Source organism: Aythya marila (genome assembly GCF_965140915.1).
Source record: "Aythya marila genome assembly, chromosome: 1".
Classification (NCBI taxonomy): domain Eukaryota; kingdom Metazoa; phylum Chordata; class Aves; order Anseriformes; family Anatidae; genus Aythya; species Aythya marila.
The window spans coordinates 67267378-67328325 of record NC_139042.1 but is presented as its reverse complement, the minus strand read 5'-3'; the positions used below and the strand labels follow the sequence as shown (position 1 = coordinate 67328325).

The 60948-nt window shown below is 45.6% G+C and overlaps 2 protein-coding genes across 7 annotated transcripts in view; both read right to left on the bottom strand.

Annotated features, from left to right (window-relative positions):
• Positions 1-2144: 2144 nt before the first annotated feature.
• Positions 2145-32521, bottom strand: LONRF2 (LON peptidase N-terminal domain and ring finger 2). 3 transcript variants are annotated; one of them, XM_082757332.1, is made up of 12 exons: positions 31607-32521; positions 17206-17324; positions 13676-13798; positions 12627-12788; positions 11932-12157; positions 9812-9908; positions 9337-9451; positions 8546-8667; positions 7563-7721; positions 4806-4968; positions 2688-2837; positions 2145-2328 (listed from the first exon to the last, which is right to left on the bottom strand). In XM_082757332.1, the coding sequence occupies exons 1-12, from the start codon at positions 32445-32447 to the stop codon at positions 2170-2172; spliced, it is 2436 nt and encodes an 811-aa protein (XP_082613458.1). In that variant the 5' UTR covers positions 32448-32521; the 3' UTR covers positions 2145-2169. The 3 variants fall into 3 exon arrangements, 2 of the variants coding, with proteins under 2 accessions (XP_082613458.1, XP_082613459.1); XM_082757333.1 differs by having other exon boundaries at positions 4806-4872; XR_014317239.1 differs by lacking the exon at positions 4806-4968 and having other exon boundaries at positions 2191-2328.
• Positions 32522-53918: 21397 nt separating this feature from the next.
• Positions 53919-60948, bottom strand: part of CHST10 (carbohydrate sulfotransferase 10) — a 16836-nt gene continuing 9806 nt past the window's right edge. For all 4 annotated transcript variants that reach the window (XM_082783886.1, XM_082783885.1, XM_082783887.1 and 1 more), the window contains 3 exons: positions 60167-60401; positions 57365-57470; positions 53919-55775 (listed from right to left, as the gene is read on the bottom strand). In XM_082783886.1, coding sequence (XP_082640012.1) covers positions 55238-55775; positions 57365-57470; positions 60167-60401 — 879 coding nt within the window. In that variant the 3' untranslated portion in view covers positions 53919-55237. The remainder of the gene's footprint in view (positions 55776-57364; positions 57471-60166; positions 60402-60948) is intronic.

Genomic DNA, 60948 nt, shown 5'->3' with positions numbered 1-60948 from the left:
TATACAAATACCATCGGTGTCCCTTGCAGCCAAACTATTAACACTCAAAACTAGGCCACACACATGAAGGAACGAGATGAGTGAATCTAGAAGAAATACGCAGCATGGAAAGGGATGGGAAGAACAGGAAGTTGAACAGAAAGGATTGCAAGATCAGACAGTCCATCTTCTGGTCTGAGAATTAGTTTGTAAAATCACCCTTCGGTAGCTGAACTGACAGTGGGCTGAAGACCTACTGAATCCTGACATTTCCTCCCCCGTACACAGAGCAATTCTCTCAAAATTGCTTTGTATTTCAACACTTTCTCTTCAGCATCTTCAAATCCTGGAGGAAATGCACTCAACTTGAGTTTTAGTATTTTGGTGATGGTAGCAGAACTTGCAGAAGGCTACTGTAGAGGTTATTACATCATTGGTTGTAAGTTATGCACTTCACAATTCAGAGAATATACTTACAAATTATTTAAATAGAAAAGGCGTGTTCAAGGTAGAGGCAGTTACAGTACATTCAGGGTATGTTACAGAAACCATTTGTGGTAGCCACTTGCTGAAAGGAAAAAAAACTCTGTATTTTTGTTTCCCAGACCACACAGGTTATAACTACAATACCCAAAGAGAACAGGTAATTACTTAATTACTGCAGTTGAATGCAGTCTTCTTCCAGAACTCATGTGCAAATTGAAAAAAAAAAGTTTAAATACATCTTCATTGACAAATAAGGACAAAAGAACTAAAAAAAGAAACCAGGCACTTTGACCATTTAGGTAAACAGCCATTTCATCTTACCAGACTTCTGCACATGAACAAGTCTTTATATTGGTCTTGCTACGCTTGCAGCACATTGAGATTCAAGTCAACTTCTTTCCTGTTGGTAGTAACAATTCTACTTATAGGAAATGATGCCAATTGAATTGGTAACACTGTTAGTTATTTCATTGGCAATTGAGCAAACGTTGATCATTTGACTGACAAGCGATCAATTCCATAGCTATGAAAATTAGATATTAACAAAACACTATATAAAAATCAAGAACACAAATGAAGGTTAACACCTGACTTGAGCTTGCATTGAAACTTGCCTTGATAGTGTTCGGTTTGCGCCTCCTTTCACGGTGTTATTGTGTACTGATTTCCATCACATACAGCAACTGGTGCTAAACTACAATACTTTTGGTTTGAAACACGTTCAACAGAGATCATTCCAACGTAACGTGAGGTTGGCATGACACCGCAGGCAAATGGGAGATCGTGTTTTATCCTCGTCAGTCCCACTTGCAGAACACATTTGAAGAAAACTGCAGTCTGCCTTCCTAGTACTTGGAGTGAAATCATTATTTCACAGCAGCGTTCACCATACTTTAGGGAGCCGGTTTGATTTGAATTTAGTGATAAGACCAGCTAGGATTACTTTGATTTTTTTTTCAAATAAACCAAAGTACACCTTTCCAGACATTTGTACATACTAAATCCGCTACAACACATAAATCACAACACAAGGGATTACCTAAGGCTACTGAATAGTGTACTTATTCAGTAGCTATTATTCTTTCAGATAAACATCCTCAGATGCCTTGACCACAAACGGCTTAGGTTTTTTTTCCTCACAGACTGCTATTTCCTGACAAAGAGAGATGTGGGTGTATGACAGACTGCCTACCAGTTCACTAACAGAGCACACTGCTCGTTATAGTCCTCATGCATACTTCCGCCGGGAAGCACAGCTCCTCTTCTGTTCACTACCTTCAGGGACGTCTAGGAAACACCTCTTCAATCCACTGTCGAGCTTCCTTTTCCTACTAAGTGGAAATCCAAAGCACACGTAGGCCGATGGTGCTACTCTAGTAATTAACTCTCTTACAGGCTAGAAATATTAACTCTACCATAGTACTTTGAAGCAATTATCCACATCTATCATCTACATTCTAACTGTAGCACAGCTTTGTAGAGGCTCAGATTTCACCAGGACAACAGGAGAGAGTGCAAGGTTTGGTGAATACCCAGGATAACAAACCGATGCAACTGATGGATGCCGGACACAGTCAGAAAGGGCTGTTCATTTTTTGAAAGAACCTTTGAAAAACCAAAAACAACCCCTCCCCTTTTGTCCCCCCCACCCCATACAACCTGTCATGAGATGCTTTCAGTGCCCACTCACAACTGAAGTCCATGTTATCTGGGTCTTTTGCGAGTCACGAATATCAACACGCGTCTGATGGCGATAAGGCGATCTTTAAGGGAAGTCATAGCCAGTATCGCCAGCTGAGCTCTGTTCTCCAGAGGCAGCACTGCCAAGAGCCACCAGTACCAGGCAGGACCACTGGGGTTGCTCTGTAAAAGAAGGGAAAGACATTCAATCATGTGTTCAGCAACACTGCCTGATGAAGGCCACCACCCTCCTTCCCACCTCTTATTTGTTCAGGAAGTCATTGTAAAACAAAAACCAGAAACTAAGCACTTAATTTCAGGTGCTCTCCTTATCTATTTCCTCCTTTAAGGCTCAACTTTTTAATATATCAACTTACATTGACATATAATAATTGTTTTTCATACTTAATGCTAAGAGAACAAAATTGGGTAAATAAGAGTTTAGAACATACGAAAACACAGCAAAAATCTCTGTCAGAAAATACCTTGGTGTAAAAACTATATATATAGAGAATAAGAATGAATACGTAAGGATTTATTACCTGCGGCTCTGGTTCTTTTCCTGGCATGGACCCAAAATGATTGAGAATTTGCGCTTTCATATTGTCTTTAAGAGAAGTAAACCAGGCAACAGCTTGATCATAAACTGAATCATGAAGGCGGACAAGTTCTTCATATTCTGGTCCTTCAACCTTATCGTTGAGAGAAGGGAGATGGAACAAAACAGATGTGATACTACGGAGTTCATACGCTTTCCCAGAAGCAAGTGAAGCACAATAATGTAGTGACTACAGCAGTTCAAATGTCCTTATTTGAGCAAACTGTACCCAAGTCTCGTATTTCAAACCTGTGATGGTGAAGTCTTTTTTACCCTCCCCTACATGTTCTGAAATGACATTTCTTGGAGAAGTTACTGCCTCATTAATAACCCTGCTAAACATTGGCACTACAGAACAATCTGCCCTCTAATCCTGGGTCATCATATTAATCATCTCAAACCCATAACCTCAAGTCCCAGTCACAAAAGGACCTCTGAACATCATTACATTGTCTGGTAAAATGAAAGAATTTCTACTGCCAGCTAGCAAAAGGACAGGGATTCTACAGCATTTAGAAATCTGCAATGCTTTCTAGAAGCGTTAAGGTCATGGTAGAACAGCTAAGGAGAAGGTGGAGGAGGGCAGACACGTGAGCAGGCAGGAAGCAGGGAAAGCAGATGATTTCCCAGTACAGAAATGGCCATAAAAAAAAAAAAAAAAAGACCCTCGTTGAGGCAAGGAGTGCTTTAGTTGTACAGGTCCGACTATTAGCCATTAGGTAAAAAGAAAAAAAGCATCAGCAAAAAAAACAACACTGCTATTTGTTTTTTTCTTTTAGATCTGTACTCACTAACGGTGTGATTCATCTCTGCTACTCTGAGCTATCTGCTGTGGATGCCCTTCTCAGGCAAGGAGAAACAGTTCTACAGGGCAATTAAGCTAATCTTACGGTAGGTATCTACCACAGAGCAAGTAAATAGGCAGCTTTGGACTGAGACTTCTCACCAAATGTAACAGGAACATAGGGTGCTGAACTCAGACATCAGCCTCTCAAGTGAGACGAGGTAAATCTCACTAATTATAAAGAGGTGGGTCTCTGGCACCATCTACAAAACAATGCCTTTACACCTATGTTCCACCACCCTTCTCTAGGGATCTATACACACAGCAGAGCCATCGGTGTGAATAAATTACATGCTTTGACCTTCTATGGGGGGAGGCACCTCCATGATCTCCTGCCCTGGCAAACAATTGCATCATCCTGTACAGGCTGGAAGAGCCCTACCAGGATTTTAGACTTGCACTTCAACTACAAAAGCGTGCTGAAGAGCTTCGTAGCTCTTCCACACCAGAATTGATTTCATCAGTTGGCACAAGATCACTACTAAACTCAGTGTTAAGAGATATCAAGGCTTTACAGATGTGCTCTGAAGATGATCCAGGAAGCTATAATTAAGCAAGGCCAAAAATTCATACTTTGGCCAACACCCATCACAAGCACCTCACTTGATACAGGTGTCGTAAGAGGACTTGTTTTTAAAAACTACTCCCCTCCCTGCACTTCTCTGCTCTCAGCCACCTTTGACAGATGCTTGCACAGGCACAGCAACCGTATGTCACTAAGAGCTCGTTTCAAGAACTGTCTCCCACACTTGGCTTGAGGTGGTGTTCTGCAAACCAGAGCTGGGAAAGTCACAGAAAGTCTGCCAAAGCTAGAAACAGATATCCTGTGCTCAGGGGAAGAAGAGAAAAAGCCAATTCTCCACTAACAGAGGCATGTGTTCTTAGAAGGGTGACGAGCCCCTGTCAATTTTAAAACATGACTCTGATGTCACCTACATGTCATGACAGATCTCAGCACCTGGGTATCAGAAGCTACTTAGAGATTCACGAAGGCAATGCAACACTTCAAGCAGAGATAATTATAAGGATAGAAAGGAAGAAAGGGAAGTGTGTAAGAGACAGGCTAAGTTTGTTCCATGGTTGTCAAAATAGAGCTACAGTGTTTATAATGATACTGGTTTTAAAATAATGCACAGCTAACTTGAAATGCAACAAGAAAAGGCTATTTAAGTGAATCCAGCAATACATGGGTATGAATAACTTTGCACCATAGATCACCTTTTTATCTTCAAGATATTCGATGTTTGCTGTGTTATATCCATCTCGCTGGCCATGGCTTAAGACCCTAAAACGACGGACACCAACTGTATCAACAACTGAGCGCCCATCAGGAAAAAACTTTACGTCCCTGATCTCTAATATACAGCCATGATCTGCAAATCTGAAATGACAGAAGGGCATAAAAGTGGAAGTCATCAACAAGCGGTTATACACATCAGGACAAATACTGGGCCTAATGCACCACTTTTTATTTGAAAGAGGTCCTTGCCTAGGTGACAACACATTTCTGCTTATGCACATCAGCCACACAACCCCCACCCTTTCTGCCTTCCCTCAGAGGTCCAGGGCAGCAGCACCTTCAGAGCCTAAGTATTTAGGGGAGGTAGAGAAGGGACAGGAAAACTAAATGAAGCATGTTTCATGCTGTGAGTTGCCAGCTGCTAGGGGCAAATTTACCTGCTTTGCAGAGAAAACAAGATGGGTAAAGATACCATAAGGAAGTCAAGAAACTGAGAAACAAATGCAGGGCTGGGAGGGCAATCCCCCTACTCTGAGGTGTAAGCAGAGGATTACAGGCTTTAGAAGGAAAAGGTTTCTACACAGCAAGACTCTTCCTTGCACTTGTATCCTTTAAGTTAACAACAAAATAAAAAACTCACCCTCTTTATGAAAGCACAATCGTATCTGTTAGATTTAGTCAGCACAGGCTTCCACTGCATCCTCAAAAACCTGTTGCATGTTTCTTTCACTTAATTTATCAGGCTTTTACCTACTCTGCGCCCGTGCTTTAGTTATTTCATTAAAGAAGCTGATCCCACAGCCATTCGTCACCGTGACAGCTGATCTGCCAGCGTTTGCAGCCTCATACCTCAGCTTACTGCTAACCAGGAGAACGCACCGTATCTGGCCTGATCTCAAGATAACAAATCCCTACGGGGTCCAATACATGTTTCATCAGGGAAATGCTTGTTGTATCAGGGCTTGGCCATTTGTGACTCTGGAGCAATGAGGAGAAGTGACGTTTCTGGGAAGGGACTCCTGCTTCTACTCTGCTAGAATTCATGGTTTGGGGAGGAAAAAAGCTGACTGCTGTGAACAACCCCTCTCTCCTGGCCACTGCACTACGCAAACCAGAGGAGTACAGCTGCACACCACTAAGCCCCACGTACTTGACTGCTGAGATTACAAGAAGTGAATTTATTACAGCAAAATCAGCCTAAGCACTATTTAAAACAGCTCTATGGACTAAATGGGCTAAAAACCAGAGGAAGGTAATGAACTGAACATGCCCTGTTACCCTGTCTTTCAAGGGAGGCACAAATCTCAGCCTTCCATACCCGTGTCTTAGCAGATGAGGCAAAACAAGTTTCTCTACTTTTTTATTCCCATCTGATTTCGCAATTTTGAATAAACAAAATAATTTCTTTACTTGTGTAAGAAGCTACAACAGCCTGCCAGGTGACTACAGATGAAGGCTTCCTGTGCTTCAGTGTTTTTGATTTAACTGAAAGTTACCATGCTTAAAGTGTTTAATTATTCCAATAGCTCAAAACAGACAGGGCATACTAAGCATATCCAACCATACCGGTTGCCTTTTAAAGCACCCTTTGTGGTACTACCAAATAAATATGTTTGCATGTTTTTAGGATTGTAATGCCTCGGCCCTCTGCATTAGACCTGACTCCAAGTAAATCTGACATCACTGATGTCGTAGGGTCATTTTTTTTTTCCTCACAAGTATTTGCTTGTATTCAGCTGAAAGCTGAAGCATCTCCTGTGTTCTTACTGCCACCTTCATGCTCTGATCCAGGAGGAGAAAAGATAAAAGAAGCCAACAAACTTGACAAGGAAAGGCTGCCAAACCTGGATATGACTGCCCTTCCCTCTGCTCCTGCCTTGATCACCTACTAAAATGCTGCTCCTGAGGACACTTAATGTGTTTTTAAGGGTTCCCACACTGGCAGTTCTGCATTACTCTCCTGAAGTCAAGAACTACCTACTCTTATCCTGTAAAACAAATCTCTCTTAAGACCACCTTATTTTTTTTCCAGCTTATCCTCTTCCCCCCAAAAAAACCTATTACCTATAAAGGGCTTAAAAACTGAAGGTTTTCCTCTAGACTTTTACCTAATGATTAGTATTTAGCCTCTACATAAGGAGCTGGAAACATACCAGTATCAGAATTCACCAAAAAATGAATTAAAGGTAGGATCATATAGAAAGACAACGTAACCCACTCACTGCAGAGTTTAGACATTGCAACACAGCAGTAAAGACAAACATCGAAAGGCAATGTTCAGCAGCAAAAAAGGCTTCTCAGCCAAGGGTATACTTTGTCTCATTCAAATGATTCTGCCTATGCAGGAAAGCTGTGCAAGGCTTGGATTTGTTTGGTGTTGTTTGTTTGTTTTTCACTGAGCAGACAGAGGAGCAACCTCATCCAGACTCAGCTTTCACTAAAACAGACAGGCTAGAAAGCTTTCCAAACACACACACAATTCAGTGCTATTTTTGGAGCCCGTAGTAGCAGGATGAGTTGTATTCTTGCTATCCATGCAACAGGGGAGCAATAAAAAAAAAAATCACATTTTTGTGTCCAAAAGAATGTTTGATATGCTAAGCTAAAAAGCCACCAACGTCTGTATTGGTTCGTACAGGACTGGAAGGAACTACAGGGAGACAAGTATACTGTGCTGCAGTACCCCATCAGCGTGACAACACTGCAACAAAGGACATTCTAGCTCTTCTCCTTACCCTTTTAATTCGTCAGCTAAGCACATGCCAAACTGTTTGGTACCAGTCTCCATGCATCTTCTTATCATTAGGCGATAACGAGGTTCAAAGACATGAAGTGGGCAAGGGATGGTAGGGAAGGCCATGGTGCATACGAAGATGGGAACATCTTTATTCAAACTGTAAGATAATTGTTTTAAAAAGTTCAATTTTCTCCTGGGCACAGCTATATACAGCATAAAGCCTTAATACAACACTGGTTCCGGTGGTTTCCTTAGACTCCTTCTTTGAAAACGCGTATCTGGTTGTGGTTTGTCATGTTCACCAAACAAACTTTCTGTTGATGCATTAAGGAAACAATTCATCTAATCTACTTTTATAGAGGAGAAGTCAGGAAATAATAGCCAGTTGCCCAAAAGTGCACATACAGATGCATTAGCTCAAAGAACACATTCAAAGATTTTTGGTCGTGACCATGTATAGTAATACAGTATCTAAGAACTAATCACATTCAAAGCAAGGTGCTGGAGAATTCCAAAGCTCAGTAAAGCCCTTTAAGTTTGAAGGCTGCTAATCCCCATATTATTTTTTTAAGGCTTAATTGCATGTTTTGTTTTTGTTTTTAGTTGAGTTGTAGGGTAAGACACTGCACGTCACTGACATAGCTATGAATCTTTGAACTTCTCCTGACCTGAAGCGTAACATATTTATAATTAGGCTTCTACTGCCAGCCAAGCCCCATTATAACTTGCAAAGCTGATATTATAATGATTCAGAGAAATAAAGCAATTATCTTTATTTTAAGAATGATGTTGTGCCTCTCTACCATGCAAGCTTATTAGTTCTGTTTATCTGCAACAACCATGTCAAAAGTAAGAAATGTGGCAGGTTCGTTTTTACAAATTCATTAATCTTGTGCACTGTAATAAGCAAACAAAAAGTTTCCTCAGCAATTTAGATAAAAACACATTTTCATAACAGCAATCAGCAGTAAGAGAGCCTACTTTGATAATTCCTTCATTTCTTCCTCATAAACTTTCTTCCTTTCAGATAATTCCTCTGGCAAGTAACGGACTATCAGTTCTTCTGTAAGGACGGTCTTTTTGTAAGTTCTGCTCGCCAGAAACTGCAAAAAAGTCAACTCTTAAGTCTGATTACAAGAAGTCAGGTAACATCTCTTCCACCCAACTCACCCCCTTTCCTTAGGGGAAACAGCACATTAGCTCTTGATTGTACGGGCTATTCCACATATCCAGCTTTTGGGCATCAGAACTTCCACTTTTGGGTACGTGGCTCACTCTAGCACCCATTAATTTTACCCCCATGCCCTGCTTTTGGCAGAATTTGTACCACTACCAAGAGAAGGCAGTTCTTCCTTACTTCATCAGAAGATGCATATATTCCTTTTACACAAATCTGCCAGGCTACTGCTACCCAAGACATTACGAGACACATGTCTACTGGAGCACAAGTTTTGACCAAGGAGGGTTCAACTGTTAGCAGAGATACAGACTGGAGAGCTGGTAGGAGCAAGGCTACAGCTGGGATTCCTCAGGCAACAGCCTGAGGAAATGCAGGGTGTCTCTGTTTCCTTAAGCACCAGCAAATCCCACTTTTTTACCCCCAACAGGAACAACGGAATATATCCTGGAGCAAATGAGGTCCGTGCACAGCTTGGTGCTGTGGGTACTACTGCACTCTTCTGTAAGTAGGGCACAGAAAACCCCCACATACATACTTTCTGAAGAACACGGTATTGTACTTCCTTCCTTAAGTGGGGCAAGGACATACTTACTTCTGACAGCTTTTCTTTGCAGAGTGGGCAATGTGGATTATGGTCAAGGCAACGCTCAAGGCATTTGAGGCAAAAGGTGTGTCCACAGGGAGTGGTAACAGGTTCATAGAACAACCTGCACACGAAAACATGGAACAGAAAACTAAGCTGCCAACATAAACAATACAGATTCCGAACTGTGGAAACGAGTGACTAGACCTCGCCATCTCATCCTTTCCTGCTTTTGTATAAATCATAGGTGACATTTTTCTCCAATGACATAAAGAGGTTTTCATTTTTAGAAGAGGTAAACAAAGTTGGTGCCTAACGAAGATTGCGTCTGTGACAATTCATCAGATGCAAGTTTAAGGAAAAAGGAATGAAGCAATGATTTAGGTATTCTTTGGCTGGTTTCCCTTCTGACTGACACTGTGAAAACATTTTTCAGAAGCTAGAAAGGCTTTCAGGTCTTAATCACAGGTCAGCATAGCCATACCTCATGCAGAGGGAACACTCAAAGTCCGACGCATCAACAAGAGTCGTTGGTATCTCGCTTGAAGCGATGACAGTGTTTTCCGGTAAAACCTCTGCATCTAGAAGTTAAGATGATAATTACAGCGAATATTTCAGTATTACTGCAACTTCAAATACTAAGTTGTTTTTCCATAAACTGATTTCTCTCTTTATTTGAAACAAAGCTTCCAAAAAGAAAACATATTTTCCATTTAGGTTTTAGACTTTCTGGCAGGAAATTTTTTTGGAGAGCAGAGGATGATGTCTATGGCCAGAGAAAGCATTTTAGAGCTGAATACCCATGATTTGCTTCTCCAAAAATGGTTGTTTTTTCAAAGTCTAGTTTTTAAAATATTCTGCTATTGCTTTCCCACCACCACCACCACCACTCCCACATCAGCCTGGCCAGATGTTTTTAAGCATGTTAAGTCCAGAATTTAATTTGTTTACACACAGTTAAACTATTTCATCAGTGTTTATTATAGATGTCTCAGCAGGGGTAATTTTTCTTACCAGTATAAAGAGGCTTACACTCTGCTGGACTACCCTGTTGCGGAAATCCCACATTTCAGACATCTTCAAATTTCAGGACTACTGGAGTTACCTGAGCTAATGCAGCACTGGCAAACAGAAAACACACAAAATTCTGCCCATCCTGTTTCTTGAAGTTGGTGTGTATCGCTGCAGTTAACACACCTGAAGTACACAGGCCTCAAACTCCACAGCACTATTTAAGCTCAAGAGGTATCAGTTTCAGCTTAGGTTTCTGATGACATTAATACAAGCAGATTCTGCAACTTTTTACAGCCCACATCTTTGTTGCTTAGCAAGAGTTGCAACAGAGCTGCAAATACTACCTCCATGTCCTTTTTATTAACCAAACTCTTGACTGAGGGAAAAAAAATGCTCAGCTTTTTATGTTAAGTTAAAACACTGGGATGTTTTGTTAAAGGATAACTTATGCTCAGCATCTGGTTTATCTCGAGCACAGACAGGACAGGGGAGAGGGCACTAGCGTGGCCTACAAAGGAAAACAGCGTTATCTTTAACCTACATCTTCCACGTTGGCCTTTAGTAACAGCAAGAACCTGTGTCACTCTGCAAATAGTAGCACAGCATCAGGATCTAGCACAGACCAGAAATTAATGGCCATGGGTAAAATGCGATCTCTGGCCTTTGCTGTGAAGATAGAGGAGTGTCAGGTTTCACAATCTATTTACCGAGTCTGCAGTTCACAGAAAAGTACCGTATTTTTCCCTTCACACCACCACGATCAGAAACTGGCTGTAAATTGGTAATTTGCAGAGGTGGTAGGCAAACAGCAGCACTTGAAGACTTGAGATATTTCAAGGCATCTTGGTCAAGGAGGTATGTTTTTTTATTTCTTCTAAGGGGAAAAAACGCACACTAATGCGGTGGAATTTTGAAAGCCCCTTTAAACCAATTATTTCACTGCTCAGAGTAATATATTTCCTTCAGCTTTTTTTTTTTTTTTTCCCAGAGTACTGAAAACACTTCAGAGGTCTTTGTTGGAAGCCTGAGAAGCATACCAACTGTAAGCACAGCTATCAAGTGACAGAAAACTGGGTGGGCTTCTTATCCTTCAAAGGGCTTCTTTGTTTGCTCGGAAAATTTCATGTAAAGTTGCATGTGACTCTTTCTGATGCCAATTAAAGATTAATTTCTAGGCTTACTGTATCTTTCCTGCCTATAGAAAGACAATGAAATGCACCTATACCTCTGAGACCTAGAAAACTGAAACGCTGCCAGCAACACAAAGACTAAACTGTTAGTGGATTACATGTTAGAAATGCCCTTTTTGAGAAAGAAAAATGCATTGTTCACTGAATGAATTGAAACTGCTCTGGAATAATGTAAACAGTATTTGAACTTCAGTGCCTTTTACATCTTAAACTCTACATGTTCTAAAAAGACAGGAATGGCTGAGTAACACTGTTAGAGCAGAAAGGAACATACTAGAAAGTATTATTCCAATTCATATAAGAAATGTTTCATTTACACCTACAAAATGGAGAGGAAAAAATAGTTTATCATTTTTAAGCATATGCAAAAGAAATCCCCCTTCTAAGCCACAGCACAAACCTTTTTTAGGGATCTTATTGGGGACATCCAAGCTTTGTAAATCCCTCACATCACCGGACAGCTTTCTTTTTAAGCCAGCCCCAGGTAAACTGGAGAGAATAGCTCCCAAAGACTTCTTGTTGTCTTCAAAATAGCGATCCAGTACGTTATGAGCAACGGGAGAATCAGTGCTTCTAAATACATCAGATTCTTGGGACGGGTTTTTTGTTAACCTGAACACAGTATCCTAAAAAAGAATTAAGAACAGTTATATACAGCATGAGACATGCTTAGTTTTATGATTATTGGGTTACATACATCAGTAAGAGATTAGTGTCACTCTACTGAGCATAGGAAGGGATGAAGGTCCATATCAAACAAGGCCACTCTCAAGTTGCATTAAATGAGGACACTTCTCTATGGCTCCCATCTCTACAAACTGTATTCCTATCATATTAAAATCCCAAGTGCATAAAAGACATAGAGGGAGAAAAAATTTAATTGATTTTTCACGGGAAGGTGTCACATTATTTTGTGAAGGAAGTGTTGCATTCTTTTATTTTTTTCTGAGGAACTATGTCCCAGCAAGAAGTACAGCAGTAGCCAAAGAGAACAGGCTTACCATGAAATAAGCGCCTACAACGACAACGTCACAGAGACCAGACAGATCCTTATGTTACTTTTGGTATTTACAGGTTGAATACTTTTTACTTTACCTTTGAGGACCCAGCAACAGAGCTATCTTCAGCAGCTGACTGCGTGTTTATGCTATTCAAAAACGCAGGTTTCAATCTCGTATGGGATGTTCGACTAGAGAAAGGTGCTGTTAGACTATCATGCACATTTTCAAAGGCTGGGAAAAACATCTCACACATTATCTAGTCAATTAGAGAGAAGAAAAAGAAGAACAATAAAAATAATTAATTTACGTTGTGTAAACACAGGTAAACATGCTCTGGAGCTCCTGAACATCAAGAGGCTTGCAACAACTAGATCTTGCATTCCCTGATGACCACAGGAAACTCATGTGGCAGTCCCCACCACAACCATAGACACATCACAAGGTCCTCCCCTCCCCAGGAACTCTGTGTCCACCTCCCTCCCCAAAGGTCTCTGCTCCCCATGAGCAATTAGGGTGGCAGCCAGTCGTGTCCTGCCCCTGCTACTGTCCCTCTCCACTCTGACCCTCAGACCCCTGCCTCCAGAAGCCTTCAGACCATGTTTTTCTATCAAACTCGGTTAATACAGATGTGTCTGAGTTCTCCTCATTCTCTGCATCCAGCACGTCACTGCTCTACTCTCAAGCAGCTTTCACCCTGAGCTAGAAGCTACGTAGAGCCTGCTCCCCCTCTCACTGGTCCCCACCAACCACTTTGTTGAACCCCCATTTCTTTTTTGAAAAAGCTGCCTGTATGAACTGTAACAGAGAACCTGACTGGGGTCAACGAGCAGCGTCCCCTTTATGGGGAGTTATACAAACTCCTACAGAGACCATAATTTATTTTTCTTTCCACCAGGACAGGAGCTGCCCTGCTCAACCCCCTGCCATTTCCCACATGAAGAGGTTTTCTGATGGGCACTAAAATTAGGAGCTTTGAGCCTACAAAATCCAGGTGTACTCAAATCCTGCTGAAATACTGCAAGCACCATCTATAAAGAAGAGTGGCCCACCCTAGAAATTTGCAATGGAATCCTCAAATACACAATCCCTGTGATGGAGGCACCACCACAGAGCAGTGCGATAGCCAAGAAGCACATTTGATACCTTTTGGGCTTCTTTCTTCATTGAGCTCCATTCAGGATTTAAGGCAACGCAGTAGAGAAATTCCTTCAATGCTTCCTCAGTCCTTTCCAATCCAGAAAGAGCTTTTGCTTTCACATAATGGCCCTGTTCACACAAAGACAACATACAAACCCAAGATCATTTCCGAGGTGGCAGCAAGACACCAACACACAAACTTGGCCATTCACTCCATTCTGACGATGAAGAACCAGATGTTATCCTGATACCAATCTCTTCAATCCGTGTGACTGAAGGAAAGCCATTCCCTTCTGCTGAAGGTGTCCCCAGGATCCCACAGCTGTGTCGCCCCCAGGCAAAGACACCGCTCCTTTCCTCAGCAGAGCATCTGATGCAGAGCGAGGAGCCGTGTCTGTCTCCCTAGGGACTGAGACTAGCACATATCCTACAGGGCTCCCAAACTCTGGAGAAGGGTTTCCACACACCAGAGCACTCTGAACAGTAACAAAGCTACATGAGAAAAGCAGTGGCATGCTGCAGGCTGGCCATGGCACTGGACAGAGCAAAACAATTTCAGGTGTAGGACACTCGCTTCTTGCTGGGTGTCTTGCCAGGGGAAAAAGAACTGTTCTGTGTTATTTGTGTGGAAAACACCAAAATCTAATGAGTTTTGGGCAGCTTGCCAGTGCTTAACCTGAAATCTTTTAGTCCATCCTACCTCTTCAAGTCGTAGAGTGACACACGTGGCCAAGAGGTATGATAGTCAGCCTGGGGACAAGTCCTACTTTGCTTGTTACTGGCAAAAGACAAATGCCTCACTTCTCTCTGTCAAGTTGCTGTTCAAATCTGACTTATGGAAATTATTTCCTTAAAGACGGAGAGAAACTAAACGTGTATGTAAACATTTGTATCTTGCTTACTAGACAGAAGCATATTCTGCAAACTCCAGCCCACCTCTGATTTACACAACTGTCTTTAGGCTGTGTCTCTTGGACTGGTCAGATAAGCAGATGTATTTTTTTGTTCTTCACCCTAATGCCAAAAGATCCAGTACCATATAATCTTCTCCAGCAGGTACACTTCCTTTCACCCTTCCAGTACAGCCCTTCAAGCTGAGGCCCGTTACAATCTTTACCTTTCCACTGTCAGGAAGATAAGAACGAAGCTTGTAGCAAAAGAAAGTAGCAGGCACTTTGTAGGACAGGCTAATTACCATACATCATTTGGTGAACTGAACAAGCAGTCTCAGTATGCAGCAACTTCTCAAGACAAGGACCGAGTTTCCCAAAACACAGCAAAGCAGCAGCCTATTTATTCCAGCAACCAGAAAGCACATTTCCCAATAGGAGGCTGGGTCAAAGGAGCACTTGGAGCCTGACCTGATTCCCAAGAAATGCCCTTTGGCTTCTGGGGACTGGGATACAGTTAGCATGCTTAAGGCATGATCTGCAGATCTGTATTTTTTTCTGAACACAGTAAGAAGAGAGCTACTGCAGAGGCCTGACCCTGATTGTTTTATTTTGAGACTTGTACAGCCTCTGTAAGAACTTTCTGAAGAGCTCCTAACAATCCCAACATCTCAGACGAGTTTACTCAACTGCCCTAGAGAGGCTACAAGGCAGTTTGGTGTCTTTAGGGCTGCAAGAAGGATTTCCTTGTCCACGCTGCAAAATGAGGGCTAATCGGGGCTGTCTACAGAAGAAATATCTCAAGATCCAACACCTGAAATTACACCGAGGAACAATAGACCTCTGCACTTACGAGGCTACCACTGCCACCTTCCCTCTCCTATTTTCACATTGTCATGGGAAGCACCAGATTTGTAGGGCAAGATCTGCAAGATCTGGCCAGGAAATCAAGCAGTCTCAGGAAGGGCTTCTGTTTCTATCTCCCGCTTGCAAAAGCACAACTGGAAACTTCTCCCCCACAGAGCCCAAGACTTTCACATTAACTGAAAAGAAACAAACTGGTCTATTGCCCTACTTATTGCAATGGACCCAAGAGCTTCAGGAACTCAGTGAGCCATTAAATTTGAGTTAGCAATAAGCTAAAACGTTCTGGTGGTGAATGCTCACCTCCCAGGAGCTGCTCTCAGAATGGTTTTTATTTTATTGTGGATTTTTTTAATTTATTTTTTTGCTACACAACACATTTGAGCTACTTTCTGCCACTGGATGGTTGAAAAGTCACGAGATACAAAACAAAGCAGAATTCCCGGAGAATGTTAATTCTGGATCACCAAAGCTTCTGTGGGAATTCTGACACATGCATACGCAAGCAAAATGTATCTGTGGTACTGCTGGTATGCCATGATGACAAATTTCATTTTTGATTAGCATTCTTCGGAGATGCGATTAACGAAATCTTTATCCGCCTACGACTGACACACATCAAATTTCCATGGATTCGAGGCAAACAGACAAGACGCTTCATGAAAACATTTGAATGTGCTTAATTCATCTCCCTCCACACAGAAACTCCATCAGCCCTGCCTGAGATGGGATCCCTGACTTGACGAGAAGTGATCCGAGATAGAACGTCAAATTTTCAAGAGCAAAATTGGAGGTGGGGGGAAGATTGTGATCTGCCTTCAAATAGAAAACGCTTTAATAGGTGACAAAACAGATATCCTTGGAAGACAAGTGCCTAACTTGTCAGAAGCTAGATGCTTCGTATGGCACTTGTCTCACCCTGCATCCCACCCAGCTTGAACAGAGAGCTAGCTGCAGCTCCTCTGCTGAGGCTGGCCACCAGGAGGTTCATGCAACACCTTCTCGGTCTTTGTAAGGCCAAGGAGAAACCGAGGCCCACCTTGGATCCTTCCCTACCTCCTCATGGCACACTCCCTCCAAGCCCAGTGGCTTTACCTGGCCAAACCTGTGCTGCAGTTCTGTCAGCGATGGGTGAGGGACTGGAGGCGTCAGCCTGGGTGGGGCGAGCTGTTGGACACCCAGCCTACCCTCAGGCGACAGGCGGTGACTACAGGCACCTCCGTTCCTCCCACAACACCGCTTCTGACACTTGCTTCACGCTGTCTGCAACCATTGCTCCTTGCAGCACCTCATTCAGTATGAAAAAAAAAAACTCCCACCCTACTAAGGTTCACTATGACACAAAGGTGGGAATCAGGTGTATGAATGCTTATTAATGAGGGAAAAAAGGCAAGGAAATCCTGAAATATGACCTAGGATACTCCTCGAAAAACACGGTGGCCAGGCGGCTTGCAAAGCCCGGGGCACACCACCCCAAAGGGATGGGTGATTCCCTGTCAGCGGTGACTTGTGGACCTGATTTCTGCTGCCAAGCCACAGCACAAGCTCAAACAGATCAATGAGCACCAGTACAAACAAATTCACGTCACTGGCTGCCCATCACAGAAACCCCACGCTAAGGACCTTCCACCGACTCGTCCTATGAAGGGCTTCCCTTTCAGTACATTTCCAGCCCTGATAAGGCCACGATGCTCCGCCAACAACCTCACCAGTGCCAACCCCACCACGAAGGGAAGCCCTGAGAACAAGCATCTTGTTCTCTGCAGCATGCAAGCGCCGTACCGCAGGCCAGTGGGGCTTGTTTCGGCAGAGGACGTCCGCGTCGTGGAGAGCTTGCTGGTAGTTTTTCATTGACGTACAGAGTTCGGCTCGCTGTGCTATCAGTGAACACTTGCAAGGAGCTGCAAGACAAAAAAAAAAAAAAAAAAAAGGTTACAAGAAGGTTAAAAGAAGCATGAGCCTGCGTTAAACGCAGTAACCTAATTTCAGCCAAAGTAACCTAAAAAGCACAACTGCACAATCATTTATACTCCCCTGTAATGAATGGAAAAAAATGTAATTCTTTCCTAAAATATATTCCTCTCAGCTTGGAGCAACCTCTGCATTTTATCTAGCAGAACAGATTTCATAATCGCACATAAGATGTCACCTGCTCCCTCCCTCACCTTGCTTATGTGATGTTTAAGCAAGGGGGGGAAAAAAAGCATCACGTTTTTCTCCCTCCAGTGTGGCTTTGGTGGAAAGAAAAAACTATGTGTAGAAATCACCACGGCAGAACTTTATCTACAACAAATCCCAGAAGCCATTCATTAAAAAAAATGAATACAGCCGACAAATTTCATATGCCTGCCACCAGTTCACCTTGCCATCTTTACAGCGGGCAAACCTCCTGGTGATCAGACATTCATGAACTCTTTTCAGCTTGCACAGATTAGAAGCGTCTCAGGTCCTTTCCTATGATCCCTATAACACATTTTAAGGTGGAAACCTAGTTCCAGCATAAAGTTTCAGAGAAGTACAGAGAAATTGAGGCTGATCCACGTTCAGCTTGTTCATGCAAACCTGCAGACAGCATGCTCTGCCTGCTCATCAAGGTCATCAACAGGGTATTAAACCACATCAGCCCCCTTGCCATCACCTCACATTGTCCACATGAAGCTTGGGCACACACAGAAGTGACTACAGACATACAGTAAGCGTGTAACTGGTACTAGTGCTGCTGCTCACGAGGTTCAAGCAACTCTCCAGAAGGGTTAGCTCACCACCACCCTAAAATCCCCTCCCTTCCCCGGAGCTCGCAGTAGCACTCGTGCAGCAAACCAGGTCCGCGTGGTTGCGCAGTGAACCAGACCAAGGAATCAATTGACTGAAAGCTAATGCAATGAAAACAAATAAATAAAAAGGTTTAAGAGGATCACTTTCCCCTCAACTGGTTCACTGTGCAGCCACACAAATGCGAGCGCCAGGACACGGGATGAGAAAGAAAGAAAGCAAGCAGCAAGGACTGCTGCCTTTTCTGGCTGTCGCAGGGAGCGATGCCAGGTCTGCTAATTGCAGGGTGACAGACCAGGGCTGGTGCTGCCCCACAGACAGTGAAGGCTGCAGACTACAGCTAAAACAGCTCTGTAAAAGCTCGTTCACATCGTGTTTTCTCAGCTGTTGGCTTTTTTTTTCTTTTAATATTACGCATGCAGACTGCTGCAGCGATCCGCGCTTCTAGAGGATAATTCTGAAGACGACTGCAAATTGAATTAGATTGAAAACAACTAGCCTAATACCTTCAGAAGCCAGCTCTTTGCTTTCTGCCGCTCCATAGATGCTCAAATACACGATTATCCAATTTAGTTATCATTTAATAGTCTGTGCCTTCTGATTGTATTAAATCCAGATGCGTACCCCGCCTGTATTTCCATCACTGCATCTGCTGCGTGGCATTTGTGCCAAGTGCACTGCCGGGGGTAGATGGTAGGGCTCCATCAGCTAGCGTTGGGTGGGGTATTTTTTGGCACCACAGAGGGAGAGGAAGCTTTGCGAGATTATTGGGCAGGCAAACTAGTTTCCTGCTTCTGTTCGCTACTGCAGTGCTGACATTTCAGCCGTGCTGACATTTCCTCATGTTTTTCAGCGGACAATTCAGAGCATTTCATGCATTCGGCAGACTCGGAGAACAGCTTCATCAGTTCTTCCGTGGGATCTTGTCTCAATTGCCAAAGTTTGTGTTTTAAACAAAAAAAGCCACTGCAGAGCACATGGGTGTTGCAAAGGCTGCGAGTCTTGCTGAAAGCAAAGTTCACAGGCTCCCACAACACGAAGGGAAAATATCAAAAAAAAAAAAATCACTAAGCCAGAGCAGAAAAAGCAACGTGTACCAGGGCTCGTTCCTGCACTGACAAAGCCTCCATCAGAAAGCGTAAAGTGCGGCCTGTTTTAATGAATAACTGGCCAGGAATGTTTAGCTAACTGAGCAGGAGAGAAAGGGAACGGGGGGAACAAGTTTCCAGCGTCGCTCAAGGAACAGGATTTATGAGAATACAGCATAACAGGTTTTCTAGAGGAAGGCTAGGCAGCCAGACGAGACTCAGCAGCTGGAGCACTGCCCAGCCTCCTTCATTCAAGTTCACCCCACTCGGAGGCTGGGCCAGCCCACAGACAGCCGGCACCTGGCAAGGTCTGGGGGGGGTCTTCCAGCACCCATCCACTGGGGCGAGCAGGGTGGTGGCAGGGCTGGGCCACGCGTGGTCTGCAAACCACGAGCTAACAGCTATCGGAACTGTATGAGGTGATAAAAGGCACTGTGAGGCAGGAAAACTAAAACAAACAAAGAAACAACGCCACAAAAATCCTAACAAAACAACGCTGGGCTATGTGATTGGCCAAGGTTAGATGGATTGAGGCATCTTTTTCTCAATCAGCATAACCAGCACCAAGAAGAGCTGTCCCAGCTGGGTGATGCCAACTTAGCTGCAGGTAGGTGTGGAAGTGGAAAGAAAGAGCGAGGACCTGGGTATAGCTTAAATAATGACTTGGATTCTGCCAATCCTCTAAATTGAGTTGTTTCACTCTCTTATTTGTTGGGGGAAAAATATTAAGTCAGAGGAGGTAGATTGAGAAGGCTTGAGGGCATGCAGAGTTTGTGAGCGCTGCTAGACGTTGGTATACTACAAAAAGCACCAAGTTTATTTAAAACAAAGCCACGAAGTCACACAACAACCAGTGGTTTGCCTTAAGATAACGTACCCATTCTTTCTGATGGAGGTTAAGGAATATTAAGGAATAAAAGATTTCTCCTATGAAATGACTCCGTATCTCAGGCCAAATTAAAAAGGCCAAGCGCAGAAAACGTTACTGTTTCCACAATACCAACAGATGGCATTTCCTGAATCAAAGTCTTCTGGGAGCCTGCAGCTGCACAGCAAAATTTATGTTCTTGTCAGCATCTTGTATCCACCGCTGAGGCTCCCAGGATCTGTGGCTCCGGGCAGCCAGGACACAGTCTTCCTAGGAGCCACAGGTCCTGGGAACCTTCTCAAGTGGCATCCTCCTTCCCAGCCTTTATCCTACAACATGAGATGATGCCTGAGCACCACCCAGCACCGAGGGGCTCGGTGGCTCTGCGCATCCTGGACCCACTTTGGGACAGCCAAATATTACCAGCACAGAGCGTGCTTGCCAGCTTGTTCAAACACACGCAATAGCCAGCTCAGATTTTCCAAAACTGTTAGCTTTCTACCCCTCTTTGTGAATTCAGCCTCAGCTCCGCTCACACCACCTTTGCACTCATTTGCAGATGTCTGCTAGATTGCGCTTCTACTTACGCAGCAGCTAACACCCAAAATTACTTTTCCAGATATGCTCACGCCTTCGTGTTTTAAAAATACTACGCTGGTTGAGTTCAGGAGTCTGGCAGAGAAGAACATCGCTCCCCAAAACCTCCGTGTGCTAAAAAGAAAGCGAGAGCAATTAGAGTTCTCCAAACAGGAGGTGGATGATAAGAGTTTTCGGCAATAAACTACTCCTGAGATTTCTTCCTCATTTTGGGAATGCAGCACAGGAAAAAAAAAAAAAAAAAAAGGTTGAAAATTGCTAGAACTCCCTAATCCTTCTTATCTGACATTTCTTTCTAGAAGAGTGTTTCATTCAAATCTACTTCAGTCCTAAGCATGTTTCCTAAGCACATGAGCAAAACTGAAAAAGTGTCATTACACAAACCTCTGAGTTTCTTTAGCAAGAGTCAACCCGTACAGGACTTTATGGGAAAAGCTTTCCCACATTTTACTGTAACTCCAACCACTGGAGAGAGGAAGAAATTTGCCTTGCTCTCGTGTTACGCATTCAGTTCAGAACAATTTGGTAGCGAAAGCTTTTTTATAAGCTTTAAAAATAATACAGAACATCTATTTTCATTTCAATTCCAAATTAGTAGTATATATTAATTAACTGAGTAACAATCTCATTTTTCTCCTCCAGACTTCATGCAAGCATGAGTCTGCTCAAAAAACCCAAAACAGCGTGTGGGGGTGTGTTGTCTGGTTGGGGAACAAAGGCAGGAGCACACTTGATGAGATAATTAACAGAAGCAGCAAAGACACTCGGGGCATTCAAATAAAACTTCAGTCTACAACAAAGATGAAAAACAAGTTCAGCTCCCCAGAAATGAAGAGGGATGACGAGCATGATGCAATCAGCAAACCCACGGTTTCTCACTTATCAGCCCACATTAAATGGATTACATAAAGGCTTTCTGAACCTCATGGCTTTTCCTCCTTGCATTTATATCACTGTCAGTCTTCTAGCACGTGGAAGCAAACTCAGACCCCAGAGAAAGCACGCAAGAAGTTGTAACAGAGGGAGAACGCAGAGGTGGGAGCTCCCTTCTCCACCAGCCCTTTCTTGCAGCCAGGCACACTTCAGCTGGTTTGGAAGTGGGCCCTTGCTAACAGCGCCGTGCAGGCACACACTGCCTGGACAGGCATGGGGGCTTCAGCAGCGTCCCTTTATAAAGGGCACACATTAGCGTGTGCAGTTCGGGGTGACACAATACAAGATGGACATAAAACTACTCGAGAGTGTCCAAAGGAGGGCTATATAGATGGTGAAGGGTCTGGGGGGCAAGACATGAGGAGAGGCTGAGGTCCCTTGGTGTGCTCAGCCCCGAGCAGAGCAGGCTGAGGGGAGGCCTCATGGCGGCCTGCAGCTCCCTCACGAGGGGAGCGGAGGGGCAGGCGCTGAGCTCTGCTCTCTGGGGACAGCAACAGGACTCGAGGGGATGGCATGGAGCTGGGACAAGGGAGGGTCAGGCTGGGGGTTAGGGAAAGGTGCTGCACCCAGAGGGTGGTTGGGCACCGGGACAGGCTGCCCAGGGCAGTGGGCATGGCACCGAGCCTGACGGAGTTCAAGGAGCATTTGGACAGCACTCTCAGACACAGGGTCTGGTTTTTGGGTGGTCCTGTGTGGAGCCAGGAGTTGGGCTCAGTGGCCCTTGCAAGTCCCTTTTAACTTGGAATATCCTGTGATTAAAGAAAAAGCTGAGTCCAAATAGGACAGCTATCAGTAGTTCCTATGCAGCCAGAATACGACCCTGTATAGGATCAGATAAAGCGACCCCAGGCCCTCCCCAGCCCTAACTCAGATCTATCTCCAAGATTATACAACTCGGCAGACTAAGACCATTCCCTTCCATAAGCTTCCTGTCATGCAGAAGCAGCACGCTACTTCACAGCACGATTGTGCCACAAACACCTATTCCCACCACACAAGCAATGCTGCCAGACGGTCAGCAAATGTGTTTACAAGCTGCAAGACTGCTGCGAGAAGCAGAGGCATGGGTACTATGCTCCTCCACTCACAGCAGGTGCCACACAGCTCCTCTAGCACTGGGTTTACCTGTCACAAGCAGCCTTCTTCCACATTCACACTGCCCAGAGCTTGCATAATAAAAATACATAACCTCTTCCTTCAGGTTCTGTCTGTCATACAGTTCTATTTTTTAATCTTCATACACATATCAAGTTATTTGCCTTCATAGCTGTAAGGCATATGACTAACACTATTTGAGAAGGTAACTACCTGCAGTGAATGGACGTGTGCATTACACATTTCCAAATGCCACCTCAAACCAAAATCTTCCCTCTTCACCTACACAGGGACTAGAAAACATGACATATGAGGAGGGGCTGAGAGAACTGGGGCTGTTTAGTCTGGAGAAAAGGCTGAATGGAGACCTCATTGCTCTCTACAGCTACCTGAACGGAGGTTGCAGTGAGGACAGTGTCACCTTCTGAAGGGACAAGTGACAGAATGCAAGGAAATGGTCTCAAGCTGCACCGGGGGGGTGTTCAGACTGGATATCAAGATAAATTTCTTCACAGAGAGGGAGGTCAGGCACTGGAGCAGGCTGTCCTGGGAAGTGGTGGAGTCACCATCCCTGGAGGCGTTAAGAGGGGTACATGGCACTAAGGGACATGGTCCTGTGGTGGAACTCAAGAGGTCAGGCTGATGGTTGGACGTGGTGATCTTGAAGGTCTTTTATAACCCGGATGATTTTATGATCCTGCTGTACACTTGGGAGTGCCTGAATTACAGCCACTACTTCACCAGCAGCATTGAAGCTACAACCCTGTCCCTTTCCTCACAAAAGTACAAGAGCATCCACACGCTTGCTTCCTTGTCCTGAAGCATGCTTACCTAGATAGCTTTTGGTTTGGGGGATCGGGAGACATGAAGACACTCCCTTGTATTATCACTTTGACTGAAGAGCATGGGTGACAGATCAGCTAGGCTATTCTGAAGAACATATAAATTTTAGACTGAATTAACTTTTCTCTGGACCTCGGTTCTTTGTCTTCTGCTGTTGAGAACACCCTCCAGAAAAAGAAAGGCCCAGACATAAGAACATAGATTTTTTTATATGCTTGACAAAATGCTTCGGATTCCCAGTGGTTTTATTTCGGGCTCAGTGAGTAAGTTCTCAACAAGGAAGCTCTGTATATTATTTAAAGCTGGACTGTCATCACCACTCAGCACAGCTAATCACTCCTCCCCTTATTACTCAAGAGAAACACTGTAAGAGAAGCTGTAAGCTGCCTGGAAGAAGTGCTGCCATAAAGAAGGTACAGCTAACTTCATGCCCAGACTTTCAGATTGTCCCTCTAGCTTAATGAAGCAGAAGCATGTCAGACCAATTACATTAACCTATGGCTTCGTTTGCATTCCCACAAGCGTAAAGCCAAGGAGAACCTTGCGTACAAACCGACTGCAGTGGTGAATTTCATGGTACAGCACAAGTCCTCAATTCAAGAAAGTCCCGGCATACAGCTAAATTAACAGATTACACTATCCACACCTCCTATCAAAATCCTAATCCTTCCACATTTTTGCTAGATGGGCTCCACTCTTTCCCACTTTTGACTGCTTGAATCAACACCTTCTCGCCACAGTTTCCACTCTACCCTTTGGACATTTGAGCACTGCCTCAGGTGACGTACCCCAACTCCATCTGTGGCTGCTTAGCATTAGTATAATAAAACTACTGAGCACACAAATGTGACTCATTTTCAATGTTTGCTAGCTCTCACAGCATTCAGTTTGGGGTTCAGGTAAGGTTTCCTAACAAAGCCCTTTCTTGGAGAGGATAGCAGCCTCAGAACTGAAGTACCCTCTCAAATAGCAGGTACAAAACAGGATGATAGCAGATTAAAGTAGAAATACAACAAGCAAACATAACACAACGTAAACCCAAGAGGTCAAACCCTTAACCAATCTTCAAAACACTCAAGTGAGTGGCCAAACACCCCATACAAATGGGCAGCTGCGCGAGGTGCACATGAGCCCGTGATTGCAAAGAGACTCCAGACACTCCTTGTGCCTCTCTGCCAAGCGAGGCCAGACAATTACGTCTGCCACGATCACAGAGAGCAAGATCGATTTACAGCGAGATATGCTGTCATAACAGGACCTCACAGGTGATTACCTAGTTGCCCTTTTAGCCACCATCAGTAAAAAACTGCATTTCTACCAGCTGCTTTTCGAGTCTCTGTAACCTTCTCTTTGTCGAGTTAAAGCTTATTTCAGCCTAGAATTGCTGATGCTCTGCAAGTTGCAAAAAGGACCTTCTTGTTTCTCAGTTACTATCCTGCTGCTTTTGTCCTCATACCAGATCATGTAACACACCTGTATAAGAGGAGTGGTGAAGTATCCCACTCATTTTCAGATTAGGAAGTCCAAGTCAGTTCGATACCCGTCTTCTTCCGAAAGAAGAAGACACCTTTATTTTGAACAGTAGAAGGAAAAGAGAATATGCTGCTTGAAGAGACTTGAGCAACCCTAGAGAGCGAGCTACATTTACACGCGAGAAATTTCAAGAATTTCGGAAGCAGCTCAGTTATGTGTAAGAAATTACATCTAGGTAATATACACAGGGGACAGGAGGGGAAAAGCTATCCTGAGTAGTACAATAGGTTACACAAGCAACATTAACTACTTAAAAAATAAACCTCAAAAACTGTCTAGGGTACTGCACCATGCCTCCTTCCCTTGGTGGCCACCAAGGACGTGCTCCTGTTCACCATGCCAGCTCTCACGTTGCCCCTGGTCCTGCAAAGCCCCTGCCTCCTGCAGGCCCCCTGCAAGCAGACAGCGCTGTCAGAGATCCAGCAACGGGATCTAAGCTTTAAGCTGTGAGCTCTTCGCAAATCAAGGGTAACACGAGCTGCTGCTCCCAAGCACTTCACACGTTTCCAGCAGTGTCATGCATGAAGCATTCACTACTATTTTTCAAGCACTACCTCAGTTTAAAAAAAAAAAAAAAAAAGAGGGGAGGGGAGCCTGCAAAATATTTTCAGCTTCAAAATAACATCCACCCTATTCAACAATTTCCAGGTAATCTCAGTGCCTACTTTTCCACATTTTTGTGCCCAGGTAAGACAGAAAAAACAGGTTTGGGGGACATGCTTAATTTAAGCAGATTTTACAAAAGGATGGTAGAGTGTTTTTTTTTTTAGCACGGATCCTCCAAGAAGAAAGCATCTACAATCTTTTGCAGCATGTAATTTCAGAAAGACTACCTCTCATTCTTCATTTTGAAGTCATCCTTCCCTTCAGTAGCTATAAAATTAGATATTCTTTTGATAAATTATTAAAACGACTGAACTATTTGCCATTCCAAGAGTCATGACAGTCATCTTCCAGCTCCCCCACTTTGTGTTTGTTTCTTTTATGTAATGGCTGGTAGAAAGTCGAGAAGCTTATTTCTTTACCACTGGAAATCAGCAGTGTTCCCAAAACACTGTGAGGAAGGAAGACTTGGTCAACCTATTTTTTAACTACATCTGAGAGACAGCTGACCTTATCCTTGATAGCAGCCTTCTAGAAATAGTACACTGACAAGAAAAGACTATTAAAGCACAGTAACACACAATTCAAATATATGGTCTGCGAATGATCTCTAGCTGTTTTCTTTGAACAATGAATGCTTCTTCAGTGCAAGTACATCACTAAGGAGCACAGGTCTTAAGAAAGCAGTGACAGAATTAATAGGAACATGTCCTATCGCATCGGTCATCTTTATAAAAGATTTTTAGTGTGGCCTTCTACAAACACTTCAGCAGCTTCCCCTGGCAGAGAGGGGACTCTGTAGTTTCTTTGCCTCTTCTCGCTCACAACTAAGACAGCAAATCCTTCACCCACCCCTCCTGCAACGTGGCAGCACCAGGAAGCTGCCCCGGCCCACGGAAAGGAGGCTGCACCATCTCTTTTCTACCCCTATCTGAAAAAAAAAAAAAAAAAAAAACCACCTCAGAAGCAGGCTTAGAAGGCAAACACCCCAGCAAATCATTTCTGGAACACGACAACACACTTGCCCAAAGCCTTCTTACTCATCGCTGTAATCACTCAGCCCAGCTCCAGGAATGCTCTGCTCTCGGCTCACCCACGCCGTGCTCCCCGTGAAGCAGTATTCCCCCACAACTCCGCTTTTATCCAGCAGGAAAACCCAAGGCAGCTGTTCTTGAATCAACTTGCACCGGAGCGTCGCTTAAAATAAGAGAGCCTGTAGCTGTAACAGGTTGAGAGCCAGTATAGGAGGTCAAGAGGCACAGCAAGACACGCTTATTTTTCAATTTGCAGCACAGATGCTTTTACCTCCTCCCTCCCATTTAACAGTTACTGACGTAAAACCATTGCCAGCCTGATAAATCAGACCAAACCAGGGGCATAGATGTGAGCTCTGTTAACAGACCCTGCCCCTGGCTTGCAAAGGGGCAACCTGACATTGGCCCAGCACGCTGGAAGAGACACACTCTTCTACAGCGAGCAAAGTTTGGGCTCCAAAACCTGTGCTTTGTTAACCTATTTTAAGTCTCAAAGCTGGTGACAGTGAAAATGCATCCTCTGTACTGATGTGGAACTATAGGGAGGAGGGATGGAAAGCCAAAAACACCTCTGACTTGCCCATGTACCTACACCAGCAGCATAGCACAACTGATCTCGTATGCAAAGACATCGCTGTGAACAGCTCCACGTACAGACCACAGGAGATGTGATGGGACAAGGCCAGGTCGCTTTTTGGGTGCTTTACCCCGATGTCCCCATGGAGGTGAAGCACAGCAGGGTTGGGGAGTGGGCACTGGCGCTGAGCAGCTGTCCAAAAAGGCTGTATCTGCTGGAGAGCAGGCACGGTTTGGCTCGGGACGTTGTCCTCACATGCCTGGTTCTCCCTTTATGGCTCTCTTCTGCTGCCTCCCAGCCTGCCGTTCCCCCCCCGTAATTGAATTCTTACCAAGGGAGAATTCAGCAGGCGCTAGATAAATTTCCATGAATGGCTTTACCACAAAACAAATTAGTGCTGAGTGGCCACATGAAGTTTCCTTTTGGATCGGGCCAATTTCTGGTGAGCCTCCACTGGGATGAGGAGAAGGGTAAAACGTCTCTCCGCTGAGGTTCAGCCCAGAGAGGCAGCGCCTCCTCCACCCACCGAAGCCCAGGAAAGCGCCCACATTTCGTTTCTCGCCGTGTCCTACAGCCTGGGGACAGCACACTGCCCTCCACCCCTGGAGATACTAAGGTGGACTCCCTGGGGGGATTAAAAACGAAAGTGCTGGGCAGTCTGAGAGGCTGTGTGCACTGGAGATCCCCCCCAGGAGAATCCCAGCTCTGCTGAAGCTGGTGCAGGAGGCTGCAGCCGCCACAGGCTCCGAGCAGGCTTTTTCAGGCTTATTTACAGGAAAGGCATGGGATGCTAATAGGCTGCCTCAGTAGGAAGAAAGGCGCAGAGGATCGGCAGCTGAAGGAATGAGTCACCGCTACCCAAATCCCCTTACGGTCTCTCTGTTTGTTTGCTTACTAGCATGCTCTCACCCTGAGAAGAACGCGGCCTCCTTCAGATCTGTGCTGAGTCTAATTTTAAAGCCAGCAGACTAGCACAAAATGTGCAACGAGCTCCCGCCTGGCCTGCACGAGACAGCCCATTTCTTGGTAAATACCGCTCCCCGAGATCGAGCCGCCTCGCCGCCTCCCTCCTCCAGCCAGCCCTGTAAAGGTGCACCCGTTACCTGGGAAAAGCCCCGTTCCTTATCTCCCCATTAAGCAACAGCCACCTGCTACCTCAAACCGGGATTCGCTTCCTACAGGAACAACAACCACGCGCTCAAAAGCGCATCCTCAAAGTACCTGTTTGTTTGCCATCGAGATCTAGCCTCCCTCCACTTGAAGGGTCTGTAGGCTTGCATACCCACAAAACAGACATACTGCCCCCAGACACAGCCCCGTGTAAGCCCATAGGGTCAGAGGATGAGGGAGAAGAGAAGAAACCCAGCTCTGGTACCCCTGCCTCATTCCCCTGGGGAGCAGCCAGCGCGCCAGGCACTGCCCAAGCGGCAGCACTGGCACGGAGCTTGGCACCAGGGCGATCCAGCTGGAAACCAACGCTTCCTTTCAAGTGGCCTGACACGTGCTTGCTTGAAGGAGCGGTAATTAGATACCTGGCAATAAGCAGAGATCTACTCCGAGGGCTGCGGCAGGGGAAAAGCCGGCAACTTTGTTTAAAGCGGTGGAAGCGACCAAGCTGTGGGCTCCTCAAGGGGAATGGAAGGATCAAATCCTAAAGCCATTTTTCTCAACAACAACAAACCCACACCTAAACCCACAGCAGAATCCACCAGAACAAAGGCAGAAGCAGCGGAGACATCAAATCTGACAGCTGGGGACAGAAAATGAACACAAGCCATCTCCACTGGGAAAAGGCAACAGACAACCTGAAGGCCGCGGCCATCTTCTCAGACCTGCAACTAGGAGCAGATACTCCAGATGTGGACAGAAAGAAGTGAAGGCCACCCCAAACAGCCTTTTACAGCCCAGCCTGCTCGCAGCAGGCTTGGGGGACCTCAAGAGTTGGTGTGCAGACCAGAAGGCATGAGGCCACAACCAGAACGACAGAGCCAACTGCAACGTGGAAAGCTCGCTTTGAGACGACAGCTGCTGTCACACCAAGCCCCGTGCAAGGGGCAGAGCAGGGAAACATGAGTAAAAATCCCTCTGAACCTCACATCAGGAGGCTTGGAGTCCTCCTAACTTTGTAGGGTGATCGTACAGCCCACACAGCCGTGTGCCTTTCAGTCTCGGCTCCACTTTTGGAAAAGCAACGAAGACACCCACTGCCGGGACTCCCGGCAGCAATGCCCGCAGGTGGAGAAGGCCTGAAATAGAGCTGGGCTCTGACAGCAGCTTGGGCTGTGAGGAACCACAGCGGGTACACCTGGGACATGAGGGAAGGTCATGGCCTGGAGGCACCTGCCCTTCGACTGTGGGAATCTGCTCCTGGGAAGCCACCTCACGGCAGCCTCCAATTTTAGGGTTTCAAAAGCTAGCAAGACGCCCACCATCATTCTCAATCATCATTTAACAACAAAAAAAAACCACACATGAAGCAGCTTCAGCCTCGCTTATGCAGCAGCCAGGGCTGGGGACACGTGCTGCAGGGACAGCACACACAGACCCTAGCCCCACGCTACATCCTCCCCGCACGTGCCCTCCAGCTGCACCTCCCTCTCCCCGTGCTGCTAACTCTCTGAAATCCACATCAGCCTCTCGCTTCACCCACAAGATGCAGTTTTCCCCAGCAGCAGGGCCAGAACCCAATTATTTTTTATTTTATTTTATTATTATTTTTTTTTAAGAGGCTGCCTCAGTGAAAACTCACTGCGTCCAACGGTGACCTACATCAAGCCTCTCCCCTCCCTCCGCTTCACCTTCCTCCCCGGGCTCTCCGTCCTGCCCTACTTTAACAGAGATTACTTCAGCTAAACCGTGTAATAGTTTTACGGAGAGCGGGCGAGGAGCGCGCGGCACTCGCCACATCTGACAGCAGAAGTGGAAAAAACAGCACAGCCACCGACCAGCTCCGGCGGCCAGCCCCAGCTGCGGGGTGGTGGCACGTCGTGCTGCACGCAGCACTTGCCGTGGCAAAAATAAAAATGAAGCTGTGCCAAGGCATAACGGTGTGCTTCTCTCCATGGTGTGTTTGTTTCTCTCCGCAGCACGTTTCTCTCCACCCGCTGAACAATGGGGAAGATCCCGGCCCTTTGTCCCTGGGTGACAACACCAGGAGCGAGAGAAGCAGTTTTGCTGAAAGGAAGGAAGAAGCTCTCCCACCACCAGGGAGAAGCACCATTGCCTTCTCGTTTCATTCGTCTCCAGGTGAAGAGGTCCGCCCGTGGGATTTCATCTCCGCTAGCACGGCGGAGCCTCACTCTCCCCCTCCTCCCCAGCTGAAGCAGACAGATGCCCACTACGGGCAGCCTGGAAGATCCTGAGGGGTTTGCTGAGATCCCAGGGGGGCTTGCCAAGATCCCAGGTGGTTTTGTCAAGATCCCTGCTTCCCCCAGCCCCGTTCCTCCTCATGCATTTTACACACTGCTCACGCCGTGCCGCCCCCTGCTGCGTTCAAGGCGAGCAGGCAGGGCGCACGCACACACACCAGCACTACTACCAGGCTACAACCCAGTGAGCAGGGACCCAAAGCAACCCAGCTTGGGCAAACGGGGACTGCCACACGTCTGGGTGGGTGGGATACAGCATTTTTCTCCACACCCTGACTCTTTGGAGAGCGCCCTGCATGCAGAACCGTAGTGTGCCTGTTTCTCCGAGGAGGTTACGCTCAGAACACAAGAAGCTGGTGTCTATGGGTTGAAAGATGAATTTTTCTTGCCACAGCATAAGATAGGGAGATTTATGTCCAAGCCTGGACACCTACTGATGTTTTACTGCTTCCGACAGATGCTGCTTGCTGAGAGCACGGCCGTGAGCGAGCGGCTGAGCGCTCGGGCACCAGCTCCTCGCACGAGGCCGTGGCGGAGCCCAGCACCCTGCACCCTCACCCAGGAGCCCCAATTTCCCCAGGACCACGGCGGGAGGGCTTTCTAGAAGCGCTGCACCATGAGTCATCAGCTGCGGGCGGCTGAGCGCGAGCGAGGCACCTTCCCCAGCGAGCACCGCCACCGAAATAACAGCAGCGGCACAGAAATAGCAGCGCCCTGCCCGGCTGCTGGGGTGGGCGGGTGGGAAGAGGGGAGAGGAGGGGGGCATTTTAATTCCCCAAAACTTATCGCCTAAACTTCTCCGCTTCCCCAGCCCTCCCCTACTTTTTGCTTTTGGGGGGGGGAACTAAAAAGGATCCTCGCCGGCGGCTCACCCATCTCCAGCGCCTCGTTGTACTTCTCCAGGGCGGCCGGCAGCTCCTGGCGCTCCCGCAGCGCGTCGCCCTCGGCTCGCAGCCGCCGGGCCCGGCTCTCGGCGGCGAACCACTTCTGCAGGAGGTTGCCCAGCACCACGTTGACCCGCGGCCGGGCGGCTGGGGTCGGCGGGGAGGAGGAGGAGGTGGAAGAAGAAGAGGAGGAGGAGGAGGAGGAGGAGGAGGAGGAGGAGGAAGGCTCGGCGGGGCGGCGCGGGCGGTGGCAGCGGCCGCAGTCCCCGTGCTCGGCGCAGCGGCGGCAGTGGGTGTGCCCGCAGTGCAGGGTCACCGGCTCGCACAGCAGCCGCCGGCACAGCGGGCAGGCGAAGAGCTCGGGCGGCCGGCAGCAGGCAGGGTCGCGCAGCCCTTCTCCTTCACCGCCGTGACTTCCACCAGCGGCAGCTCCGGCCCAGGGCGGCAGGCGCAGCTCCTTGTCGCGGATGCTGAGCGCGAAGCTCTCGGCCAGCTCCCGCAGCTCGTCGGGCCGCAGCCGCGCCAGCCGCGCCGCCGCCCCGTAGGCGTCCAGCGCCTCGGCCATGCGGCCGGCCCGGGCCAGCGCATCGGCACGCCGCAGGCACAGCCCCCGCTCGGGCTGCGGCAGCTCGGCCAGCTCCGAGCCGTAGATCTCGGCCGCCAGCTCGAAGTTGCCGCCGCGGAAGGCCTCCTCGGCCACCTGCAGCATCTCCGAGCACGGCCCCACCGCTGCTCCCGCTGCCGCTGCTGCTGCTGCCGCGGCCATCGCCCCGCTGCCGCTGCCGCTCCCGGCCGGGGGCAGCGCGCAGGGCCCCGGGCCCAGCTCCATGCCCCCCCCGGCCGCCCCTACTCCATGCCGGGCCCGCCGCCGCCGACTCCTCCGGCTCCTTCCTGGGAGGGGACGGCGACGGGAAGGGAAGGCGGAGCGGGCCGGGGGCGGGACGCGGCGCTGCAGCACGGGGGGGAAGGGGGGGCGGCGAGCCCCGCTCCGCCTCCCCCCCCTGCACCGCCCCCGGCTTATGCAAGGGCCGCCCGGTTGTGTAAGGAGCCCCCGGGCCTGCCCGCGGCAGCACCGTGCTCGCCCCGGTTCCTCGTCCCCCACCGAGATCCCTCAGCCCTGGGTTTGGGAGAGGGGGGCATTGCTGAGGGGTGTCCCCCCCCCCCCAGCCCCCGTGCTTCCCAAGAAATCCGAGCACGTGTTCTCTTTTTAATTAAAAAAAATAAAATCCTAAAAAAAGAATCCCCAACTCTCCGAAAAAATAAATAATAAATAGATAAATAAATTCATATATTTTTTTTCTTTTCTGTAAGCGGCAGCGCTGCCACAGCTCAGCTTGGTGTCTGCGCGCCGTGCTGAGCGCTGGCTCGCGCCCCGGCAGCGGCGGCAGCAGCAGCAGCAGCGAGGGAAAGATAAATGCAGCTGGAAGTTAGTTAAATCAGGCGTGAGTCAGAAAGGAATCCGGCTTGCTCCGCAGGAATAACAGGAGTAAAAGAAAAAAAAAAAAAAAAAAAAAAAAAGTAGGCAACGTTTATTTTAGACGCAGCTGTAAACAAAGCGTCTGGAGGAAGCGGGAGGCTGACAGCCCGGCGAGGTGGTGCCGGTCTCCAGTCATTTTTTGGGATGCAGCTGGGCTGGGCAGGCTCTGGTGGTCCTTGCCTCTGTCCTGCAAGGCCTTAAGGCCACTGGTGAGGGCCTGTCAGCCCATCAGCACGCCTCGCTGCAGGCGATGCCCACTGGTGGTTTTGGCCTGCCTGCAGCTCCGCTGCGTCCCCAACGTGCCCGTTCTGCACTACAAATGCTTCTGACACTGGTTCTTTGAGCAACACTCACTGTCCGACACTTGCATCACCTCTGGGGCTTGAGGTTTCCATCCAAAGTCACTCACTGTTCATCATTCCCTTTCTCGACATCTCCACTTGACGTCTTTGCCACTTGAGCCACCCACCAGTTCCCGGGACCCTGAGGAGGAGCAGCAGCATTTTTGCAGATGGCCCCACCCGGCTCTTACCGGGAGCCTCCCCGCAGCCCTCCTGCGAAAGGAGGCACCAGGCCAGCGCGTCCTGCCACGCTGCTTCTCCCCACGTGTCTCGGCATCGCTCCCCGACAGCCCTTCGCCATCTCCCACGGTCGAACGGTGCAGGTCAGGCAGGCGATGTCCCACCGTGTGTCTGCCACCTCACGCCGGGGTGGCCGCAGCCCTTTCCTCATCAGCACTCCCAGCAGCACCTTCCATGCAGGGAGGCCGCGGCTTTATTTAGCGCCGCGATCGATGGCCTCGTGGCGTGCAGCCTCTGGGTTTTTTGAAGGCATCTGCTGGCGAGTGAACAAAATTACCTCGCTGGCTCAGCGTGGCAGCTTTCTCTCCTCACCCCTCCCCGCTACAGAACTGCTTGCCACGGGGCTGTGAGCACGCCTGCTTCTCTCTTGTCCTCGATGCCTGTTTCGGGGGCCACGCTCTCTTCTGTGGGTCCTTCTGCTCCAGAACATAACACGGCTCCAGGTGTTCATACTTTGCAGGTAGGAATGATTTCCTAAGAAACAGCGAGAAACGGAGGGCAAGAAACTAAAGCAAAATGATTGATGGTCTGTAATTTAAAAGCTCATGCTTCACACCGAGACTATTGGTCGTATGCCCAGGTTATTCAGCCGAGGTCAGGAAACGTGACGTGGGAAAATCCTGCCAAGAAGTTCCCTCAGAGCAGGTTCCCGGTGACACAGCCGTGTGGCTCACAGCTCCTTGCTGGGTCAGCAGAGAGTGACTGATTGCAACAGCCACAGAGCAGAGTGGGCTTTTCATAAACCACCTGAACGCCGATCAGAAGTTGTAATTTTTACTAGAAAAAAAAAGCTGTAGCTATTGCGCAGGATCAAAACGATGCCTTCTGCGAGAGATGAAGGACCTCCTCTTGCACTCATGGCAAAACGTCTGCTGGCTTCTTCCTCAGCACAAAAAAAAATGCAAAACCCTTCCCCCAAATTAGCCCCTGTGTGACCAGTTGTTAGAAGTGCTCCCCACTAGGTGCTCAGCAGTACTATTTCTTTCCTGTTAATAGCATGCTTCCACCCTGGATTAGCCCCGTAATGCTGTATCAAGCAAAACATAGTGGCAGAATTGCCTTCCAAGGGGAGGATTGCAGGTGCTTGCTCCTCTGAATCACTGTTCAACACTTCAAAGATGACACTGGCTTCCCCTTACGTTTGCAGCCTAACTTCTTTTCAACTTCTTCCTGAGGCCCAGCTTTCCCCAGATTTTCCTTCGGGGTAGAATTATCCCCAAAGGAGAAAGGAGGGGAGGAAGTGAGCTGGAAATTAGCACTGTTACATATTTGGAGGGCATTTTTAATTCCTCTAGCACATTTCTATTCCGAGATACTTTGAAGTGTTAAGCTCCGGTTTGTTTTGATGTTCTTGCGGAGGAAATCTGTCTTTTATTGTCTTGGAAAAGCTTAATTAAGGAAGAGTGATAGGGTATAATCAATGCACAGGCACACAGACGCGTAACACCACACTAAAATGTTACTGAAGTTGTAAAGTCAAGCACATCAAAATTAGGATAGAGCATAATTAATGCCATGTGCGCTTATTTAATTTGCCTCCTCCGTGTCTCCCTTAACTGATACGTTGTTTAATTCATCTGTTCATCTGTTTTTAATCCACTGTTTTCTCTACAGGACACACACCTCTTGCAGTGCGCGGGGAGGACGATACGCAGTTGATGGGCGTCCCAGCGATATCTCATCGGTCACCGCACAGCCCCCCATACTTTTCAATTTGTACCAGTCATATCTAGCTGCAGGAGCAGAATTACACATTTTCTCATGTGCTCTAGCACAAAATTGAGGGCCACGGCACTGGAATATGTCACAACTAATTTCATATTTACATTTTCCACAAAAGCATGAGTCAAAAGGGATGGATACTGCTGCCTCTAACAGAGGGGGAGTTGAGGTACACATGAATTAAGTCCGGAGCCACTGCTAATTTGGGGCATTTGATTCTGGGTGTGTAGAGCTTGACATTTCAGAACAGGATTTTTCAGACACGCCGACTCAGTCAGAAGCAGAGTTTCCCCTGGTTGAGCTGCAGTTGGACGCAAGTACTCAAAGTTCAGTCAGAGTTTGGTCCTCGGCCTAAGCTCTCTTAAAATGAGAGCCGTACAATTAGCAATCCCTCTCTGAAGGCATGATTTCAATGACTTACACTTTGGCAAACAGAGAGCCTGCAGCAGAGTGCAGAACCCTGCTCTCCCAGCCAGCACTCGACTGCTTTTCTCTTTCCCTAATCACTGCCTCATTTATCACAAGCTTTCCAGCTTTCAAAAGAAAAGGTCATTCTGTGATTATTTTTACCACATTTTTTTGTCAGTTTAATGAATTTGCCCTAGCCAAAATAGCAATAGTACTACTCTTATTTATTTCTTTTATTTTTTTTTTTTATGAAAGCCTTTTTTTTCTCAGAAGCATCATTCTTATAAAAGTAGCACAGGGTAGAGCCAGTGATGAAAAAGGTGCTAGCTAAAAGCTACTGATGTAAACATGATGAAGAATCCCCCCACCCACCCCCAGCAGAGGTTAGTGTGTTTAATCCAGATGCTGTGAATCACAGGGGCTGTTTCTGGAGGTTCTCCTCCTTCCTTGCAACACCCCGGGAGACGGATCCTGTCCTTTCAGCGTGACACGCGTGTATCGTGTACGAAAGATATTACTCTTAACTACATCCTGCATGGGCTGATGGGAAGATTAAACAGATTATTAACCGTCCAACAAATCGTTAGCACATCCTATGATGCAGAAGGAGTCAATTAGTCGAAGAGCACTCCTGGACTCCCTTCAGAGAGCTGCCATGTGGAGCAAGTGGCTCCTCTCTCCGAGATAAGCGCCCATTTTCCAATGGGGGAGCCACAGGGAAGGGCAATGCCAGCAGCAGCCCCCAGTGGGCTGGGGAGCAGCTGCCGTCCCAAATGCTGTGGCTGTGGTTAGATCGATTGAAATAGGTCTCTCTCCCCTTCAACTGCTCTGTTATTCCCTAGCGTAGAGGCAGGGAATTTTTCAGTCTTGTTGGGAAAGCCACGCGTCAGCTTGGATTTTCAGAATATCCCAAATACTTTCCATTGTGCTGGTTCACATGCCTGGTGAAATAGCAGGACCTCTGTTTTGCTCTGCTGCTGGTGCTGTCAGGGCTTTTGGGAGGCACAGGGCTCAAGCAGGACATCTTCTTGTTGCGACCTCCACCACTGGGTGCACGGGCTCCATTGCAGGGTGATCTGCAAACAAACCCGCAGTGGAAAATGGGTGAAATTACACCAGCATTGCAACCTCTTTTATTTTAAGTGGGGTTTCGCACAGCCCAACCCTGCTCCTGCTCTGCTCCACATGCTTCAGCTCAGCAGCATCTGGATCCAGCTGGGAGCTAATGGCCCAAACACGTACCCGGCGTGGGTGGAAAATGCTGCCGCCAGGCTCGGGGCGCGCCAGCACATCCTAAAACTCAGGGAGATGACATACACCGTGGCAAGGGACCCTTTTTGGTACCTGGCACCCATCTTGTTTTAAAAAGCAGGACTGCACATCGTGGTTGGTGGCGTGCCAAATCCCTTCGTGTGCCAACAGCCCGGGGTGGGTGCTCCTGCCCGCAGACGTTGGGTGCCACAGGGGACATTGAGCATCCTCCAGGGCCTCTCCCATCACTGCTGCGCAAACAGGTCTCAGGCAGCTGGGCTGCCATGGAAATGCAGATGGGATCCATGCATCTCAAGGTACTGTCCTGCAAGGACGTAATTATCTTCTCAGATGTTTTATCTCAGTCTTGGCACGCTCGACTTTTGTGTACATATAGCCTTACACCCCACTTTTCACTTGGTGTTTTTTTTGCAATGAAAGACATCTCATTTTCTGACTGTTATTAGCAAAAAAAGTGCCCTTGAAATGTAGTATTTCACCCCATTTTAGAAGGGATCCCCCTGTAGCTTGACAATGCAGGTGCGACACCACAGACCATCAAGCCTTCCTTGAGGCCATGTGCTCTGAAACACTTTTCCTAGGAGTCTGCCATGCTCAAGCATCCTACAGCCATGGTTCCCCATGGTTTGTGTGCTGAGGCTCAGGACCTACCCTTGCTAATTAGCAGCACGAGTGTTTTCATGTGAGGAGTGCTCAAAGGCACAGCTGGACCTCGGGCGTGAATTTCTTTCCCCACTTTAATACTCTTAGCTGCTGGTTGCTTGCAATCCAACATGAGCGAGGTGGGTAACGTCAGCTAGACGTGCGCGTGAGACACCGCTCTGCCCGCAAGAAAGTCTCTGGTCCTGTTTTGATCACTTCTTCACTGTGAGTCAGTGTATGACACATTTTCCTGAAACTCCCAGACATTATGCGTACAAAATTAAATGTGGGTCAGATGAGAAATACATTAGGAAGAGCTGACAGTGCCGAGGGAGAAGAGATCACAGTCCTACAGGTGGAAGGAAGCTCAGTGTTTCTTTGCCCCTGGAAACCACTGATCACCCTCCTCACGACCCCAGCTCAGGGAACACCGGGGATCCACGCTACCATGCTACAGCAATCCTGTTTTAATCCTAGAGTGATTTCTCGTGGGGTATTCAGCATAGGCCCTTCACAGATTGCCAGTCACTTTGAACCTCATTGCTATAACCAGCTCAAGCATGAGAGGCCTCCCAGTGTCATCCCTGGCCCTCAAAGCATTGAGCCTACAAAACACACAGGCAGGTTGGGGGATAAAAACTGGAGAGCACATAGCAAAATAATAACATGCCTGTTACTCTTTGCCAGTCAAGAGCAGACAGGACAAGGCAAGTTTCCACCTCCTGAACAATGACTGTTTGTCTTTTTTTTTTTTTCTTTTTTTTTTTTTTTTTTTTTTTTTGGCAGAGGCAAGCATTGGAAGAAGAGCGTAGTGGCTCTTCAGATTTTGATTAAAGGCTGCCTTTGGGTCACTGTAGCAGAGCAGCTGCTTCAGCTGAAAGGTCAGCCATTCGGCCCTGCAGGGTGCGGCCGAGGGGATAAATTTCCAGGGCATCTCTATTTCTGAGTCAGAGCTTTAGGTTTTTCCATCCAGCGGGCTGGGCCAGGGGTCAGGGTTAGGGTTTTCCATCCAGTGTGTTCAGGGCAGGTCACTGGATGGTCGCTGGGGGGCTTGAAGGAGGAGCTGGCTCCAAGTGTCTCAGCCAAGAAGTTGGTATTTGCTGCCCTGGGGATGAAAACCAGTGCTCTGGGCTTCTATAGGAGGTGCTGAGATGAAGAGTGAGGTTACGTGGTGAGGGGGTTCCCACCAGGGAAAGGTCCTGTTTGCCCCTGCCTTCAGCCAAGGAGAGCCAAAAAACCTGGCAAAGAGGGATAAATGAAGTTATGGAGGAGACCAAGAGAGGTTTCTGCTTGTGAAGAGGTGAGGCGGTAGGAGGACATGAAGAGGAATAAGAGAATAACCAACAGGGCAGGAGGTTTGAACAGCTTTTTAGTGAATGGGCACCTTAGATAAAGCAGAGCCAGTCCCATGGGAACAGCATTGCTGAGACTGGGAAAATAGCACAGGAGTGTGAACAGATGTGAGGTCTTGTTTAGAAAACAGTGCGGGAAGGAATAAAGAAATAAAGACAAAGTGTGAACATTAGGGCCAAACCCTAGGAAACCAAGGCTACAAGTCTGAATAACAAGAAGCACAATGATACAGGCAATTGTGATGAAGTGTGGAAAGATCTTGCCTGTTGGCCTTGGCTAGCTACCCACCAAGGGATGTCAGGAGGACATCAGGGTTTCTCTGAGCTGTGGGGAGAAATAAAATAATAGTCAAAGCTGTGTTTGGGGCTGACAACACCCAGACGTGCTCTGGAGAGGAAAGCTGAGGGCAGCCCTGAGGGACAGCATCCTCCTGCCCAAGCACAGAAGGGACTAGGATCTGAAAGAAATGGCCATGAGGAGACAATGGTCATCAAACTTCCAGAGATGATATAATAGCAGAACACATTATACATGGGACAAAAAGAGATTAGAAGGGACCTAAGGAGAGGAAAGTAAAAGTTGGTGGCTTTACGTAGCACGCTGACCATGCTTGGAGGTGAAGGGCAAGGAGGCAGGAAAGGCAGTGAGTGCCCTACACAGAGGGGCTGGTCAGTCTGTTGTGTGCAAGAAGTGGTGTTTTCCACATAAGCTGGTGAGAAGCTGAAGGAAAGAATAAGGCGAAGGATAAGAGAAGGCAGCAGATGAGAGGCTGCAGTTGCTGGGGAAAGAGAGGCTGAAGATATCAAGAAATTATAAGGTCCCATGGCAGAGAGCGCCACAGGGGCCGAACCACAACGGAGTCCTTCAAAAAGGGTTGGGAGGTCTTCCTGAATGTCTTTTTGCTTCAAAGAAATTAGCAAGATTCTGAGCAGAGAGGGTTGTGAGTAAAAAATACTGAGTTCAGCTTCAAGACCAAAAAGATGGAGGAATGGAAGAGGAGGAGAAGAAGATAAAATGCTTCGTTTTATTTATTTTTTTTTTAAACCTGCCTCCACTGGAATAATGTATTACTTACTTAACAAAATCATGTTAGGGAATTGGCAGGCAAAGATAAGGTTGTGTGTGTGTGTGTAGGTTGGCTCAGATGCGCCAAAGATAAATCCCTCATGCTGCTTTACTCAATATCTTCACCCGGATTAATAGGGTGTTATCCAGCCAAGGACTGATCAGGTCTAAGATTGATACAGATTTTAAGGAAGCCAGTAGTAAAACTTCAATCTCTTTAATGAAATAACTGCAAGCAGCTCTGTATATCAGAAGGACAGCGTAAGCAAAACGTAGGTATCAACTCTGTCACGAACAAATGGACACTGGCTATTTTGTGAATCGTGCTGTCTGGTAGCTAAAGAAGAACTCTGGAAAGTGAATGCCAGTGTAATAATAACACTGTCACCCCCGTTAAAGCTAACAACTTGGGAAAAAAAAGTAAAACAAAGAGGGAAAAAGCACTTTTGTGATTAATTTCAATTGCGGTGCATTACCTAGCATACAGCTTTCCTGAACAACAAACCTTCAGAAATTGAAAAAGTACAAAAATAGGGAATTTGGAGCCCTTTTGATTCAAAGTAATTTTTAATGAATCCAGGCGTGATCAGGGTGAGTAAAAAAACGTCAAAGATCTCTCTTCCACTGAGAATTTTAGTATAAGAACTGTTACAACCATTAAGGTTTCCAGTGGAATATGTTCTTAGCGGGTCTAAGCAGAACCAAGTATGGCTTTCAAAGGCGTGCAAAGCTCACACATAAAGCTCATTCTTCTACTCACACAACTGGATGAGTAAAAGTCTTGTAGTTTCTCAGTCAGAAGCACGTGGTACTCACTTTTAAGAACTACCAGGCAATGTACTTTAAATAGTTGCCCCTTTAAAATCATAGTAAGGACTACCTACAGCTGACTGCAAAAGCTGACCGTGAATTTCTATGTTAGCACAAGAATAAACCCTTCTCCAGCTCCTCCTGTGCACGACCTATTGTCTATCTTGATTCTCCTTGAGCACGTACACACATCGATTTTCTGCTTTTATGAATTTTGTAATCTGCAGGCTTCATGACTCTCTTGTCCCTTCTAGCCGCCTCTGCTCCCCAGACTGTTTGGCTCAGATCCTCTACAAACTTTATTTAGATGGCGTCTTTCAACTTCCTTATTTTTCTAGGTGGGGTAGCAAGCCCAACCCTTCAACAAAGCCAGCAGATTTCAAGTACCAGGGAATCGGTGTCAGCTAGCCAGGTAACGTAACCCAGACAAACGTCACCACCGAGTTACAGCCACGTTTGTGACTAATTAGTTCCGAGGTGTGCTATAGCCAGCAAAATGGATCATTTCAGCCTGAAATTCAAACTGGGCCCTGAGAAAAAGGCTTGCAGCGTCTGGAAATCTAATCCTCGCATCTCTGTTTTGTGAGGTCAAGGAGAACAAACAACAGTGCCGTTCATGTGAGTAAATGCAGGTGATTTCCAGAAAGATACAAGCTGCTGCCAGACAGCTGCAAAATTAAATGTCTTCTCAATAGCATGCAAGTGGTTTAGATTTATGCCACGAGGGAATAAAATCGCTCCTAATGCTTCTCTTATCCCAGACTCGGCCAACCTGATTTGATTCTTAAAGCAAATTTCTGGAAAGAGGGCTGGAGAAACAACGTTGCAATTCATTTTTTTTTTTTTATTATTATTTTTGTCTTTTAAATTTCCCCTTTCCATTTCTCTTGAGCCCATGTATCATGGGGCTGACATATGAGGTCAAAGAAGCTGAAAAGCTGACAATGCGTTTGCAGTCCTTGCCAAGAACAGAGCTTTGCTCAGTGGAAGGTTACATGAGCTGTGACGTATGTGAGAAAATTAGGGAAGGCAAAAACCCCACCGTTCAGGTCAGTCCCAGTTCTTCCCACCTCTGATGAGCATTATAGTAATGTCCACAATCCTCCAGAAATGATATCACATCTAGTCTCCTGGCCGTAGCAAACTGAAGCATCCCAAGTTTTGACAGATGAAGGCTGAAGAAAGTGTGGACTAGAAATAATAAACACTTAACTGTGATGATAATTGAAGGTAATTAACTGTGAAGGTAATTAAAACTAAGACATTTTACTAAGGGCTGTGATGAATTCTCCATTAATGGACTTTTGTAAATTCAGGTCAGAATCCTTCCTCCTCCTCCTTCCTAAACGTGCACCCTCAGTCAACACAGAATCATTTCAGGACTATTGATAATGGCTGTGTGATGCAGAAAGTCAGAGCAGATGATTACAGAGTCTCTTTATAATCTCTGTACCAGTTCAGGAGACAAATCCCTAGCACAACTTTTTCCTAGCCCCTCTGCACTCGCTCTGGTTGGATACAATCCGTGCCCATGTTTGGGTGAAGTTTCACTTGGGGCTTGTGCAGCGGCATTAATATTGCCCTGTCTTCACCAGAAATCCCTGAATACAAGCCGAAATAGCAAACACTAGGCACAGGAGTGGTGACAACACTTGACTCCCTGCCAGAAGATCTGCAAAAAAGCATTCACAGCAGGACAGCTTAAGAGTATTCTGACTTAATTTAGAACTCAAGCATTTTTCTTAATTAACAAAAATGACTCTTTGTTTCCAGGGTCTGATGCTGGACCTCCTCCCAGCCTGTAAAACAAACCAAAAAAAAAAAAAGATCTACCCCATAGGGCCAATGAGCAATAATGGTAGAAGCTAACCACTACACATTTACAAGGATTTTCTCCACGCATGTTTCATTACCTTCACACCTTCTGTGCAAGTATTATTAAGAAACAGAGGGGGTTGCTTTCCTACCACACACTGAACGCCCCAGTTGCTACGTGGGTGCCAAGCGAGAATCAATACAAGCCTTAGCAGCCATCATACGCTCGCTGCGTGCTTCTGAAATGCACAGCACATGCACGGTGAAGCTCAGGTGCACGAGCAGGACTGTCCACGGGTAACGCTCGGCCCATAGCAGTGGCTCTCCAGGTGAAAAACCTGCCAGTGAGTCAACAGCGTGAGCTGTCAAGCCGGAGGAACTTCCTGACAAGTGAAATTGCTGTTTGCGTTTTGCTCAGCACGTCACGCCCAGTGTATGCCACTTTGAAAACAGCGTGTGAGCAGGAGATCACATTGCCAGGGTAAGGAGGTGCTCATGGAAAAACAAGGTAAGGAGGTCAGGAGAACAGCTAAGCAAGCATTGTTTCGTTTGTGCCTCAAATAGGGGATCTGAGGTCCAGGGGGGCTGGTGAGAGAGGACATTAATCACCTGGAGAGGAAAGGTTAGCAGCAGACAGGACCACGTAAGTCTCCCTAACACACTTGGAATGGATGAAATTTGGCCAGCATTTCACCTTCTGTGTTGACAATGTCACGGAGCTGTAACAGGCATGTTCCATAGGTTCCTCCTCCTCTGTGTAATTCCTGTTTTCAAAAAGGAAAAGGAGAGAAAGACAAAGAAAGAAGTAAGAACTGTGCTTCTGCCTCCCCAGGCCATAATCATAAAACCTGTAAGGCTGCAAAGGATTTCTGGAGGTCACATACTCCAAACCCTGCTGAACACAGGGGCAGCCTTACAGTTAGATCAAGAGGCTCAGTCAAGCAGATTACTACATCCAGATTGGTTTTGTATATCCAATAGCCCAGTCCTCAGGCTTTTCAGTGCTGCTCTACCATCCAGGACACCCAATTTAATGCCAGCCACAAAACAGCTGAAGGTGCACACTGCCTCATCACCAGTGACAAACATATCGACCAACACTGACCCTTGTATTGATCCCATGTGGCTCTGCTTGTTACGCCGTGCCACCTGGACGTCCTGCTGTTGATTACTTACCTCTGAGTCTGGCAGTGCAGCTAACTTCCAACCCACCTTCCAGTTCCTTACCCGGCCCACGTTTCTCAGCTTTCAGATGAGGATCCTGTGTGAGGTCACGTCAGAAGTCATTTTAGAGACGAAACGTATTACGTGCATTGCTATCCCCGTGTCTTCAGAGCCAGTTGTTGCAGCACCGAAGGCAATCAGGCCAACCAGGCATGATTACACACGGCAAATCCGTGCTGACTGATGCTGATTGCCACCTGGCAACTTCATGAGCCTGAAAATGAATCCCTGGGGCACGTGCTGCGCGATCCTCGCTGCCCAAGGCATTGAGGGGAGGCTGGCTGACTGTTGCTCCCTAGATCCTCGGTCATTAGCGTTATCCCTCTACCCACCACGCGGCAGGTCTCCATGATTTTCTGTAGATGATTGGCAGTAGCCTTGCACTCACATCGCCCTCTGAATGAATCCCATCCAGCCCCAAGGATTTGTGAGAAAAATGCCTGCAGTACGTTAATACTTCTGCAGTGCACTAATACACATATCATATTGGAACAGAGACAAACTTTTTTTTTTTTTTTCCTGGAATTCGGATTGTAGTGAAGAAATTTGTGTATTGTAGCCTTATTTAGCGCGTGCTTTTCACATATTCACCACTAGAGTGAACCAGTGTGACTGTCCCTCAAGAAACACACCGAGTCTGTCACTGCACACACTTACCCACACCAACACCTTCCTCCCCAAATTCCTTAAATGCTGAGGCTGCAAAGTCAAGGTCAAGAGTTAAGTAATGCTAAAGTTAGAGCAGTCTAAACAGGTGTGAGCTTACAAACTGATTCTAGGGCTTTATCCTCACTGGCAAGGACAGAGTCTGACTGGAGTGGATGTGCAGAGGAAGCTGCATCCACACTCAAGGCACTTCCCTTCAGACTAGCTCTAGCTTGGCATCAAGGGGTTGTTCACAGTAGAACACCTCAGGTGATCTCGGATTCAGTTCAGGAGCCCACCTCTGGTGCCCCAGGACCAAAGCACACGAACCAGAGAATCAAAGCAGGGTCAGTCCTGAGCTTCATTTCAAAGGCGCGCTCCCGACCCGAACTAAAATATTAAATAGACACTCTCTAGAGGGTCAGTGATTTTATACCCTCATAGCCATCATTAATGCAGCAGCACTGGCCTCTAGGGAAATGTGCATGCTGTCACACAATGTGATAATGGTGACTACAAGGTGCCCCACATAACCCCTGGACTGCCAGCAAGTTTCCCAGCCAGCAATTATGTTCCCAAAATGCCAGTGAGGCGAAGAAACACATATTAACCCAGCTTTATATACAGGTGAAAATCTAACATCAGAAAGCCTAAGGAAATAATGTCCACCCGTTTTGGAGTTTCATCTGAGTTACCTGAAACCTGATTTAATATTGTATTCAGTCTACAGCCTTGACTGACTTCAGCTGCAGCTGCAGACAGACAGTGCTTGTGCAAGTCACATCCCAAGGTCAGCGAATGAGGAACCTGTCAGTGACCATTTCTGAGAAGTCAGGGTTATATCACTTACTTAGCATCACGCAAAACTTTTGTGACAACTGCTGAGAAGATTGTAAGATTATCTTTGTCCTCTCCCCTCTCTCAGTACCCATCTTCTAGCTTCTGGAAGAGATCAAGCAGAACCACAGGCACCTTACTCTTCTTCACGACAGGAGCACCCGTCTTTCTGGTGCAACAAATGAGACGTGGATTCTGTGAAAACAATAGCATGTGACAATGCAACAACAACTGCACTGAGAACAGAGAGGGCAGGGGAAAGACACTGCTTGGGTCTAGCACCAGGGGCTGCTGCAGGCTCCTGCAGTGAGGAGCAGTGACTGATGGAAGAGCTTTCTTCATCATTTGCAGGCCGAGACAGGTCATACCCGCTAGGAAGAGTTTAGACACTAGGGCTTTTCCCAGTTTGTGTGGCCTGAATTCTTCAGGCTTGCAACTTCTCCAGTGGCTTTAGCACACAAGCAACAAAAGCACGTTTCAAGCAGTGACCTCACCTTCTCACTGAATGGTAAGTCTTTTATCCCTTGCAAATAAACAAATAATAATAATAATAAAGGATAGCACAGTGAAGTTTGTTTTTGTTTTTTTCTTCCTCTCCATCAAGGGCACAGCACAACCTAAGTAGTTGTCCCAAATGGTATTCCCAGAAATGGCACAACCACTTCAGCCTCTAACAAGCTCGCTTAAGGTAGACACCTGCTACAGGAGATGCCAGCCTGATTACTTGCAAGACTATCTAAATTATAGGCAATCAAAGCCAGAGATTTAAAAAGAAAGTATTTAGAAAACCTAATTACAGCTGGCACTGTCAGCAATGCATCCCATATAGGAAACTGCCTCAGCCAAATGCCTTAAGACCGTCCTAACCTCCTCAGAGTTGCAGACGAGGTGCTCTAGGATCCAGTCCCTCTTGCAGGAGTCTCCACAAATAACACATGTACGGAACATAGCAGAACCCAAGTAACCCCACAGATCCCAAGGTTCCTGATCCTCACCAATTCCTGCACTCTCCTATGTATTTAAATCATATTGCATTCATGGAGACCACGGGCTAGAAACTGAGAAAGCACAAGAACAGGCAGCAGAAGAAGGATTGCTCAGCTCTTTAAATCTTTCTCTGCCTTTAGCTCAAGTAAAGTGCAAAGCAGACTTAATACGTTTCAGAATAAAATATTGCAAAGAAAGCCCTCAACTACACGTTAAAGTTTCCAGTGGCTAATGAAAGTATCACTCATCGTCTGGAGCACTAGGTTGCGGCACTGGTTGCAAACACATGCACCTCTGATCATTTGTGTGCCAGGGCGAAATTAAAATAATGCATCAAATTAAGCCCCTGACAGTATTCAGTGTAACCCGCATTAGCGGTAAGCGCTGGCAGCCTACATGCTAAAAATTCACCCTGCGTGATTGAACCCAGAGGTTACAATCGTCTTTTAAAAGTATCTGCTGATAATGGAGCCATTAATATTTTATTCCTGCTCCATCTCCTATAGGAACTTTTCACCTTCTCTAAACATGTTACAAATATCTTTAATACTCATGGCCTCATAGGGAAAGTATTGTTTACAAGGTGCAGTCATCAATAAATCTGATTTGATGTATTGTCCCTCCAGCAACTGCTCCTTCATTTCTGACGACAGCAGCGCCCATCCACAGCAAGTGCTCATCATTCCCCCTGTAAGGGACAGGGAAGAAGAGAAGGACTGAAGCTTTGCGATTCATTTTCAGGAGGCCGTACCTGTCTGAGCAGCATCGGCAGAGCCTGCAGCAGCAGTGCCTCACTGAGGTCCTTCCTACCACAAGGATATCTGCGTGCCTGGACCACGATGAGGGTTGGAGTCAGCCTGGTCAGCCAGGGATGGGATCTGGATTTGGAGCAGAAACCCAGTTTTGGTGTGCTGCCCTACCTCGCCCTTGGATTAGGGAGGGAGAACAGGGGCTCCCAGAAACTTAAAGGGGGCACAGTAGTCGCGAAGGGTGGCACTACATCCCTGACCAAATGAAGGAGTCACTCCATGATGCTCTTCTTTCTCTCATTTCCTACCAAATCACATTTGTTTGTGTCAGACATCCAGCTCAGACAAGGACAGGGTGAAGGACCATAAGATTTACACCACAGAAATAAAGTCAGGCAATTAACTTCATACCACTGTCTCTTTACAAAGCTTCACATTTCTTCCAACATCTCCAGCTACAATTAGCTTGGGCTAAAGAAGTAAAGAGGCAGAGATGACAACAGCTATATCATGGCATATAAGAGTGGGATGAGCGTACACAGCTGTGTGAGATCAGCCCCATCTGCCCCTGCTGACCCTCCTCCTCCTGGTCAGGTCTCCCACCCCTCGCACCCCAACACTGCTCTGCTGTGCTCACAGCCACGGTTCACTGGCTGGAGAGAAGAGATGGGACCTGAAGGATCAGAAGGGATGTGAAATTTGCTGCTTCAACAGGCAGTAGCATAGCACCCCCATGTTATCTTGCTTTCTGTGTGTACACCGAAGTGGTGATGTGGGGCCTCAAGGTGGGAAATGTCCTACTAGTTTCTGGCCAGCCTAGCCTTCAGACTAGGTTCTCTTCATGACTGAGTCGTCTTTTGGCCCTCAACCTTGTCTGGATATGAGCTTCTCCCATCACTCCTTCATCTTCCCCAGTATGGTTTTAGACAGCAATAAATCCCCCTCTCCTTTGTTAGGCTCAACAGGCCAGCAGCCCTGCTCTCCATGCAGGAGGTAGGCCCTTCGGCCCACCTGAAGGCTATCGGCCCCTTTCTGCATCTCTGCTGGATCCCCCGATCACCACTGAGGAGAACTGGAAGCAGGAGGCAAGATGAGGTCTCTTCACAGCCTTATTCACCACATTCACATTCGTGGGACAGTACTGGCAATATTTTGCTGGATGCATGCAGTCAGGTGGCAGCTTTCTCAAAGCCCTGTTACACTGCGGGCATACTGCTCTGCATCGAAGTCCACCGTGGCTTCACATTGTCCTTCTGACCTACCTGTGGACCAGCTTACACAATTTCCTTAAATTTCAATGTAAAGTGTTTAAGTCCAAAGCAGTTCTATCAGAAACTGCAGAAAAGAGGCCCCAAAACAACAGAAATATAAAAACTCTGCAAATAGTACTCTTGTACAGGAGATGACAGCACAAAGTAAATCTGCTATGCTGTATTTTAAGCCCAAAATCCATCAGTAAGAGGATTACAATAAAAAAAAAAAAAAAAAAAAAAAAAAAAAAAAAGTATCACTATCTAAGGAAGTGATTTTTCTCTGGCAAGCAAACATACGATAGACCCTTCCTTACCTGGTGATAGCAGTAACGCACTGAAGTTGTTTTCCATCAGAATGGTATTTCAAAGAATTTATTAAGTCAATTGTAAGCCCACAAAAAAAAAAAAAAAAAAAAAAGCAACTTACTAAAATGACATACGCAGAGATGTATTCAAACAGCGTGTTGAGATTAAAACCTGCCTGAAGTTCTGTTGTTTTCACTGGTCAGCTTCCAGAAAAATGAAATTAACACCGTCTGCTATTCAAGAGGAGCAAAGCAATGCACTGCTACTGCTTTCATTTTCATGAAAAAGGTGGAAAGCCCCTGCCCCAAGCTTCCCCCCCCTCCCGTTTCTTACTTCTAGATGCAATTCTAACACTTATAAATCAAGAAAATGACACTGAGACACCAATGGGTCCCAGAAGTATCCAAGCAAGAGCATAAAAAACAGAGCAAATGGGGTGGAACGGTGAAACAGATGTGGAAGACATCTCATGCTTTTTCCTTTTTTCTTGCTGCAACTCTTTCCCTAACCCCTTTACTCCCACATTTCTCAACGTGTAATTTTAATCATAAATACACACCTTGACAGGCTTTCTGGCAAAGAGCTAGACTGAAAAGACAATGAAAGGAGAAGAGATGCTGGCAGATGAAAGCAGCTTGTGAGGCAGACAGAAGCATACACGTACAGACGCACTTTGGCGTCCTGTTTTCTTCAGAATGTTTGCTGCAGCTTCTTGTTCGCTGCCTTTTGAAAGGAACAAAAGGTAGGCAATTTCAAAGAAAGATGGAAATAGGGGAAAGAGAGTAAGCGCAAAGAGTCTACTCTTACTTGAGTCAACACTTAAAGCAGAACGAGAGTAGAACAGGCAGATCCAAAGTGAAGCTGCTGTACGGCACATTTCAGATTTACTTGTAAAACCTTACTGGAACTCATTCAAAACATAAGAACAAAGCTTCCAAATACAGAACAGAACAGCAATAATTTTTCCTTAACTCAATTCCTGACTAACACATGAAAGACCTAATTAGTAGCTCATGCAATCTGGATGTTTCACCACCAGCACCACAAGCGATTGATAACAATTCTCTGCTCTGAATTTCCTCTTTGTCCACCCCAAAAAATTACAGAGAACATTTTGTATTTCCTACAGCTTCTCCCACACAACTGACAGGAGAAGAACGACGTGTCATGCTATTGCGTATCATCCAAAGACCTCCCAGGGCAAGGGAGAGAAAACTGAATAAAAAAGAAAGGCTACAGAAAGGAGGAAGAAAAAAAAAAAAAAGATCAGTAAGACAAAATGTTCTCACTTCTTAAATCCCAGTAGGTGTCTAAATTGTAGTTGTTGAAAGAGCTAGTTATTCCACAAAGGCTTTTTCTTCTTCTTGTAAGCTTCCAGCATAGCCATACACTATTCCTAGATGAGATCCATTTGTTTAGGCATGGCTGGGAGCCTTGGCTGGGTTCTCAGTATTAAATAGCTTTCCAGAGGGTATGCAGGTGCTGCATGGTCCATGTACACCCTGTGTGCAAACTTACTTTCGTCCCACGAGCTGTTGAGAAATGATTTACACAATCCCAAAGCAGTGTATATGGCAGCTAGGTGGGTACTGCATTTCCAAGTGTGTGACCTTCAGGATTATTTTTTAATTAATGCTTTCACTGGAAAAGAAGTATGTTTTTTCCCCCTTTTTGTGATTTCATGCAGACATTTACAGCGCATACTTCACGTTTTAGGTCTGCCACGTGCATTTTGTCAGCAGCAGCTTCTCGGGTGTGCAGATACACAAGGCAGGGGAGCACATTGCTTTTCTAACACTTTCTGTAAAGCTTCAGCAAGTTTCACTCAGCGTGGAGCCCAGCACCTCCGGGGGCTTTGAAGCGAGTTTCGCTGCTTTTTTTCAGCATTGCTCATCCAGATGTTGTTTGGGTTTAATAATCAGGAATCTCTACCAGCAGGGTTTCTTTTTATTACACACGGCTTTTTTCCCTTTCACTCCTTCCTGGATTGAAAGGGAAAATAATGACTTTACAGTAGCTAGCCCTGAGAAGCACCATCTCTGATCTTACGCTGGCCTCCTGCCACCAGCAGCATGACTAAAGCTGCTCCCTTCATAGAGGAAACTTCTGCTGCTGCCCAGCAAAACAGGCTGCAGACCTTTCAAAGGCGCTCTGGTGGCGATGAGACAAGGCACCCCAGGCTAGAGCCACACGCAGGAAAACAAACCAAGAGCTCAGTTGCACGCAATTGCATTAAAAGCCCAGAAATAGAGATTTATACGAGGCTGCACCAAAGTCAGCAGAACGCATCGGCGTGAAGGAGGGAGCATTCTGCCCTCACCAGCCTGGGCACGGCAGGCTTTGCTGCTAAGAGGATAATTTAATTCCAAAACCTTCCCCACAGCAGCAGCTCAGGAATGCACGCAACTAACTTAGGCTGAAAGGGAATTTTCCACCACCCACACGCCTCTCTTTACTTTGCAGAGACTTTCTCAAGTGCAAGCCATGAAGGAACCACAGCAGCCTCTGCAGATGATACGTACCAAGCAATTAGCCAAGACAAATCTTCAGGACCCAATTCCTACATCAAGTTTCCTTTACACCCTCACATTTAAAACAAGCACAGGTAGGATTTACACCTCCTTTTGGGCCCCTTCACATTGCCATAATAGGATGGGGCTTCCGTGTAAATCGCTGTAAGACCATGAAGTAGAGAGATCATTTACCCCACTGTTAATTAAGGGGTATCAGATACAGACTCACTGACAAGACATCCTTTTTCATCTAAGAAGTAAGCTTAAGCAATCCCTATATAATCACTCTTTTCTTCACAAACTCTCTGGAGCGCAGATAAGATCAAAGGTGGCTTTCCCAGCCAACAAACGTATTAACACCTGAAGGAAGAAGAGATGTTACAATAAAGCCAGAGCTGTCTGATGGCTTCCTTTATCTGACTACAGAGCAAGTGCGAGCAGCAGGGAACTGTTACCCTCAGCACAAACAGGGCGACATCTGAGGAAATACTGAAGTAATGAATAGAAAAACAACAAGGTTACCTGTGAAAAATATGTATTTTCAGGACACTTTTGAACGGCTCCTTCTTTCAAGGAACAGTTCCCCAAAATAAAAATTTGCATGTGTATGCTGACTACAGAAAAACATCTTCACGGCATGTGATTTACAAAGCACACTTCTGATAATCCGTAGCGTGAAGTTAAAAGAAAGGAGGACAGCATCACCCTTTAAGCTGGTTCACAAGGAAATAAATGATGGATCCACTTTTACTGCAAAAAGAGGAATACACACATTAAAAAAAAAAACAGCTTATGTCAAGAAGTATTCTTAATTTTATATCGCACATGAAGATAATGGAGCCACGGAAAACATTTTAATCTACTATTTTGGTCTTTGCTAGCTCAGACCAGAGGGCAGACTCAGAGCATGAGGGAAGGAAAACTGAGAAACAAGTTCAGTGATGAGCAGAAGCAGCAAAGCTCCGTTTCCTTCTTGTACTTTTCCTAAAACTAATATACAGCACGGACTCTGATGTGCAGAGAACACTTCTCTCCTCTCCTGTTTTTGGGAAGATGGCTGCAATTCGTTCTCTCTAAAAACTCAATCTTCCTCCGTAAAGTGTGTTTCCAATTTGCCAAAGGATAGAAAAGCTGCTGAGAGACAACAAAAAGAGACAGGCAGATATTCACAAGGTAAGAATGCAAGTTTGTTTTCTGAAGCTGTAACATTAAAAAAAAAAGAGAGAAGCAACAATCCAGGCCACCAGTTCCAAAAATATGACATAAATACCACCTGCAATTTGAAAGCAGTATGCAAATGATGTCCCAACAGCATTCATACATGCCACTGGGACTAAATTTGTAAGTCTTGAAGAAAGTCCAATTAGGTTGAAACAAACTGCAAGCATTTAATTCATCATAACTAGCAGGGCAAGCACTTCCTCCCTGACCTGCACCAAAGCTGACTAATTACTTCAGCCACATGAGAAAAAAAACAAACCCACAACTGCTTCTAGAAATAAAATATAGCTTGGGAGGGTACCACCGAAAGGAGAAAGTTCATGTCTGAATTGAAGAAAAGGTGAGGAGCACGCCAGGGCCAGCCTGAAAAGCAAAGGAGCACAGATCCAGGGGGAGCAGTGCACAGGACGTTTTGCCAGAGCTCGTTGTGGAGCTCTGCCACATTTGCTGTCAGAAGCCCCAGGGAATTCAACTCAGAGAAAGTCATTAGAAAAAAATGTGACTTAATACTTACCTGGCACCTTCCACCTGCAATTTTTAAGCAACTGATACATTAAGTAACTTATCAAAGAAAATAAAACCAGGTACAACTGTGTTCTGTGTGATCAGTAGCTTATGCTTCCAGAGGAAAACAATTCTACTTTTATCTTTATTAGAATTAAACTTTAAGGCCTGAATTCACTATACATTATTCACACTGTTACATTTTAAATCGGCAGAGAGGTAATCAATCAGCTCATTAGCTCCAAAATGCATTTAACAATACATTTTGCTAAGCTCCCGTATTAAGAAAAACACAGAAAAACCTGGAGCTGTTAACGTCTCTTTATCATTGGTTAAGAACTAACAAGTTAGGGCACTGTAACTGCTGCTGCTTTTTCAAAGAATAAAACAAGAAAATCTCACCTTCCTGTTATGCCACCTTGGACTATTCTCTTGCTAATGATGCTTAGTCAATGAGTCTCCCTAATTTCAATTCGTCTGTCGAGATCTCTCTGAACTCACATCCAGCCACAACATGGCTTCGTTTTTGTGGACAGCAGAGCACATCAGTTTGCCACAACTTTCCTTTTCCACAAGTGCAAGATGCTTCCTCGCGTTGACAGAGGGAGCTATCAAAAACATACTGTGGCTGGATCCAAGAGCAGATTCCACAGCACTGACCACCACTAGCTTTTCTAGCCTGCAATGCTATACTGATCTGAAAAGCAATCCTTTAGGACCAGGATTTTAGAAACAAAAGCTCGCATGCACACCTGTGACAGACCAGTGCCTGTAATTTGGGTATGTGGTCCCTCCCATGTGCTGCAGGATGAGGCGGCAGCACGCTGAGTTTTATTGCTGGTGAACTCAAACACAAGACTTCTCTTTACCAGACACAATGCAAGCACGGGCAAATATTATGGCTGCATTCATTCAGTTCTGTTTTTTTTTCTTTTTGATGTATAAAATGTGCACAGAAATCTCAGTGACACTCAAACTCCAGGCAGGTTGCCACTGCACCTATTGGTAACACAGATGTTGGGCATTTTTAACCCAGGACACCATGACAGTGAATAACTGGAGGAAAAAACAAACAAACAAACAAAAAAAAAAAAAAAAAAAAACCACAAGGATTCAAAGGATACTGCCTCCTTCAGCAGTCAGGAGAAAGAAAGTCGGGAGAAATTTCAGAAAGAAATTTTCTGTTCTCTAAGGTACTGAACACTGAGCAATGCAGGATACGAGAAAAAGGTAGATCATTAATCCAAGTAACCTCTAGCAGCTCTTTTACAGGGTATCCTGCTTCTGTGGCTTCCTTATTAATCTTAACTGTTAGAAGACAAAATAAGTTAAAGTGTGTGATATTTAGAAATCACCTTCGATTTCTGTATGTGCTCCCACAAATACAATTAATTCTTTATTTTAAATTAATTATCCCTAAGGTTTCCCTAACAGTTTTTTATTTACTCTATGCTCCACTTGCGTCTGGTGTTCTCTGATAATTTACACAGCTGGGATTTAAACAGTACTTTGAAAATCAAAAGTAGAACTATGAGACTCGTCAGACCAGTAGTAAGTACAGTAAACACTTGACAAAAATAGAAAGACAACTGGCTCTGGAACCAGCCCCTTTATGAACAGTTCTGGAGCTTCAGTCAAATTAGGTTCATTTTGAGACAAACAGAAATGGGATTAGATCAGCATTACTATTATTATAGCAGCCACATGACAGAACCTAGATGATTTTACTTGTAAAGCATTCAATCAATTTTTCGTCCTGTACTGGCCTTTAATTTTCATAGCTCATGGGACTACATGCCTTTCTCATGAGCATGAATCATCAGGTTCACCCACATGTCAGAGTTAACCTACAATGGAATTGCCATCTTTATAAATACTTCGCAACGTTTTTAAAATTGCATTCTCTCTGGGAAAGAGAGGGGGAAGATTGTCACCCACTCGTTCTTCCTCTTTTTTTTTTTTTTTCTGGAGGAAAGAGGGGAGAAGTAGAACTCTGTGTTTTAGATAACAGACTTCATTCCTAACAGATTGCAATGTCACATATTGAAAATATGGTCAGTAAACAACAACTATAAGCCCCTAATTGTTCGTATGACAAGTATCTCACTGAAAAATGGAGCGACGTCAAAAAGCTGGAAAACAAATGGTCGTTCTCAGCTCTGTCAGTGTCGCAGCTGGTATTCACCCAGGTTTAGATTAATCCATTAGACGCTTCTCCGGAGCTCGTCCCAGGTGTCAGTTAAGCAAGAAATCTGGCTCCCGATAACCAAAGAGCTTAAAATCGCCTTCGAAGCGAGCGTAGAGGCGCCTTATGTCCCTCTTGCTAATTCCTGAAAAATAGCGCTCTACTTTTGTTCTGTTGTACACTGTGATGCCTGGTGGAATCGTGGGGTACGACACCAGATGGTCGATGCCAGCTGCTTTCAAGATGTATGGAGCATCGTCCTCCAGGGTTTCGTGGTGCCCGATCACACTGTACGTAATTTCACAGGGGGCACACAGTTCCACGTACGTTACCCAGTGAATGATGTGATCACCAAACTGAACGTCCAGCCAGCGGTGGTTCGGGTCGCCCAGATAGCGCACAAAATCCTCGAACTGCAGCCCTCTGGTCTCTGTGCGATTCTTTCTGTACTTACGAATGATGCCAGGAGCGATTTCGTGCCGGTACCAAGGTTCAAAGCGAGGATTGTGCACAAATTTGTCTTTAAAGGCAGAGATAAGTCTTTCAAATGGATCTCTGACGATAAAAAACTTGAAGTATAAATTCAGTCTAAATTGAGGAAGAAAGAAAAAAAACAGAAATTGAATAATCAAAGAAATGTAAGAAGCATTTAGCACAGACTTATAAACCATATATAAACTCTGACCACAGAGAAAGCAATGTAAATCCTATCCCACTTGCATAGCATATCAATAATATAATCAATAGGACTTCTGTATTTATAACTAACAGCTTTTGTATGCAGTACAGAGTATAAACAGTGCTTCCTAGATTTCACGTTTTATTCAAACTGAGGGAGCTTAGTTTGTCTCAACACATAAACAGGAGACCAAATCTTCTATGATGCTGAAAGCTCTGAATTCAAGGTATTTAATGTCACGAGATTAACCTGAAAATGAAAAGCAAAATACACACAATGAGACAGAAAAAGTGGTGCAGCTAAATGCAACAGAGGGTTGCATTTTTCAGTGGCAGGTAGTTAGACAAATCACTGCTTCGGTACAAAAAAAAAAAAATTACTTGAAATTTCATCATGCTTTCAGTAATGTCTCAAAATATTATTTTAATGAGACTAATAGTTTTCAACAGAATTTCACATTTTGTTGTGACACCACTGAAATGTACGATTCTGTAATCAGAGATTATCTGTAGGGGTAAACCAAAAATAAACGTTCATTTCAGTAAATAACAGGGAAAGGAGATGTAAAGCCCAGTCCTCACTGAAGTAAGCGGATGGACACTTTCCAGCCTCAACAGACACTGGAATCAATCTTCGAGTTCTCCTGACTTAATCCTAACCAAGCCAGAGTAGAGGTGAGCAAACTAGATCAACAACACTAGACCATCAACACCATGGAGCTCTGCTAGCTGACACCTCGTGTAGAAGGTGCTAACTCTTCAGAATGGCTCAATATACACAGCAACCACGCAAGCACAACCTTGCAAGTGTCCACTGTCAACTTGCTTTCTGTTTTCTTTCCATGCTGTAACACCCCATGGGGATTATTTATGGAAAAGGCTCTACTAGAGATTAAAGTAGACAGAGTCAAAATCTAGCCAGAATAATTTAAAAGATTCTACTGCAGAGAATTATTTATTTATTTTTTTTAATATTTATTTATTTATTTATTTATTTTAACTCTGAGAAGAGCTACAAGCACTCAAAAAGGAAGATAAAATGTTTCAGCTGAAAGGACAACACTCTCAGGCTAAGGAGCAGTAACTTTTTAGACCTACCCAGCTCAGTCCTGGGAAGCGAATCTGACTGCGATGACAATCCTACACGTTAAGATCCAAGATTTGCTCAACAAGTGTTCAGGGTGGAACTTTTCACTAAACCTTCCCCCCTCTGAAGGTGAATTAAGCAACAAATAGGTGTGTGCTGAACTACAGACACCCTATACCAAGAGGGAGTTGGCTGGGTTGCCTAACTACATCAACAGCTACCTTGGTGTTCCCCTTCAAAGCCAGCAGAGAGGTCGCTCCAGTAACACTGAAGAGGATAAAAGAAAAATACAAGTGGCAGAACAGAAACCCCATTGTCCTCAATTCCACGTGTGGACTTCACTGTCCTAGTGACTGTTCATCCCACCCATGAATCCAAATCCGTGCCACCCCCCTGGGAAGCCAGCTCTTACCGTTTTTTAATTTCAGAGTCACTGAAGGAGGACAAGCGTGGAAGGCCATTCTTCTCATGATCGTGTACAATGTTTTCTGGGATGTCTTCTATGGAAGAATATGCTCCTGGACAAATTGAAAAGAGAGAGCATGAGAATTATTTCAAGGGAGAGGAAAACAGAGTCAGCACCAGCAAGCAAGCCTTTGGCAGAGAGCTCTCTGGTTTATCTGTTTCCTGTATGTTTAGTGTTTATGGTTTCTATATTTAAAACTGTTAAATGATAAGAAATTCCAACTGTAAAGCTGAAAACTTAAAATTCTTAAGGGTACATGCCATAAAGATCGAAGACCACATGGCTTGAAAACCCTCAGAAACATGTTACAAATACTTCATCAGCAATTATACCTAAGCCTAGAGCCCCCCACCGCACTGTCTCCCCACTCCTTCCCTCTGCCCACCCATACAGAGTAAGACTTTGAGAATTAACTCCAAAGAAGGAATGGGATTTTTGGCTCAGTTTCCACCAGCAGCAAAAAATAAATGCTGTGGGCTGCTTTTGGAACCGTGTCAACACAAAAGCACTTTGCTGTCAGGATCCATGAAGTTCCTTTAATGACTACACTGTACTCAAACAAAAATTCCAATCATACAATATTACACAGATTAAAAAGCACCAAAATTAACAACAGAAAGCCTCCAGCTACTCTTTTTTTTTTTTTTTTTTCAAGCACATAAGCCGACAAGAAAAATAACGTCACTAAATTCTAATGCATTAATTTGAAGATCCTGATCCTTGAAGTTATAATGACCTTGAGAAATATCTCGTGTGGATGCCTGGACTCAGAAATAAACCTTCAGACAACAGCATCAATTCAGAAAAACAACCTGCAGCGAGAACAGGCTGAAACAAAACAAGTTCTTCAGGTAAAAGCCTCTATGGCATTCTCTCTTCCAGTACTCTTACCACGGGCATAATGCAGATAATTAAAGTTTCAATAAAAATCTTAGGGGTAGTCAGAACTGCAGTGAATAAGCCACGCCACTCAGATTCTTGGTTTTCTAATTGGGGGTGGAGGAGTGGGCAGTATTTTATTACATTTTTCTAATTATATTTTTTGGTACTCTAGGGGAATTACATGTGCACAACAGATGTCAGATTAGACATCCTCAGAAACTGAATGCTTATACGCATCCCAAGCTGAGGTTCCGTACAAGCGGTATCAGAATTAGCTTCCCCACCGTGCCACAGATGTGTTTCTCCATCCTGAACCTCAAAATACCACTTTTAGGATGCAAAGCATTTCCCACCAAGTATCAATTCTGTCTGTGGAAAAAAATACCTAAAAAGGAAAAGGTTACAATTGCAGCAATAGCCTTCATCAGCAGACACTAGCACACTGGCAGCTCAAGGCAGAACAGACTGGTGTTCACAGAGACACCATTTTCTATCACTATCCAACATGCCAGAACCAGGAACCTCAGGGTGACAAGTACCCAGCTGGTAAGACATGAGTTATCCTCCACTGAACACAGCTAAAAAGCTCTGCCTGTCCTGAGCGATTCTTTGCATGTTGCCTCTGTTAAATTTCACTAAGAGTAGATACTTCTAAGGTTCTCATATAGTTTCATACTAAGTATTTTCTTCAAGTGTGGCTTTCATAGGCATTTAAGACACATGTGCATACCTATGTGCATCCATACCTCTTCTGGACTTTCAGCTCCAATCCATGTCTCAAGATTGAAATTAATATTCAAGTCTTTAGAGACATACTCCTTACTACAAAAGTTTTCATGAGGAAAAGGAACAGTTCATTAGCCAGTTTGTGACTATTTCCTCCTTGACGCGTGAACTACCTCACACAAGGTAAAGGAAATACAAGAACATAAGTGCAGAGGTGGCTGTTCTCAGGGTTCTTGTACCAAGAAACGTGTGTTTACTGTGTTCAGGTCTTACCCACATCTTGCTGAGCTACGCCACCTGCAAAACCACTGAAGAGCCCCAACTGACTCGACTATACATAGGAAGGTTGCAGCCCTGGTGCACAGACAAGACGATCTCCTACGTCAAAAAATGGTGTGTTATATTAAATACGATCACTTTAAGTTTGTGTGTGCACAGTGGCGCAGTAGAAAACCCTGAGGAAACGAGTTATTTGTATTGGCACGCCATGCTACCAGAAGAGTGTGCTAGGCTGCAGGCAGATAGCAGTAATCACCTCACAGACTGCTGTTCAAACACACTGGGTCCCTTTACTCCTTCTTTTAGTCTTTCATAACACACCTATGCTGACAACAGCATATCCTTAAACACATCAGTCTCATAACTCACGTGATGGCTCAGCGATTACACATACACAGGATTTCAGCACTACAGGCCTAAAGCAGCTGCTCAATTTTAACTAGCTTTCCTCATGCCTAAATAAGCTAAAGTTAGAAGTTGGCAGGTTCAAGTCTGAGATTTTGTATTATTATTGCTTAGGGAATTGTGATACCTTTAATTTACTTATTTCACATTCTTTAAATTAGTATCGCCCCTTCTAATAAAACAATTCTACCTACCACACGCATACGAGTACTCTTTTATGACTCAAAACACTTTTGAGCCAAACAATAATGTTTTTTTTCTACAGAAAGAGCAGGTTTATTTTCTGTAAGAGATGTTTTGAGAGGGCTAGAAGCAACTGTGAAGAACGAGCAGCTAAAATCAAGTATCAGTGTACAGAAAAGCAGAAAGAATCCATTTTAATCTTGTCCCAGTTGGACCAATTCTGCTCCTTCCTCCTCTGCAGAGAAGCCCACACACCCACAACTGAGTAGATACCATTTAAAACGATCAAGACTTTTTTCCACTGAGTGTTGCCCACTTTCGGCGTCTGACAAAACAGGATCTTGTGCTTGTCACACACAAATATTCGGTCCAAGACGAATTTGGAAACTGCAGTGTGAGAGAGATTTCTCAATGCAGCGTCTCTGCAGACATTCCGGAGAAGCTCAAGCCTTTCCATATGAACCAGGGGCTGGCGTATCAGATTTCCAGTAAAAGCTTTTCCAGTTGGCTTCATAAAATAGAGAAAGAAAGAAAAAAAAAAAAAAAAAAAAAGAGTGCAGAAGTTTAGTTTTCTGATCAAATTCTAAGGCATAAAAATCTCCAAACTATGCATCCTAATGACTCCCAGGCTCATCATAAAAACATGACTGGCTATTAACTGAAGGAGTAGCACTGTTCCCTCCTGTGCTGCTGCTGTAGATATTGGTACAAATAAGCCATTACAGTAGTAAGAGCATTTCCATACAACTTGAAGTTCATTGCAGAGCAGCTGGGTCTTATTCCAGTCTTTGCCTTCACCAAAGACTGGAACTCCCCCAAAGCTTCAACAGCAAGTAAGAAAACTTCTAAGGGGTTGGTACAAGAAGGCAGAATTATTACTTTCAGCAGAAATCATGCTTTAGTCTCAGAGGAGGTGGGGCTTCAGGCAGCTAACCCTTCTGTCTGGGAAAGAACTATTTAGGATAGAAGTTCTGTGTTGTTTTCTAGCATCCGCAGTGTTATTTTCACAGTCCTGCAGTAATGTTTTCACTTACCCAACCTGCAACAAGATCAAG

Excerpts from the sequence above, each read along its gene's own strand:
- LONRF2 (XM_082757332.1), bottom strand. The coding sequence starts at position 32,447 with ATGGAGCTGGGCCCGGGGCCCTGCGCGCTGCCCCCGGCCGGGAGCGGC. Across the intron at positions 12,789-13,675 it reads TGAAGAAAGAAGCCCAAAAG|ATAATGTGTGAGATGTTTTT; the intron begins GTATCAAATGTG and ends CTAATTGACTAG. Across the intron at positions 4,969-7,562 it reads TTAGCTGACGAATTAAAAGG|ATTTGCAGATCATGGCTGTA; the intron begins GTAAGGAGAAGA and ends CTGTCATTTCAG.